This window comes from Lactuca serriola, chromosome 9 (genome assembly GCF_051521515.1).
Source record: "Lactuca serriola cultivar US96UC23 chromosome 9, Lser_US96UC23_V15, whole genome shotgun sequence".
Classification (NCBI taxonomy): Eukaryota; Viridiplantae; Streptophyta; class Magnoliopsida; order Asterales; family Asteraceae; genus Lactuca; species Lactuca serriola.
The window spans coordinates 36,995,460-37,067,548 of NC_136416.1; the positions used below are offsets into that span (position 1 = coordinate 36,995,460).

The window sequence follows — 72,089 nt, forward strand, 5'->3', positions numbered from 1 at the left end:
AAAAATAATTTTAAAATGCAAAAGAAATGGAAAAATCAAAAAATTCTTTTTTTAAATATTATTTTCGAAACTTGAATTAACTAAAAAAAGATAAAAAAAAATCTCGTTTTTATTTGTTAAAACATTTGATTTGAAATTGACTTATCTAATTATACGTTAATGTAATTAAAATTTTATACGTTAATAAGATTAAGGTTTTGCATAATAGGATTTAGGCTTAAGCATGGATAAACTACTTTAGTTTTTACTTTATTGTAATTTGGAGTTTTGTAATACCACAAAAGTATATTTTCATAGCTCATAAACTAAATTTTTTATAATCTACTTAAGATAGTTTATTGATAAACTAAAGTATAAATTAAAAGCTATTTTTTTTAGCTAGCATTAAACACATCTTTATATTTATTTATAGATAACTTACCGATAAATTAAGGTTAATATATATATATTCTATGGAAAATAAATAACTAGAGCATCAAGTTAGGAACCAACAACACATGTTCTTTCTTTATTCATACATAATCTACTTTAGAAGTAATTTAAATTACAAAAAAACGTTCTTATAATTTTCTTAAATTTACGTATTTATCCCATTAAATCCTTAAATAAACTACCCCATATCCTAAACCCTACACCCACCAAGATCCAATCTGTACCATTCTCCCTATTATCCTTTGTCACATCAACATCATCGTCCTCATAAACCTCCCTCTATGAACATCACTATTGTCGGAAGCCACATAATACCGCCTAAAACCACCACCAGACGACACCAAAAACCAGCACACGTTATAAATTTTCAATTTAAAGTCGTAAATTTGCAACATCTACCATCAATCTACAACACAGGTCGTCCTCAAACGCTTCCAAAAACCTCCAAAACCCATTGATCTAAGCTCCAGAGTCGCCGACATCCGCAGTGGTTCAGACAAATTCAAGATTTCAGATTTCAGATATAGTAAAAGTGGTTATTCTTTGGGGGTTAATTTAAGTTGAGTAAGGACCCGTTCACCGTCAGGATTTGGGAGCCCTACAAAGGTTGGCTTCGGTTGCATTTTGGAAGGTTGTTGTATGCCTGGGGTTGCTTACTCAGTTTGCATCGGGGTTATGATTTATTTGCTCAAGCTGTTTGGCGTACCTGGGATGGCAAGGAATGATTTTGAGGATGAAACCTAATTTAAGTGGGGGAGAGTTGTAACATCTGATTCAAAGTACTTTTTAGTTTAGACCCTGGGTGTGTTAATGTTTTGTTGATTTGGTCCCTAGGGGGCAGAATTGCCAACTTCAGGAAAGTTAGAGTACGTTGGGCATACTAGTGCATTTTGGATCGTGCATCTAGTCCACATATGTTAGGCATACGTAGAGTACGCATGGCATTCGTGTGGATTATGAAACCCTAATTTCTAGGGTATTGCACCCTATTTAAGCCTTATGATAGCCTCATTTGGTCATGTTTAGATAGCCTCCGCCTTCCCTTGTCTTGAAATTGAAACCTTAGTGAGTTCCTGAGAGTTTTGAGCCATAAGGAGTGTTTGTTGGTGCTTTGTGAAGGAGAAGAAAAAGTTGACCATTTGGAGTTATGCTTAGAGCTTGAGGATCCGAGATTAGCTCATCATTTGCTAGACTTTTGAGGTAAAAAGCACACAACTTGCTAATTTATGATGCTAGATCTAATTATTTTGCTATTTTGTGCTTTTTGAGTTCTTGGAGTGATTGATGAGCTTCTTGATTCACTCTAGAAGTGATTAATGATAGATCTAGGTTTCTTTTGGTCCCTTGGTCCATAAAAATGCAAGCTTTGAGGTGTTTATGGACTCATGCATGTGTTAAGACCCTTTGTTAAGTTCTTTTGAGCTATAGAACCCCCATTAAGCCATGCATGCAGGTAAAGTTATTAACTTTACATTATAAGCCACCTTAAGGAAGACAGATTTGAGAGTTGGGTTGAAGTCTTAACTAAATAAGAGCTTAATGATGAAAGTTGGTCAACTAGCGTGTACGTTGGGCGTACAAGCTGGTACGTTGCACGTACAATCCCCATAGCATGTACACTAAGCATACGAGCTGAGTTCGCCCTGCGTACTAAGCAGTGGGCTTAACAGTTTTGAGCTTTTTGGTTTTGGGCCCATGTTGGACCTTAGGAGTCTGGGGCTTTGTTCGGCCATCATAATTCTATTTTTGGGCTGATGCTATTTTACTAGACTTTTTTGGTTGAAGGCACATGAAGGGATTTAGGCCTAATTTGGAAGATTGGGCCATATTTGGACTTTGGGTAATTATTTTGAAATTTGGGCCTTTTGGATAGTTGGCTTGGAACAAGTTAGGTAAAGGGTAAATAGGTCTTTTACCCTAGTTTGGACTCTTAGTGTGAATCGGGATCCAGTTATTAATTAGATGTTATTTTTTGTTGATAGCACAGAGATTTTAGCAAACCAGCAACTAGAGATTTATCTACGTGATTTAACAATCTAAGGTGAGTCTTCCTAACCATGGTTAGCAGGTCGAAGGCACCAATGCCGACACATGGTTAATTATGATAGGGTGCTAGATATATGTGTGACACTTGCATGTGTATGTGTTTGTATGCTCAGTGGGCAGGGCCCGATGGTTATTCCATATGCTGCTACCTTTGTTATACTTATATGTTTGCATGCTGGGTGGGGCCCGTTATGTGAGTTAAGGCGAGGCCCGTTATACTCAGTGGGTGGGGCCTATTATAAGAGTTAGGGTGAGGCCCGTTATACTCAGTGTACGGGTCCCGTTACACTGTAACACCCGTTTATTTATTAAGTTAAATAAATAAATTAATGAATGAATAGTAGCCCTAAAATAAATAATTATATAGCAAGGTGTTGGTCTCGAGGAGCTAATTGTCACAATTTTAGAAGTCGAGGACTAAAAGTGTAGGTTTCGGACGGGTTCCGTAAAGAATTATGAGGGCAGGGATTACTTGGTAAATTATTGGGACTTCATTTGAAAAGAATTGTAGAGGAGGGGCTGTTTTAGTAAAATTCGGACCTACTTTGTAATGTATTTAGATGGCAGGGGTTAAAAAGGTCAAATGTGGATTACATTTGAATAAAAGTGGCATGGAGGGACTGTTGTTGCCATTATGGAAAACTCTTGAGTGGAGCCGAGTATAAAGGGTTAAGCAAACCCTAACCCTAACTCATTTCTCTCTATCCCCCATATGAAGACTCCAGCCGTCACCTGCCTTCCTCTTCGCCATCTCTACCGTTGTCGGACGTCGGGTTGCCGAGAAGAACCGCTGAGATCGACGCCGCCATTGGAAAGGATCGGTCGAAGGGTCGTGGTTGGATCTCAAGATGGACAGCGTTGTTACGCGGCCATTTCACCAAGTGTGGTTGCCGCCACTTCGCTTCTACGATCTCCCCAGACGCCGTTGCATCCCCGAGGTCCGATTGCCACCTTTTGGCCACCGCTACTTCGTTGTCGAGGTCACAGATTGTCGGAGGAGCACCGGAATATTCCGGCGTCGTGTGCTCTAAGCCACCAAGAGAACACCGACCATCCACCAGCCTCCTTCCCCTTCTCCTTCTTATGTCGCGTTGTTGTCGCCATCTCGAAGGTTCTACTGTCACCGCCATGCGCCACCTAGTGGATGTGGGTGTGTTTATGGGTGAAGGCCCGTGTGAAATTGTTGTTGCCGGTTTCGATCGGGTGTGTATGTGTTTTTTCGGTCTTGAGTGTGTTGTGTGTGATCTATTGTTGGCAGGATGGCCTAGGGCCGCCACTGCCAACACGAACCACCGTGGGTGGGTGTATTTAGTGTGTGTGTGTGTGTTGCTTTTAGTATTTTCTTTGTAATTGTAAATGGAATAATGAAAGGAAATTCCACCACCTTAGGGTGGTGGCTGCCGCCACCGGCCGCCATGTCGGGTGGTGATATGTCTTGCCTCGTCAAGTGTGATTCGTTTGGGGTGCTTGAAACCCTAATGGGCCTTGTTAGGCTAATGGGCCCAATGTAGCCAAATGGGCTTAGTGAAAACCCTAATGAGTCTAATGGACTCTAATTGACCCAATAAAACCCTAGTGGGCTTAATGACATTCTAGTGGGCCTAGTAGGCCCAATAAAGCCCTAATGGACCTAAAAGCCCAATAAATTGATAAATGGGCTAACATTTGGGACGGTAGAACAGCAATGCCAATAAAACCCAAATGTGGGGAATTAATCGGGACACATGGGAATTATTTAATAACTAGAGATATTAAATAATAATCGTTGTCAAGAAATTAATCTAAATAATATTGGACTTAATGGATTAACTCCTTAATGGGTTAAGTGAGAAGACTTAACCCTAATCATCATTTTATGTGAAAACCCTAATTTCACTTGGGTGTATTGTTGGACCTTTTATTGGGCCTTGATGATTGGGTTATTAATGGGCCATCCAAGATCAGACAAATGGGCTAGAATGATTAATAGGCTTTAGGGTAAGGTCCATATGAGGAGTTGGGCCCAATTTGGAAAATTAGGCCATAGTTGGGCCTTAAGGATTATATGATATTGGGCCATTAGAAGGTCAAATGTTGGACTGGACTTTTGGTTGGGCCTTATGGTAAGACCTTATAAAGGTTTGGACCCAATTTGGAAAATTGGGCCATATGTTGGGCTTTGACTCATAATTGACTTTTGGGCCTTTGGATTGGGCCTTGGGCTTGAATAAAGCCAACCTTGGGGTAATGTAGTAATTATCCATGTATGTATTTATGGTCATGCGTTGGGACCCAATTATTAATTGGGTGTTATTTTGGTGTCGATAGTTCGGGAATCTGTCATCTAGCTGCTGGGGGTGTGTCTGTAGGACTTCAGCAGTGTGGGATTGAGTCTGCGGGACGTCAACAGTGTGAGGTGAGTTACCTTCCAGTAGTGGTGGGTCTACGGCCACAATGTCGTCCCACCAGTAGCAGTTGTATGTTAGATCATTGTCTTTGTGATATCATCTAGGTTTGATACTACCTGATATGTTATATGCTGGCATGATATGTTATATGTAATAGTAGTAGAGTTCGGTTGTTAGGACCGAAGGGTAGGTCAGACACCCCAACTATGTCTGAAAGTATGTGATGATATGTTTATATGCTAGCATGATATGTTATATATGATAGTGGTAATAGGAGGGGAATAGTCCCCAAGTTCGGTTGTTAGGACCGAAGGGTAGTTCAGACACCCCAGATATGTCTGATAGTATGTTTATGTTATGATATATGTGATAGTAGCAGTAGGGGGTGGAATAGTCCCCGAGGGTCGGTTGTTAGGACCGACGGGTAGGTCAGCACCCCAGAATGGCTTGACATGGGTAGATCGGCACCCCATAATGGCTTGACACAGGTAGGTCGGCACCCCATAATGGGCATACCGGGTGGGTCGGCACCCCAGAATGGCCGTATCGAGTAGGTCGGGCACCCCAGAATTTCCCGACAGTATGTATGCTATGTGATTGTATGGTATGTGGTATGATGGGGGAACTCACTAAGCTTTGTGCTTACGGTTTTCAGTTTTGGTTTCAGGTACTCGTTTTCAAAGGAAAGGAGTCGGCTTGATCGCAACGCATCACACTATGGTTTTCTGCACATGAGATCTTTGGGATTACACTCTGATATTGTTTTATGATAACATGTTTGATTATTTCTACCTTGGTTTTGACATGACATGATATTGCATATGTTTTATTACACTGTTGATTTTATAATGACGTATTTAAAAATTAAATTTTTGGCCTGTATTTTTTGGATGTTACAAGTTGGTACCAGAGCCCTTGTTTGAGGGATTCGGACATACTCTCGGGTGTGTCTGAACTCACTAAGGGCTTGGTATGGAAATTTTCAAAAGTAAAACCATTTTATAAAAAGAGTTTGAAAAGAATCTGAAAAGAGAAAAGAACTTTGAGAAGAACAAAGTGTGTGATGCGTGCAATCAGCCGAGCTCGAGTAAGTTTTCCCCAAGATACGCATACATGTTATGTTATGGTATGATATGATATGATTATGAGAATTGAATGCTAGATTAGGGCTAAGGATCTAGGAGGATGCCATATATGCCTATTGTATGTGCTTGTTGACTTGCATGCTAATACCGATCAGTCAGTGATAGGATAACCTGTTTAGGTTATGCCTGATTGTATGAGCCTTTGAATAGCATGTACAAATTCCTAATTAGAGGATAGAATGATCTGATTGGAATATGATGGTTAGATTTTCCATTGTCTGAATGTTGCTTGCTTTATGCTTTGTGGAACTCTTAGTAATGTGAGCTAACTATTAAGTGAATATGCTAGGTCACATGGGACAGGCCGGATAATCTTAGAGTAAGAGACTTGACCCTATTGCGTAGCTCTTGTCTGAGTCTAACCGTTCTAGGGATGCTTCTTTTACTCGAAGGATTATTTGATCTCTGTTGCATGTGGCTATATTCATGAGGTAGCTAGTTGACATTACTGGGAATCTTTCAGCATCTGAGGACTGGGTGAGTTCGGGAACCTAGGGAAGCCTAGGATATATTTCAGTGAGTTGGTAGTGAGGCTCAGTTAGACTTGGGTGTACTAGTTGAGGAAGTGACTCGGAGGATCCGGGAGGATTGCTGATGAAAGTATGGATAGGTGTGGAAGGTAGTATTGGCCCCGTACTACTGAAAGCACAGGATTCATACTCGAATCGGTGAGAGTCTTGGAGAATCTGAGAAGCTTCATGGAAGAGTTTGTGACCCAGTTTGGGGACAGAGGATGTTCCATTTGCTGCAGCTTAGCCATTGGCAAGTGAGTTAGTGAGCGTGGCAGGGTGTCAGACCCTAAGGGGTATGATTTCCATGAAGTTGCAGATGCGAGATCGATTTGGAGCACTTTGAGAAGAGAGGTTTGTGCTAGGTGTGTATATTAAGGGTCTCGGGAAGAGACCCATGATTTCTTATCATCAGGTGAAAGTCCAGCAGGGCCGGAGTCAGTACAACACGTACAGGACAGTGCACAAGGGAGTTTGTCGCTCCGAGGGTTTAGGCTACTTCAAGGTAGCAGGGTTGATCATGTCAGCGGAAGGTAATTAGTATCCCTCCAGATGTTGCGGGTATGTCATATTCTATTGCTACTAGATGGATGTTGGGGATACGTATTGCGTTGGAAATGTGAGTGAGTTTGGATAAGTCAGACCTCGGGTCGGTTTTTCTGCTAATGTTTGGGTTACCAAGGATCATATATGCCAACCTGCATGCCGAAAGGTCCTTGATGAACCCAAAGAGGGACACATCTTGCGGAGTGGGTTCCGCATATACCGTTATCATTTCGGGTCTTTGTCGGGATCTATGCAGGAGTATTATTTAGAGGATACTCGATCAGGGTTGGAGTGATTGTTCTCCAATGAAGTCAACGTTCAGGGATTCTATCATTATTCAGGTATGGTCGGTAATTGTCTATGGATGAACCTTGGAGTTCAAGGCACTACCGTTGCTAGGACAGAGCATGTGACATGAAAAGGGTAGTGTCAGTCGTGGGTGTTAGATGCATAACTAGTTGGTCATCACATGATCAAGAGAATTGTATTCTCGCGTGGGCTATGTTCGGTTAGAGTTTAGTGGTGCTGCGAGATTGGAAGTGTGAATAAGGATTCGTCAGCTAGAGTGAAGATTAAGGTCTTCAATTGACAGCATGGGAGATGGATTGAGGCGTTAGATTGGACCAGATTTCAAGAGTACTCCTCAAGATTTCAGAGGATGGGTGATCTTAAGGTTTGATTGGTGATGGATCGTTAGCACTGGTAAGTACAGGTTGTCATCAAGGGGATACTAGGAAGCGAGAAGGATTGGAAATCCTTCAATTCTTGCGTGCAGTGAAGACTTAGTCGAATCTAAGTGAGGGAGAGACGTTTTATAAAGTTCTCCAAATGTGAGTTCTGGTTGCGCGGGGTGCAAAATCTTGGGCACCTTGTCAACCAGAAGGGTATTCTAGTTGATCCGACCAAGATAAAGGTCGTGATGCAGTGGGAGATTCCGAGGTCTCCATCTGAGATTCGGAGTTTCTTGGGTCTAGCAGGTTACTACCGGAGATTTACACGGGACTTCTCCGAGATTACAGTTCCTTTAACCTGACTGACCAAGAAACCGGTGGCCTTTCGCTAGGGGCCTGAGCAGCAGACAGCCTTAGAGACTCTCAGACAGCGGTTGTGAGAGGCACTTATTCTCACCATGCCATAGGGTGTAGATGATTCTGTGCGTTACTGTGACGCTTTGATCATGGGCATTGGTGCGGTACAGATACAGTGGGGTCATGTGATAGCAGGTTTCGGGAACAGGTTAGAGTTCCAGTTAGGATTCAAGCTCAATTGTGTGTTAGGTCGAGTACGTGTTCGACCGGTATGGAAAGTGTTGTAAGACTACGGGGGTAGCCGTAGCTTTCACTAGCGATCAGATAGTATGGAAATTGTTGTAAGACTATGGGGGTAGCCGTAGCTTTCACTAGCGATCAGATAGTATGGAAAGTGTTGTAAGACTACGGGGGTAGCCGTAGCATTCACTAGCAATCAGATAGTATGGAAAGTGTTGTAAGACTACGGGGGTAGCCGTAGCATTCACTAGCATTCAGATAGTATGGAAAGTGTTGTAAGACTACGGGGGTAGTCGTAGCATTCACTAGTTGCCAGTTAGCATGGGAAGTGTTATAAGACTGCGGGTGTAGCCATAGCATTCACTAGCGGTCAAATAGTGATAGAGTGTTGTGAGACTGCGGGTGTAGCCGCAACATTCACTAGGATAGTAGATAGTGTAAGCGCGTTGTTAGGACGTAGAAGGAACAGTAGTACCCACCAGTTTGGGTGTAGCGGTAAGGATAAGGAAATCCACGGATTGGATTTTGAAATTACCCAGATGGATTAGTTCTGGTTGAGCCAGTAGTAGGACTGCAGGAGCGCCACTACAGTTATGGGATCAGGAAAGCAATGGACTGTATAAGATTGCGTGTGAGATAAGGCTACCATTGGTCAGGTAGCAACTACTTCCAACCTTGTATTTGATGATGATGGGATTCGACATATGGATTCGATTGGTTAGATCAGAAAGTTGTTAGAGTCACAGTGGCATGATAACTAGTTGCAACTAGTTCCAGAGGAGGATTTCGTTCAGAAGTCGTGTGAGGCGACTAAGTGGGAGTCCTCTGGCTCCGCAGCCGGGCCGGAACCCAATATTTCAGATGATTGGCGAGCGAATTGAGACCCAGGAGGTCTCGGTAGCTTGTGGGAAGCAGCCATATGGCAACATACTGCTTCAGGCAGTTCAGTGTTCGGGCAGTTTCAGCATTTAGGCAGTGTTAGTATTGGTATTTGGGTTGCAAGTACTCACAGAATAGCTGGTTTATTGGGGAGTGACAAGTCACTCACAACAGGAGTATCTAGGCTTTGGCCAGGTACAAGTGATTTGCAAAGATAATTAGGTCTATGATCCTGTTTTATAATGGGAACCTCCAGTTATCGAAAATTGAGTGGCCAATTGAAGGATAAAGCGGACTGGGTCCAACGATATTGATTCAGTATGAGTGGTCTGCCAGGGATTCAGACCATCTCGAGACAATAGATTCAGATCGAGTAAATGTTACCTTGTTGCGAGAAATTCGTTCATCTACGGATTGTAGGGCTTTATGAGGATTGGTCATGGCTACCCTGGGAAGGATAGGGTGTGCCTAGGATGGTGACCATGTTACTAGAATGATTGGGTGTGTAAGGAATGGTAAGGAATGATTTCGAGGACGAAATCTAATTTAAGTGGGGGAGAGTTGTAACACCCGTTTATTTATTAAGTTAAATAAATAAAATAATGAACGAATAGTAGCCCTAAAATAAATAATAATATAGCAAGGTGTTGGTCTCGAGGAGCTAATTGTCACAATTTTAGAAGTCGAGGACTAAAAGTGTAGGTTTCGGGCGGGTTCCGTAAAGAATTATGAGGGCAGGGATTACTTGGTAAATTATTGGGACTTCATTTGAAAAGAATTGTAGAGGAGGGGCTGTTTTAGTAAAATTCGAACCTACTTTGTAATGTATTTAGATGGCAGGGGTTAAAAAGGTAAAATGTAGATTACATTTGAATAAAAGTGGCATGGAGGGACTGTTATTGCCATTATGGCAAACTCTTGAGTGGAGCCGGGTATAAAGGGTTAAGCAAACCCTAACCCTAACTTATTTCTCTCTAGCCGCCATATGAAGACGCCAGCCGTCGCCTGCCTTCCTCTTCGCCATCTCTACCGTTGTCGGACGTCGGGTTGCCGAGAAGAACCGCTGAGATCGACGCCGCCATTGGAAAGGACCGGTCGAAGGGTCGTGGTTGGAACTCAAGATGGACAGCGCCGTTATGCGGACATTTCACCAAGTGTGGCTGCCGCCACTTCGCTTCTACGATCTCCCCAGCCGCCGTTGCATCCCTGGGGTCCGATTGCCACCTTTTGGCCACCGCTACTTCGTTGTCGAGGTCACAGATTGTCGGAGGAGCACCGGAATATTCCGGCGTCGTGTGCTCTAATCCACCAAGCGAAGACCGAGCATCCACCAGCCTCCTTCCCCTTCTCATTCTTAGGCCGTGCTGTTGTCGCCATCTCGAAAGGTGTGTCGTCACCGCCATGTGCCACCTGGTGGCTGTGGGTGTGTTAATGGGTGAATGTTCGTGTGAAATTGTTGTTGCCGGTTTCGATCGGGTGTGTATGTGTGTTTCCGGTCTTGGGTGTGTTGTGTGTGATCTATTGTTGTCCGGAAAGCCTAGGGCCGCCACTGCCACCACCATGAGGTGGTGGTTGTGAAACAACCCAAAAATACGACCCAAAAATTTCAATTTTTATTATAACAAAAAAAACCATGAAACTGAGTATCGCATAATAAAACCATACGTTGCATGTTTCAAAAACCATAATAAAATACTGTGAGAAGAACTGTATCACAACTGTATCCAAACATATCAAGAAACTGAATCAACTCCCAGGACAAAAACTGAAGCTGTGGTGTGTGCGATGCCATCATCCCGAGCTCTTCCCTTTGCTTGCGGAAGTACCTGAAACCAAAACTGAAACTGTAAGCACGAAGCTTAGTGAGCTCCCCCAAACTACCACATACCATACAATACATATAAAGCACATACTGTTCCTTGCCCGCTGACTGGGACCCCGTCCCCTGCATCGGACCGAAGTCCGGACTAACTATCTGGGACCTCGTCCCCTGGATCGGACCGAAGTCCGAAAACTGACTGGGACCCCGTCCCCTACATCGGACCGAAGTCCGAGACTGACTGGGACCCCATCCCCTACATCGGACCGAAGTCCGAAACTGATTGGGACCCCGTCCCCTGCATCGGACCGAAGTCCGGACTAACTGAACCCAGCATAGCATAACATATCAACTAGCATAAACACATAAATCCTGTCTGAGCCACGGAGGCGTCAAACATACTAACTACTGCATTGGACCGAAGTCCAGAAACTACTGCTGACTGAACGGGCCGGCGTTGTGGCCTTAGACTCGTTCCTACTGGAAGGAAACTCACCTCGTGAACTGGCTGCTGTGTGTATGGCTCTGGAAGCTAACTGCTGCAGCTCCGGTATCTCCCCGGCTACAAATCCATAAACACACTCAATCAGATGCTAATCACTGCATTGGGTAAATGACTCTTTTACCCCTGGTCAAACTCAACTCTCCCGGTCAAAGTCAACCTACAGTTGACCTGACTCACTGAGTTGGGCCGCCAACTCGCCGAGTCCCTAGTCTCACTTCTCAACCCTACTGGTGGCTACTCGTCGAGCATGGCATCGACTCGACGAGTACCCTCTTGATTCAAAAGCTCAGACAATCTGCATCCGACTCGTCGAGTCATATGAACAACTCGACGAGTTGTTCTTCGATCTAAGAAGATTGTCTTGGACTCGCCGAGTTGTATGAACAACTCGTCGAGTCCCTCCATTACTGAGTCTAACCTCCGACTCACTGAGTCCATCCTACTGCTCACTGGCCTCCACTCGGAATCACTCAAAGGGTAAAGATCGGGGACTCGCGACCTGACTCGCCGAGTCCGAAGAACGACTCGCCGAGTCACATGCATGCAGATCCTAAAAACTCGATTCTGATAAAAACCACCGCATACAATTTATAGATCTGAGTTTATAAGGCTGATTTACCACGTAAAGTTTCCAACTTTACGTGTACATACGCATGAAAAGGGATATAAAGGCTAAAAAGGCACTTAGAAGAGTAGATCTAGGGCTATCATGCAAAATGGCTCTATAAAGGTGATAGATCTACGATTTTGGAACTGAAGCATGGCTAGATCCGAAGGCTAATCAATCTAATGTGATCTCTCTACTAAGAACAAGCTAAGAAATGGCTAAAAGAGGCTAAATATGCTTGTGAAAGAGAAATAAATCATAGAAACAGAAGGGAATCGGCTGATACCTCAATAAACTCTGAAATGGGTGCAAGACCTTAGATCTTCTTCTTCTCCTTTGGATCTAGCTTCCTTCTTCTCTTCAAAACTTCAAGATTCACACAAGAAAATGCTCAATTACTCAAGGGAATGATTAGGCTTTGCTAAATGATGCTCTGAGGGTGAAGGGAACGAGTTTGGGGCTCATAAGGTGGTTTAAATAGGGTGCAAACCCGGGGATTTAGGGTTTCTACCTGGCAGGCAGACTCGCCGAGTCCCGAATATGGACTCGCTGAGTCGCCGACTAACACGTGCTCGAAATCTCGTCCCTACTCGATGAGTCGGGCCATAGACTCGCTGAGTCCCTCTCGAAAACTTCTAAGTAAATGCCACGGAAGCAACATACCAGGAATGGGGCGTTACAATTCTCCCCCACTTGTCTCAGACTTCATCCTCGAAGTCTGCTACGGCTGAATCTGCAAATAACTCCGGGTAGTGCTCTCTTATTTCTTCCTCAGCCTCCCACGTCCACTCAGACCCCTTCCGGTGCTGCCACTGCACCTTCACTAACTGAATTGCCTTGTTCCTCAAGGTCTTTGTCTTCCGGTCCAGAATCACGACCGACCTCTCAATATAATTCAGGCTGCTATCAACCTGAATATCTTCTAAGGGAACCACTGCTGACTCATCCACCAAACACTTCCTCAACTGAGACACATGGAAAGTGTTGTGTATCTGGCTAAGCTCTACTGGAAGATCCAACCGATAAGCAACCCGACCCACTCGGGCCAAAACCCTGAAAGGACCAATGAATCTGGGGCCCAGCTTGCCCCTCTTCCAAAACCTGATGACACCCTTCCAGGGTGAGACCTTCAGAAGGACCATATCGCCCACCCGGAACTCCAAGTCTGAACGCCTCCTGTCGGCGTAGCTCTTCTGCCGACTCTGCGCAGTTTGCAGTCTACTATGAACCTGCTGAATCAACTCGGTCGTCTTGAGCACCACCTCTGTGCTCCTAACGACCCGCTGATTGACCTCGCCCTAACAAATCGGGGTCCTACACTTCCTCCCATAAAGCATCTCAAAGGGAGGTCGATCAATGCTCGCATGATAACTGTTGTTATACGAAAATTCTGCTAATGGAAGATACGTATCCCAACTGCCACCAAAGTCTAGAACACATGCCCTGAGCATGTCCTCGAGAGTCTGAATCGTCCTCTCGCTCTGCCCGTCCGTCTGAGGGTGGAAAGCGGTGCTGAAATGGAGATGAGTACCCATCTCGTCGTGAAACCGCTTCCAGAATCTGGATGTAAAACGGACGTCTCGGTCTGACACCACCGATACCGGCACTCCATGACGTGCCACTACCTCATGCACATAGATATCGGTTAACTTTTCTGCCGATATGCTCTCTTGGATCGGGATAAAATGAGCACTCTTCGTCAACCGATCCACTACTACCCATATCGAATCTACCCCTCGTGCGGTCCTGGGAAGCTTGGTGATAAAATCCATGGTATTGTCCTCCCATTTCCACACGGGAATGTCTAACGGCTGCATCTTGCCGTGAGGCCTCTGGTGCTCCGCCTTGACCTTCCTACAGGTCAGGTATCTCTCAACATACCAAGCGACATCCCGCTTCATGCAGGGCCACCAATAATCGGGTTGAAGATCTCTATACATCTTCGTCGCACCTGGGTGGATAGAAAATCGTGACTTATGAGCCTCGTCCATCAACACCTGCCGTACCCCACCCCAGTACGGTACCCACACTCTCCCATGAAGTGTCAGCAATCCCCGACTGTCATAATCAAACGAAGCTACTCGGCCCACTATCCTCTCACACTTTTGCCTCTCCTCCTTGAGGCCCTCAACCTGAGCCTCCCTAATCCGTTCCAACAACGGAGTAATCACTGTCATCCTCAAACACAAATCTCTGATAGGGGCTGCCGACACCTTGCGGCTTAGGGCGTCGGCCACCACGTTGGCCTTCCCTGGATGGTAAAGGATCTCACAATCATAATCTTTTAGCACATCTAACCACCTCCTCTGCCTCATGTTCAGACTCGGCTGATCCATAAGGTACCTCAAACTCTTGTGATCCGTGTAGATAGTACAACGGACCCCAAAAAGATAATGTCTCCAAATCTTGAGGGCAAACACAACCGCCCCCATCTCTAAATCATGGGTAGGATAGTTAGCCTCGTGAGGCTTCAACTGCCTCGAGGCGTAAGCTATCACATGGCCTCGCTGCATCAACACTGCTCCCATACCTGTGATTGAGGCATCACAGTAGACTACAAAGTCCTCTACCCCCTCTGGCAAGGTAAGGATCGGAGCCTCGCACAATCTCTGCCTGAGGGTCTCGAATGCTGCCTGCTGCTCAAGCCCCCAACGAAATACCACCGACTTCTTAGTCAGTCGGGTGAGCGGCACTGCTATCTTGGAGAAATCCTGAATGAACCTCCGGTAATACCCTGCCAACCCTAGGAAGCTCCGAATCTCGGATGGAGACTTCGGGACCTCCCACTGCATCACGGCCTCTATCTTGGCCGGATCCACCAAAATACCCTTCTGGTTGACGAGGTGACCAAGGAACTGCACCTCGCGCAACCAGAACTCGCACTTGGAGAACTTTGCGAAAAGTCTCTCCCTCCTCAAAACTTCCAGCACCTCCCTCAGGTGCTCCTCGTGCTGCTCCTGCGTCTTGGAATACACCAAGATATCGATCTTGGAGAACCAAGACGCTCCCTGAAGCTGGTCAAACAAATCATCTATCCCCGGAAGTGGGTAACGGTTCTTCACCGTTACCTTATTCAACTCCCGGTAATCTATACACATACGGTGCGACCCATCCTTCTTCCTCACAAACAGGATCGGCGCTCCCCAAGGCGAACTGCTCGGCCGAATGAAACCCTTGTCTAGCAGCTCCTGCAACTGTGTAGACAACTCCTGCATCTCAGGGGGAGCTAGACGGTACGGTGTCTTGGCTATCAGAGCCGCACCAGGAATCAGGTTGATCCTAAACTCAACCTGCCTCTCAGGAGGTATTCCCGGTAAATCCTCGGGAAATACATCCGGGAAGTCTCGCACAACCGGAACATCATCAACTGTCGTCTTGCCCTTCTCCCGGGCATCCAAGACATAAGCTACATAACCAGCGCAACCCTGCTGAAAATAGCGTCTCGCTCTCGCGGCAGAACAAAAGGATGGTCCGCGCTGTGGCCTCTCGCCCTGAATTACTAACTCTCCCCCACTTGGAGTGCGAACCCTCACTAGCTGCAGCTCACAATCAATCATCGCCCCATTGGGACTCAGCCAATCCATGCCTACTATAACCTTATTCCCTCGCAGGGGAATAGGAACCAGGTCCACCGAAAACTGCTCGTCAAACAACTTAAGAGAACACCCTCTATGCACTCTGGCGACCCTCACGGTCCTGTCATCAGCTATCTCAACCTCTAGTGGACAATCCAGCTCCCCTGGAGCTTTACTAAATCTCTTGCTAAGCGCTAGCGATACAAACGATCGGGTAGCCCCCGAATCAAATAATACCATAGCAGAAATGCCGTTCAGAGAGAACGACCCTATATAAAAACATATAATCATAAGCAATAATCAATCAATAATAATAAAGAGATGAAGGGAAAATACATACCCGTCACCACATCAGGAGTCGCTCGTGCCTCCTCTGCTGTCATCTGAAAAGCCCTACTCTTCGCCACTGGCGCCTCGGCTCGGCCCTGCCGGCCATCTGTAATCCTCAAAGTAGCAGGGGCAGGTGCAGCCACCTTCCCTACTGCGGCTAAACTCGGGAACTGGGACTTTTTATGTCCCCTCTGATTGCACTGAAAGCAAATCAGATCTGATGCTGCGATGGCAGTAGCAGGGGTCGTACAATCCCTGCTCAAATGCCCAGTCTGACCGCACTTGAAGCAGCCGGAACTCCCTGCCTTGCACACCCCATCGTGCATCCTCCCACACTTGCCACATCGACCGTGGCTCGGCTGAATCCTGGATCTGTGATCTGAAACCATGGGCTTTTTGCCCGAACCTCCTGAACCCGAAACCGCCTCCGGTTTCCTCTTCTTCTCCATCTCGAGATCAATCTCCCTCTCTCGATCCCTAGCAATCATGTCATCCAGCGTTTTACAGCTGTACCGGCTCACAAACTGGCGGATATCGCTCCGCAACATCTCATGATAACGGGCCTTCTTCATCTCCTCATCGGCTGCATACTGAGGAACAAGAAGAGCCCTCTCCCTGAACTTGGCGGTGATCTCCGCCACAGTCTTTGTAGTCTGGGTGAGGTCCTGAAACTCTCTGGCTAACTGCTGCACCTCAATAACCGGTGCAAACTCCGCCTTGAACCTGGTAGAGAAATCAGCCCAGGTCATGGCATCTACCACTGCATCATCTCCAATGGTATGTCCGACCTCTTCCCACCAATCCTGTGCCCTGTCCTTCAGAAGACAGGACGCCAATGTAACCTTGTCCCGCTCGGGACACCTGCTCGTGCGGAACGCGTTGGCCACATCCGCCAACCATCTAGTACTCGCTATGGGGTCCTGCGCCCCGTGATAATCTGGAGCTCCACATGCCCTGAACTCCCTAAGCGTAAGTGTGCGCGACCCCATCATGGCCGCCACCTCGGCACGAAAGGTGCCCAACCTCTCATCCATCAGCTCTAGGATACCCTCCTTGATCGAACCGAAGATCACAGGAGTCTGCTCCAGTATGATACGAGTAATCTCTAAAGAAAGAAACTCTCTGGTCTACTCATCCATGCGCTCGTCCCCCGAGCCTGATCCTGATCCCTCCCCGGCACCTCCACTGCCGGCTGCTGGCCTCGAACGCAAAACCACCATTCTGAAACACATCATAGCAACATCAGAAAACTGAAATATCTCAAGGGATCTTTGATACTACCACTAGCTTCCTGGTCTTGTCTCGGCCTTCCTTGATTCGAGTACGGATCCTTTGCTTTCAGTAGTACGGGCCCATACTGTCACACCCCGAAAACCATAGGCGGAAACATTTCTGGGGTTGACTCCACGTTGAGTATCAAATCCAATGTACATAGTAATCACAGTAAACAACCATTACATTACATATATTTGAAAGTTTACATTTGTTTCAAAAGTAAATTATACAAGTGTTATACATATATCATATGAACAAAAGTTGAGACGAGTCTTCTGAACACTCCGTCTTTACCAAAAGATATCGCCGGGTACCTGTCTAATGTGGACCTGAGAATACAAGCAGTTTGAAAATCAGCATAAAGCTGGTGAGTTCATAAGCGGTTTTGTTTTATGAAAATGCATCGGTTTCCTTTAGTTTTTCCGAAAAGGTTTGTTATCCAAGAAAATCCCATATTTTCTTATGTAAAGTTAGTTTGGTTATCTTTCGTTACAGTTCAATTACGTGATATATCTTAACCCCAGGAAAATCCCATATTTTCCTAAATGCAAGATTTATTAAATAACACAGAGTATAGTTTAATACATAAAACTATATATTAAGAAGCATGGGATTTCTATCCCGAATTAGATATGAAATACTTTGATATACATGAATTGTAGATAGAAAGTAGTTTGAAAACCTTGGGACTATCATCCCGAACTAATTACAAGATAGTTTGATATACTTGAAATTATAGATTGAAAACCATGGGACTACTATCCCGAACTAGATATAAGATTGTTTGATAAAACCATGGGATCACTATCCCGAACTAGATATAAGATAATTGGATAAAGTCATGGGATTACCATCCTGTATTAGATATAGTTTCAAAACCATGGGATTACCATCCCGTACTAGATATAGTTTGAAATCATGGGACTATCATCCCACACTAGATACAAGTTCGATAGACAGAAAACCATGGGACTACCATCCCGTATAAGATATAGATTCTAAAATTGAAGCTGTGAATAAATTTATATTAATACATATTGCGAGTCGGGTAACCATGCTGATACGACAACGAGACCTCCTTGATGTTTGTCAGACGTCGGACGATATCCATAATTTGTCACCCCAGGCGTGCCCGCCTAACTGTAGCTAGCAGTTAAGGTGTGGGATTGTCAGTCCCGAATAGATCTATTTACAAATTCCTCGCTCTCCCTCCAGGAGACTCTGGTTACACTTCCGGGGAGGATTTACTAATCATCCATAAAGGGTAGTGACAAACTCACAAGCTAGTACTAAACTATTCACAGGGTTCTCATACGATATCAAACATACAAAAGATTATGATACATAATACATTGAATATAGGTACATGCAATGAAACTTTCTGGCAATACGTTCAAATGATACGGAGATAAACTGAATCAGACATAGTTTATCTAATAACTTTATATAGATATCAATACATGATAAAATGAATGCTAAAGACCCCAAATTATTCCCATAATAATTTGATTAGTTTGGTTATTTTCTTAACTAAAATCCATTTAGTTGTAATTGATAAATCATCCCTTATGCTCAGCATAATACATAAGGAGTAAAAGTGTTTATAAATTTGCCAGATATTATTTGAAACACATCAACGTTAGGTTTTTGAAAACAGTTATAGCTTGCTTGTATTCCCCCCCCCCCCCCCTGAAAACATTGAAAAACACGGAAAAAGCGTAGGGGTATGAACTCACCGAACGAGAAACGTGACAATTTCGGAAGTTAAACGTTGGTCCAGGGCTTGCAAACGCACGAGGTTCCTAAGTAGAATGTAAAGATACACATTTGTATCTAATTAGGACTTAGATTGATTATTTGTTAGGGACAATTATTTCTAATCGCGAAAACACCCCGATACTAGTGTTTGGAGGGACCCGGGTGGCATTTGGGGACACATTTAGCTAGGATAATGACTTGGGACCTCAAGAGTAAACTCCTTAGGGAGTTTACGGCCCTAATGACCCCTCCCCCATGATTTTACGGCCGTAAACTCATGGTGGGGTAGTTTATGGTGCAATATGGCTTCAAACACTTAGGGATAAATGCTAGACTTTGGTTTTTGACTTTGGAATAGATTATAACACACATAGGGACCATTTATTGGAGTTTACGGCTGTAAACATGGAGTTTACGGTCGTAAACTCCCCCATACATAGAATCCTTAATGTTTTGGTCCTTTAATCAATCACATGTGATTCTAATGATTTTTCCTATCCTTGCATGGATTTTTGAGGGACTTTGGACATGCTTTTAGGAGTTTACGGCCATGGAACACATGCTATGGCCATAAACTCTCAAATGATGAGTTTGGTTGTGTTTAAAGTCCCTAAACTATTTTTGGTTGGTTCTATGATTTATTCCAAGGCTTTTGGTGGTGTTGGATGGCTTTCTAACACCTTGAAAATGAATTTATACCCAAGTTGGAGGAGTTTACGGTCCAAGCACATGCCTTGGCCGTAAAATCATATAAATCCCCCAAAATTTATGTTTAAAGTGTTCCAAGGCTAAAGCAATTATTCTAGAAGTCATATCCATGTCTTGAGGTTTAGGAAGGGTTTAAGGGCTTAAAAACCCTTTAATTATGAGTTTACGGCCTAAACACCATCCTTGGCCGTAAACTCCTATACAAGTCTCCAAATTATAGTTTAAGGCATTTTAGGTCCATTCCATAAAGCCATCTAGCCATATCTAAGGTCCAATTGTGTTTTGGAAGGGTTTTATTGCTCCAAAAACCCATTTCATATGAGTTTACAGCCTAGGACTATTCCAGGGCCGTAAACTCATGAATGTTGTCCTATTCCATCTTTTGAACTCGAATTTGAAGGCTAGGGAGGTTACATATCAAGTTAGGGAAGGTACCTCAAAGATTTGGAGCCTAAAATTGATGATTTGGACCCTTAAACTTGGATTTTAGGAGAGAGGTTAGAGAGAGAGTAGAGAGAGGAAGAAAAAGCTTCAAATGAATGTTTAAACATGTTTATATAGGTCCTAAAACTTGGACACGGTGGAATTCTACCCGATACCGGCCTTAAACGGGGTTTTAGGTCGCACCCGATTAAGTTTCCGCCACCCGGCGGGGACGTTTCTAACTTTTTGAAATAAACATTTTTGGGCTAGATTCATGAGTTCCTAAAGGATTTGGACACTCACTGGATTTATAATAACATATAAATTTAAATTATTCAACCCAAAATGAAAACGGAACGATTGACAAACGGCGAATCTTTACGGGTAGAACGGGTTATCGGTGATGAACAACTTCGGGTTGTTACACATACTACCTTCCACATCTATCCGTACTTCCTCAAGAACTGCCTTGACTCCACCAAGTTACTTCTACTACTATTGATCTCTGCTACTCTCATCCTAGGCTTGCCCTAGGGAAATCCCTGACTCCACTCAAATCAGTCCTCAACTGCTGAAGGCCTCCTTGTAATGCTAATTAGCCATCACCTGAATACCATCACATGTGATGAGGCTCGGATAATCCTTCGAGTAAAAGGCTCGTCCCTACAACGGTTGGACTCAAACAAGAGCTGCAAAATAGGGCCAAATCCAACACTCTGAGATTATTCAACCCTGATCACATGTGACGTGACGTATTCACCTAACGGCTAACTCTCATAACCAAGAGTTCTACAAAGCACGAAGCAAGCAGCATTCGGACACCGGAAACTACTCAAGCAAATCTACTCTCATAATGAGGAACTGTACTAGCATACAATGCTAAGCTCGCGCTACCAGGCATAACCTAAACAGGCTATCCTACTGTTGTCTACTCAATACTAGCATGCAATTCTCATAAAGCTGAAACACATATAGCAGGCACATAAGGCATCCTCCTAGATCCTTAGTCCAATACTAGCATGCTATTCTACTGAAACTGGAACAATTAATCATAATAAAACTTGTATGGGTAATTTGGGAGTACTTACTTGAGCTCGCCTGATCGCATGCACCACACCCTTATCTTGTTTAAAAATTCTTTTCTTTCTAAGTGCTTTTCAAAATCCTTTTCTTTTTTTAAAAACTTTTTACCACTTCCTTAGTTTGAGTTCAGACACACTCGGGAGTGCGCCCGAATCCCTCAAACCAAGGCTCTGATACCAACTTGAAACAACCCAAAAATACGACCCAAAAATTTCAATTTTTATTATAACAAAAAAAAACCATGAAACTGAGTATCGCATAATAAAACCATACGTTGTGTGTTTCGTAAACCATAATAAAATACTATGAGAAGAACTGTATCACAACTGTATCCAAACATATCAAGAAACTGAATCAACTCCCAGGACAAAAACTAAAGTTGTGGTGTGTGCGATGCCATCATCCCGAGCTCTTCCCTTTGCTTGCGGAAGTACCTGAAACCAAAACTGAAACTGTAAGCACGAAGCTTAGTGAGCTCCCCCAAACTACCACATACCATACAATACATATAAAGCACATACTGGGCCTTGCCCGCTGACTGGGACCCCGTCCCCTGCATCGGACCGAAGTCCGGACTAACTATCTGGGACCCCGTCCCCTGCATCGGACCGAAGTCCGAAAACTGACTGGGACCCCGTCCCCTACATCGGACCGAAGTCCGAAACTGACTGGGACCCCGTCCCCTACATCGGACCAAAGTCCGAAACTGACTGGGACCCCGTCCCCTGCATCGGACCGAAGTCCGGACTAACTGAACCCAGCATAGCATAACATATCAACTAGCATAAACACATAAATCCTGTCTGAGCCACAGAGGCGTCAAACACACTAACTACTGCATTGGATCGAAGTCCAGAAACTACTACTGACTGAACGGGCCGGCGTTGCGGCCTTAGACCCGTTCCTACTGGAAGGAAACTCACCTCGTGAACTGGCTGCTGTGTGTATGGCTCTGGAAGCTAACTGCTGCAGCTTTGGTATCTCCCCGGCTACAAATCCATAAACACACTCAATCAGATGCTAATCACTGCATTGGGTAAATGACTCTTTTACCCCTGGTCAAACTCAACTCTCCCGGTCAAAGTCAACCTACAGTTGACCTGACTCGCCGAGTTGGGCCGCCAACTCGCCGAGTCCCTAGTCTCACTTCTCAACCCTACTGGTGGCTACTCGTCGAGCATGGCATCGACTCGACGAGTACCCTCTTGATTCAAAAGCTCAGGCAATCTGCATCCGACTCGTCGAGTCATATGAACAACTCGACGAGTTGTTCTTCGATCTAAGAAGCTTGTCTTGGACTCGCTGAGTTGTATGAACAACTCATCGAGTCCCTCCATTACTGAGTCTAACCTCCGACTCACTGAGTCCATCCTACTGCTCACTGGCCTCCACTCGGAATCACTCAAAGGATAAAGATCGGGGACTCGCGACCTGACTCGCCGAGTCCGAAGAATGACTCGCCGAGTCACATGCATGCAGATCCTAAAAACTCGATTTTGATCAAAACCACCGCATACAATTTATAGATCCGAGTTTCTAAGGCTGATTTACCACGTAAAGTTTCCAACTTTACGTGTACATACGCATGAAAAGGGATATAAAGGCTAAAAAGGCACTTAGAAGAGTAGATCTAGGGCTATCATGCAAAATGGCTCTATAAAGGTGATAGATCTATGATTTTGGAACTGAAGCATGGCTAGATCCGAAGGCTAATCAATCTAATGTGATCTCTCTACTAAGAACAAGCTAAGAAATGGCTAAAAGAGGCTAAATATGCTTGTGAAAGAGAAATAAATCATAGAAATAGAAGGGAATCGTCTGATACCTCAATAAACTCTGAAATGGGTGCAAGACCTTAGATCTTCTTCTTCTCCTTTGGATCTAGCCTCCTTCTTCTCTTCAAAACTTCAAGATTCACACAAGAAATGCTCAATTACTCAAGGGAATGATTAGGGTTTGCTAAATGATGCTCTAAGGGTGAAGGGAACGAGTTTGGGGCTCATAAGGTGGTTTAAATAGGGTGCAAACCCGGGGATTTAGGGTTTCTACCTGGCAGGCAGACTCGCCGAGTCCCGAATATGGACTCGCTGAGTCGCCGACTAACACGTGCTCGAAATCTCGTCCCTACTCGACGAGTCGGGCCATAGACTCGCCGAGTCCCTCTCGAAAACTTCTAAATAAATGCCACGGAAGCAACATACCAAGAATGGGGCGTTACAGGTTGCCGCTATGAACCACCGTGGGTGGGTGTATTTAGTGTGTGTGTGTGTGTGTTGCTTTTAGTATTTTCTTTGTAATTGTAAATGGAATAATGAAAGGAAATTCCACCACCTTAGGATGGTGGCTGCCGCCTCCTGCCGCCACTGGCCGCCGTATCGGGTGGCGTTGTGTCTTGCCTCGTCAAGTGTGATTCGTTTGGGGTGCTTGAAACCCTAATGGGCCTTGTTAGGCTAATGGGCCCAATGTAGCCAAATGAGCTTAGTGAAAACCCTAATGAGTCTAATGGACTCTAATTGACCCAATAAAACCCTAGTGGGCTTAATGACATTCTAGTAGGCCTAGTACGCCCAATAAAGCCCTAATGGACCTAAAAGCCCAATAAATTGATAAATGGGCTAACATTTGGGACGGTAGAACCGCAATGCCAATAAAACCCAAATGTGGGGAATTAATCGGGACACATGGGAATTATTTAATAACTGGAGATATTAAATAATAATTGTTGTCAAGAAATTAATCTAAGTAATATTGGACTTAATAGATTAAGTCCCTAATGGATTAAGTCCTTAATGGATTAAGTGAGAAGACTTAAACCTAATCATCATTTTATGTGAAAACCCTAATTTCACTTGGGTGTATTGTTGGACCTTTTATTGGGCCTTGATGATTGGGTTATTAATGGGCCATCCAAGATCAGACAAATGGGCTAGAATGATTAATGGGCTTTGGGGTAAGGTCCATATGAGGAGTTGGGCCCAATTTGGAAAATTGGGCCATAGATGGGCCATAGTTGGGCCTTAAGGATTATATGATATTGGGCCATTAGAAGGTCAAATGTTGGACTGGACTTTTGGTTGGGCCGTATGGTAAGACCTTATAAAGGTTTGGACCCAATTTGGAAAATTGGGCCATGTGTTGGGCTTTGACTCATAGTTGACTTTTGGGCCTTTGGATTGGGCCTTGGGCTTGAATAAAGCCAACCTTGGGGTAATGTAGTAATTATCCATGTATGTATTTATGGTCATGCGTTGGGACCCAATTATTAATTGGGTGTTATTTTGGTGTCGACAGTTTGGGAATCTGTCATCCAGCAGCTGGGGGTGGGTCTGCGGGACTTCAGCAGTGTGGGATTGAGTCTGCGGGACGTCAACGGTGTGAGGTGAGTTACCTTCCAGTAGCGGTGGGTCTACGGCCACAATGCCGACCCACCAGTAGGAGTTGTATGTTAGATGATTGTCTTTGTGATATCATCTAGGTTTGCGACTACCTGATATGTTATATGCTGGCATGATATGTTATATGTGATAGTAGTAGAGTTCGGTTGTTAGGACCGAAGGGTAGGTCAGACACCCCAGATATGTCTGACAGTATGTGATGATATGTTTATATGCTGGCATAATATGTTATATGTGATAGTGGTAGTAGGAGGGGAATAGTCCCCAAGTTCGGTTGTTAGGACCAAAGGATAGTTCGGACACCCCAGATATGTCTGATAGTATGTTTATGTTATGATATATGTGATAGTAGCAGTAGGGGGTGGAATAGTCCCTGAGGGTCGGTTGTTAGGATCGACATGTAGGTCAACACCCCAGAATGGCTTGACATGGGTAGGTCGGCACCCCAGAATGGCTTGACACGGGTAGGTCGGCACCCCAGAATGGCCGTACCGGGTGGGTCGGCACCCCAGAATGGCCGTATCGGGTAGGTCGGGCACCCCAGAATTGCCCGACAGTATGTATGTTATGTGATTGTATGGTATGTGGTATGATGGGGGAACTCACTAAGCTTTGTGCTTACGGTTTTCAGTTTTGGTTTCAGGTACTCGTTTCCAAAGGAAATGAGCCGGCTTGATCGCAGTGCATCACACTATGGTTTTCCGCACATGAGATATTTGGGATTACACTCTGATATTGTTTTATGATAACATGCTTGATTATTTCTACCTTGTTTTTGACATGACATGATATTGCATATGTTTTATTACACTGTTGATTTTATAATGATGTATTTAAAAATGAAAATTTTGGCCTTTATTTTTGGGATGTTACATACACTCATTTGGAGGGGCCAATTACATGTTTGATATGTATGGTGTATGGTATTTTGGGGAACTCACTAAGATTTGTGCTTACGGTTTTCAGTTTATGTTTCAGGTACTTCTATTGCTAAAAGGAAGAGTTTGTGGTGATTGTAGTGTACACACACGATATTGGTCCGTATTTTCTTGATTACTTTGATGTTCTATGATGTATTGACACAATTGTTCCACTTAAGATTTACGATGATGTTTTGGGATACTACTTTTATTAATTTAAAAATACAATTTTTTGGTCTTATTTTTGGGACGTCACATGTCTAAAAATCACATGAATTTCAAAATTGTAGATTTAATCTAAACATAAAAAAAACCAAGATTTTCAACAAAAACTGGAGCAAAATAACAATGTAACGCCCCATTTTTGGTATTCAATTCAAATAAAGTATTTTCATTTCTGAAGGGGTACTCGACGAGTCTGTGGCCCAACTCATCGAGTAGAGACGGGACGATCACGTGTTTTGAGCTGGCTACTCGACGAGTGCATACGTTGGACTTGGCGAGTCCGCCTGTCTGGATGAAGCCCTAATTTTAAGGGTTTGCACCCTATTTAAACACACTTATACGCCCCCAACCTCGCCTCTATCACTCTCAGAACATTTCCCCTGTAAACCCTAGCCCCTTTGTTGAGTTTGAGTGTGCTTGTGATAGCTTGGAAGCTTTGAGAAGGAAAGAAGGTCCATAGAAGAGAAGGAAGATCCAGGAGTTAGCTTGCATCTGTTTTTCATTCAGGTAATGAAGTTATGACCTTGTGTAGTCCCCCATTACAACCTCCTTTATGCTTGTTATGCCTTCTTTGGAGCCTTGTTATGATTCAAAACTTGAGATATGGATTCTCCTTGGATGGAAACTTCAGATCTGGACTCTCATTGCATTCTGGAAGTGTAAAGTTTTAGTTATGGTCGTGATTGAGGTCCCTCTTGAGCTTGGAACCCCATTAAGAGCTTAGGGTTGGCATTTGAAGCCTTTAAAGCCATGCATGCACGTCAAGTTTGCAACTTTACGCGATGAGCATGCCCTAGAAGCTAGGATCTGTGATTTGGAGCCCCTGCATGGCTCAAATCAGGTATGTATGGAAAAGGGACTGAATGGACTCGTTGAGTCGCAAGCTTGACTCGGTGAGTCATATGAAGATAGTCGTGGACTTGACGATTTGGATGAGCAACTTGGCGAGTCCGATGAAGATTACCTTAGACTCGACGAGTTGTTCATACAACTCGACGAGTTGGATGAGTTTTCCTGAGAAAAGTAGTGTTTGAGTGAAATAGCTTCATTCCTTCTTAGTTACACGTTAAGTTAGCAACTTTACGTGTTCAGATGGTTCCAGGGGCTCAGATCTACAAGTTAGATGCTCTGGAATGGTTTAGAATTCAACTGTATGGAATCTGCACGACAGGACTCGACGAGTTGTTCTTCGGACTCGACGAGTCGAGTCGCAAGTCCCCATTTTTATTCGGCTTGTGAGTTCAGGGTGAGTCAGTGAGTGGGAAAGGGACTCGGTGAGTTAAAGTCAGTGTTAGTAAAGAAGGGACTCGGCGAGTCTGCGCCCTGACTCGGCGAGTCCGGTCAACCGGAAGTTGACTTTGACCAGGGAGTTGACTTTGACCAGGGGTAAAATAGTCATCTTACCCTAAGGGTAGTTGAAAGTAACTAATCTAGTGTTTCTGGGATTTGTAGCCGGATAGTTCCGGAGCAGCAGTCAGCCATTTTTAGAGTTAGCATCTCAGCAGCCAGCATTACGAGTTGAGTTTTCCTTCCAGTAGGAACGGGTCTACAACCACAATGTCGACCCGTCTAGTTAGCAGTAGTTTCCGGACGTCGATCCGATGCAGTAGTTCAGCGTGCTTGATGTCTTTGTGATTCAAGCATGTTTTTGTGTTATGTGTTCCCGACTTCGGTCCGATGCAGTATGCAGTATATGTGTTTATGCTAGTAGTTATGATTATGTTATGCCATGTTTAGCTAGTTAGTCCGGACTTCGGTCCGATGTAGGGGGAAAGGCCCCGGTTAGTCCGGACTTCGGTCTGCTGCAATTAGCTAGACTTCGGTCCGATGCAGGGGGCAAGGCCCCAGTTAGTCCGGGCTTCGGCCCGATGCAGCCGGACTTCGGTCCGATGCAGGGGGTAAGGCCCCGGTTGGTCCGGACTTTGGTCCGATGCAGTGGGCAAGGCCCAGTATGTGCTTTATATGTTATTGTATGGTATGTGGTAGTTTGGGCCTCTCAGCCACACCATTCAACTGTGGTGTCCTAGGAGGTGTCAATTGTGAGACAATCCCACATTCCTTAAGATAGTCATGAAACTCTAAACTAAGATACTTTCCTCCCCGATCGGACAGGAGCATCTTGATGTTTCTGCCCAGTTGATTCTCCACTTCCTGCTTAAACTTTTTGACTTTTCAAAGGTTTCTGACTTATGCTTGATTAAGTAGATATATCCATATCTGCTATAATCATCAGTAAAAGTCACATAATAGCGATTAGCATCCCTTGTGGCAACTTTGAAGGGTCCTCACACATTTGTGTGTATGATGTCCAACAAACCCTCACCCCTTTCATAAGTACCAGTGAAGGGTGACTTTGTCATTTTTCCAAGTAAACAAGAATCTCAACTATCATCTGACTTTAGGTCAAATGATTCCAAAACTCCAACCTTTTGGACTTGGCCTATGTGCTTCTTGTTAATATGTCCAAGACGACAATGCCTCAAGGAGGCTTTATCCAAACTATTTGAAGAATTAATACACAACACATTATTTCCTAGATTATCTATAACATTCACAGCTTCATATACACCATCACAAGGTATTGCTTTAAAGTAAAATACATCATTGTAATAAACATTAATAGCACCATTATTATTATCAAAATCAAAAGTAAATCCTTGTTTGTACAAGCCATGAAAGGAAATAATATTTCTCGCCATTTCAGACGAGTAACAATATTTATTCAAATCTAACATTAACCCATTATTAAGAAATAAAGAATAAACTCCTATCTTGGTGACAGGTGATGTTTTCCTGTTGCCCATGACTAAGTTTATCATCCCATGCTCCACTTGCTAACTTCTTCTTAGGCCCTGCAAATCAGTACAAATGTGAATACCACAACCTGTATCAAGCGCCCAAGAGTTAGTTTTTAATGAGTTATTAGACAATATAGTGTAAATACCTGCATGGGTGGGTTTAACTTTCCCATCCTTTACATCCTGCAAGTATTTGGGGCAACTTCGTTTCTAGTGCCCCTTTTCCTGACAGTAGAAGCACATTGCTTCCTTTGGGTTTGAAGAAGGAGGTATGGAACCTTTCTTGGTTCCACTTGAAGAGGAGCCATCAAGGGGCTTACCCTTGGTACCCTTCGAAGGGGTCTTCCTCTTCCTCCCCTTCCCTTGCCCAATTGCCAGAATAGAGGCTGCAGTAGGAGTAGAAGTAAGAGTTGACTTAAGACCACTCTTAGCGGTCCTTAGAAGTCCTTGGAGCTTACTTAGTGTGACTTCCTCCTTATTCATATTACGAAATTGATCATAACTTGGAGGTAAAGAATGATGTCAATCGCCATGTCCTCAAGAAAATCCACATTAAGCTTCAATAACCGGTCCGCGAACCTTTGCATTTTCTGCAAGTGACCGGTGATGGACTATCCCTCCTTCATCCGACCTGTTATCATGAAGGATATGATTTCATATCTCTCTTGTCGTGCACTCTGATGGTACCTATCCATCAGGTCTTGGTGCATTTCAAAAGGATATAAATTTTCATAGGATTTCTGGAGTTCTGCTGTCATAGTTGCCATCATGATACAAGACACCTTAGTGGCATCTTTCTCATGGGTAGTGTACTCAACAATCTCCTCGGGAGTAGCAGTCGACTCATCAATAACCTTAAGTTCCTTATCTAGGACATACTCTTTTCCCTCATAGCGAGTTATCATTCTAATGTTCCTAATCCATTCATTGAAATTAGAACCATCAAAAATAACTTTCCCACATAAGTTCATTAGGGAAAAGGAGCTTGTAGGGTTTGAGCCAGTAGCATTGTTGGAAGACATTTGAAAGAAAAAGAACAAGTTTTATTAGATAAAGAGTCCTTAATAAGTCACTCAAATGAAATATTAAGGCTAGGACCCAACAACCTACTTATAACTAGAAGAGGGATGCCGTAATCCAGTTATAAAATAGTTGAAGGTAGGTAAATGACGATTTACCAATTTCCACCACCAAAATGAAATAAATTATTATTAGGTTTTATTTGGATTTGAAATTCCTATATCTTTTGAGATACATTGAACTTTTCAATGGCATGTTTGAATGTCAAATGTGCCTTCTTCAAGTTTGTGACTGGGATGCCGAGGATCACAAACAAGGTGTGAATAACCATGCAAGTTGATTTGATACCCTTAACTAAATTATCTAATCGATGTTCCGGTTAACCACACACGCTCCACCAATCTATAATAAAGTCAAGTTACCCTTTGCCACTCTTACTAGTCCTTGTTAGTGTGCCAGTTAACCACACACGCTCCACTAACGACTTGGTAAGGGTACAAAGTGTAATTTCACGGGTTAGCACCAATTTCACATTTTCCTAAAGTAACTAAGATTGGGAATTTTTAAGGTATAGTTACTTTATAAATTCATTATACTTGTAATGAGGATTAAGGTCCTATCCTACCTTTTCGGCTTACGGCCCTCCACCAGTCAAGGAAGCGGTGGGTGAGAGTGGACACCCATTAAACTGCCATTTTATAGGCGGTAACCTTATACCCCCCTTATAGATCGGCTTTGTGAATGAGGCCTACTAATGGTAAGACTAACTTATTCTTATACATATATATAATAATTAAACTTTTAATATTATAAAAGTATAAGGGTTGAATTTTAAACTTTTAAAATTCTAAGGTTTAATTTGGAATTAAAGTGTTAAGGTGTAAGACTTTACAAATTCCAAAACTTGAGGGCAAGAACTGAAACTATTCAAGACTTTTCACTTTTGTAACTTATGAGTGTTAATGGTTCATAAAATGAAGACTCTTCATTTTTATGTAACCACTTTTCTTTAATAACATTTTAAAGAAGTGAATTTTGGTTATCCATAACTTGAGGACAAATTATGGACACCATCATTAGGCATTAAGATCATGAATTAACCAACCATGTAAGTTACAAATAATTTCCTATGATCTTCTAAAACTCATAAGAACAAGCATTCATATCAAACAATTTCAAGAACACATATTAAACTTGAAATTTGATAATAGCCATTGGAAATGGATTAACATAATCATTACAACATTAAAAAACAGATTTAACAAGTCCAAAACAGTTTGGGTAATGATTCCAGCCCATTTCCAGCAATAAAAGTCGATAAAACTGCCCAGCCCCCTCCTACTTGTCGAGTGCATGATCCTAATCAACGAGTAGGATGAACTTTGCCTTGGACTCGTCGAGTCCCCCCATGGACTCAACGAGTTCAGAAGAAAAGTGAGCGAATTTTCGATTTTTCAAGCAGTTTGCAACAAGTATATGGAAAACAAGCCTAAGCTCTGATACCACTGATGGGTTTTGAGCATTCTAACACTCCTATGGTGTACATGCAACCCTAGAAACCTTGGATCTATGTTTTTTCTAATATACATGCAAATTTGATTTTTCCAAGGTTTACTTCCTAACTAACATATCATGGGGTATATGTAATATAAAAAGTAGTAGGAATACATACCTTTATTGTTGCTTAGATTCCTTGAAGACTTTGTGAGCCTAGCACCCCAAATGTGATGCCTCAAATGCTTCACACAACACCACAACACTTAGAATAACCTTGAGAGAACACACTCTTGCTATTTTCAGCTAGCCTTCTTGCTAATGCTTCTAGTGGCCGAAAATTCTCAATGAGGGGCTCCTTTTATAGTGTGTCATAAGTAGGGTTACACCATGTAAACCCTAATTGACATGACTTTTCATTTCCCATGATCCATGGGTTTATTATGCCCATGGAGTATCCATGGAGCACCACATGGGTCATAGCCCAATTCCATAAACCATGGATCATTAGCCCATTATATAAAAATGGATAAACTACACAATCCACCCCATATATTTAATTAGTCTCATTTTGGTCACTAAATTAATTCCAAATTAATTCTAGACCAATAATAATTATATAATATTATTAATATATTAGAATTTATAATATATTAATAACCTTTAAGTGTCCTTTCTCTCATTATGGTCTACCTAAGTATTGCAATGCCATGCAACCCAAATGGACCATGCCGGGTCGGGTCAAGTACATACCAAATATAGATATGGACTTAGACACTATATCCAACAACATCACCGTTATAAGTAGATCAATCAATATTTTGACTTAGAATCACTGATAAGTCTTATTTATAGGTTCATAATAATGACTATGTGTAACACCCGATTTAAGGTACGTATTTAAATTCAAGCAAAACTTCACGTTTTACACTGGGAATCGTCGAGTTGGAGGCCCAAATCGTCGAGTAGGATCGGTTGCGGATCGGGGGTTAAGTGACCTACTCAACGAGTCGGGAGACCGACTCGGCGAGTAGGAGCTGTTTGAGTGAAACCCTAAATTTGAAGGTTTGCACCCTATTTAAACACTTTATGAGGCCTCCACCTCAACCTCCATCACCTCCAAACCCTGTTCACGAAACCCTAATCAACCTTTGAGTCTTGTTGAGCTATTTTGTGCCATTCTTTGTGATTTGAAGCTTGAAGAAGGAAGGAAAGACTTAGAGATTCAAGAGTAAGTCAGTAGATCCAGAGGTTTGATTGCATTTCCAGCTTTTTTAAGGTAAAAAGCTCCTACCTTGGCTTCTTATTTGTTAGATCTACTTTAGGGCTTGAATCTTGACATCTTTGGGGCATTTCTAAGCCATTTTCGGGTCTTAGAGTGTAATATAGAGAAAGGGCTTCATATCTTGAACCTTGGAGGGTTCTCATGGCATAAAGGTGCCAACTTTATGGCCATCAGAGCCCCATGCATCTTGTAGACCTCATTTTTGGTTCTTTGGAGCTTAAAGACACATGCGTGGACGTAAAGTTTGCGACTTTACGTGTTATATCGACCCTAGGAAGTCAGATCTACCCTCTGGATAAGATGAGTTCAGCAGAAATCGAGTCTATAGACATGGACCTTGGGGGACTCGGCGAGTCACCCAGGAGGCTCGGAGAGTCGTGTATTAGTTCCCTAACCTCTTGTGTTCCTGAGGGATCTGGTTGAGTCTAGTAAGGGACTCAACAAGATAGGCGTAATTATGGACCTGGAAATCATGGGACTCAGCGGGTGAATGAGCGAACTCGGTAAGTCCAAGGCAATCTCCCAAATCATGAAGACGGACTCGACGAGTTGTTCATATAACTCGGCGAGTCATAGACTAGACACAATCATATGAGGAAGATGAACCCGCCGAGTTCAAGGATGAACTCGACGAGTCGTTTGAAGGTGGTCCCAATATTATGGTTGAAGAAGAACTCGTCGAGTTCTTGCTAGACTCGACGCATTGAGTCGGGGGTTGTATCATTTTGAAAGAATAGGGACTCAACGAGTTGGTGGACCAACTCGATGAGTCAAGTCAACTGGGGGTTGAATTTAACCACAATTGCCTTTGGCTTTGACTTTGACCCGAACTTGAGTTGACCCTTGTTAAGGAGGGGTTGTGGGTACAATTTAGTAATCAAGGAGGGTTGTTGTGTAGGGATTGAGGAGTTGAGACGAGAGGATTTCCGTACCAAGGATTGTGCAGACACTACGCGACGGGTAAGTCAAGCACCCCAGAATGGCTTGACCTGGGTAAGTCAGGCACCCCAAAATTGTCTGACAGTATGTTGTTGTATGACGTGTGGTATGATGGGGGAACTCACTAAGCTTCGTTCTTAGTGTTTTTAATTTTGTTTCAGGTACCTCTTCAGCAAGGGGGAAAGAGTCGGCATGGTAGCTGCACATCACACGCACACCAAATTTCCTCATTTTGTGATTCATGGAATTGTACTCTGATTTTATTACTACTTGATGATAGGATTTTGTGATGTGACTATTATGGTTTTATGGTTTGATGTGCTATCAACGATGTTTTGGGTAAATGATAAAATAAGTACTTATTTTTTTGGCTTGAAATTTTGGGATGTTACACTATGAATATAAATATAAGTTACCCTTAGAATCATTGGAGAATCATAATGTTTTGTTTCAATCATTCCGGAATCCTTCAAAATGTCCAAAAAATATTTCCTTTGAGACAAATAGATCCCTTTTCGAGTATGAAAGACTTCAATTCCCAAAAAATATTTTAAAGGACCTAGGCCCTTTGTTTGTAATAAAGATGCAAGAAAATCTTTCAGCTTCTTAATCCTAATCGTAGCAGGAAGATCGTCAACATTTGGACCTACATGTGAAGATGGTATCAGATCGGGAGTTAATATAGGTCGTCGTTGCCTACTATACATATGAATTACTGGCGGCCTTGCAGACTCAGATGGATACTCAGAGTTGGATGACATGGGAGACTCTATAGTCGATTCAGGAACATGTATAGTCTATACCAACAAATCATCATTATCTCTATCATTACGGGTGTTGGTCATCGAAAAGAAGGGTACTTTCTCTAGAAAACTAACATCTCGTGAAATGATGTAACGATCGAGTGTATGAGAAAAACACTTATAACCTTTCTGAAGGCGATACTATCCAAGGAAAACACACTTGAGGGACTTCGGATCTAGTTTGTTGATCCGAGTTCGAGAATCCAAAACAAAACAACTACAACCAAATATCTTTGGTTCAACAAGGAATAGATGTTTATTAGGAAACAAAACATAAAATGGAATATCGCCACCAAGAACTGCAAATGGAGTACGGTTGATGAGAAAACAAGAAGTACAGACTGCATCAGCCTAAAATGTTTTTGGAACGGTCATCTGAATAATAATGCTCGAGCTACTTCAAGAAGGTGACGATTTTTTTTCGTTCGGCAATACCATTTTGGGCAGGTGTATCAACACAAGAAGATTCATGGATAATACCTTGTTAAAGCATGTATGATCGAAATATTCTAGAGGTGTACTCTTTTGCATTATCACTACGTAATTTTTTTTACAAAGGCATTAAATTGTGTTTTAATCTCAGCAAAAAATGAGCAAAAATGGGTGAATACCTCGGAGTGAATTTTCATCAAATACAAGCAACATGAGAATAATCATCCACCAAAGTCAAAAAATACTTAAGCCCGCTTTTAGAAGTAATAGGACAAGGACCCCATACATTAGAGTGAACAAATTCAAATGGGGATACAACCCATTAACTAGTTCTAGGGATCAAGTGAACACGCTGTTGTTTTGCCAATTGACTGGACTCACAGTTTATGGATGATAAATGACTAAATTGGGGATATAATATCTGCAAACTTTGAAGAGATGGGTGACCTAAATAAGAATGTAATTCAAATGGAGAAAATGACATCAATCCTACTCCGGATTTCGGTACCTCGGGTTCAAATATATAAAGTCCACCGGATTCTCGTCCTTTAACAATTATTCGTTTTGTTGAAAGATCTTTAAAGACACAATAATCAGGGAAAAACATGAAACTAAAATTCAATCCACTAGTAACTTTACTAACTGATAGAAAATTAAATGAGAAATTAGGGAGGCTCAACACAGAAGATAATGAAATAGATGGGCCAAGATTAATTGTGACAGATCCTAGAACTTATGGGGTAGAACCATCAGCAATGGTAACGTGGGATCTCAATGTCCGAGTACGGAAATCAAACAGAAGATGATGATTACCTGTCATGTGATCCGAATTACTTGAATCAATGACCCATTTAAAGGCAGAAGATAACAAACATTTAAATTTAAGCATGTCGCATATTCACAAATGAACATGTTCATCTCTAAACATATGTATGTTTCTTTATGAACATACCAATGTTCAAACATTAATATATGTGGTTAGATCGTGTGTGTGTATATGTATGTATGTATGTATGTATGTATGTATCTATGTATGTATGTGTGTGTGCGAAAATGTGGGCCTAGCCTGCTTGATAGAATTGTTTTGCCTCTTAGATTGAAGGCCTCACGCTTTAATCCGGATGTTGACGAATTGTATTAAATTGATAATACTAACTTCTAACCACTTACCAGTTCTTCAATATATATATATATATATATATATATATATATATATATATATATATATATATATATATATATAATTTGTAGGCTAGACCTTGGAATTATGAATTTAGTGGATTATAAATATGGTTTTCTTTGATTTTCTTTTTTATTTTGGATGGTCAAAAACTAAAATGTAAATGCATTTTCTGCTATGAAAATGGTTTTTGTAGATTTTTGCTATAAAAACTTTATTTTTGTATGTGTTTTCGCAAGTAAACCTATATTTTTGCAAATAAAACTAGCAAACTTTTTTAATTCTTGAGAAATCTCATTTTCTTTATAACAACATTATTTTTATGATTTTAGAGGTATTATGCCAATTTCACATGTGAGACTTGCAAAATTATAAGTTATTTTGAAAAACCCTTAATTTTTTTTCTTAAATACTTTGATATGTATATATAGACCTGGCAATATCTGACACGATACAACAATCCGAAACGAAATTAGCGAGTTAGGATCAGAGATTTTGACCCGTTTATGTACACGGGTTGACACGACACGACACAATAATTAAACGGGTAGGGTTAGAGTCAAGACTTTCAACTCGAAGATGACTCGTTTACTTATATATATATATATATATATATATATATATATATATATATATATATATATATATATAAGTTTCATATTTTTATAAATATTTTAAATATTGTACATTTGTAGTGGTCCAAACTCAAAAATTAAAACTAAAATTAAAACTTTCAAAGTGACTTACTTTTACTCCTCCTCATTACCTATCTCATTTGTTTCCCAACTCTAACTCTTTTCATTTTGCTTTCTAAAGTTATAACTACCTCCGTCCCATATTTATTGTCAAATTTTGACTTTCGAAGTCTTTATTTTTCAAATTTGACCTTAAATATTTTTGTTTTTGATATATAACACTTAATGCAAAATGTATGAATAGATTGTGTTTTAAATATCTTTTCATTGTTATGAGTTTTATCAATTAATTTATTACACAAATAAAAATGTTTAAGGTCAAAGTTGAAAAATAAAAACTTTAAAAGTCAAAAATGGACAATAAATATGGGACGGAGAGAGTATACTTTTTTTTTTTTTACTTTCCACCTCCCAACACCAACATTTCATTGTTTCATTTTTTTCTCCATGACTCTTACTTTTCAATCTTTAAAATGTTTCAACCTGACATGACACAACATATTTATAAGGTTTAAATGATAATCCGAAACCCGACACGAAATCGACACGAAAATAAACGGGTTGATACGATAATTAAAACGGGTCGGGTTAGGGTCAAACACTCTCAACCCGTTTAATGTCTTGACACGACACGAACCCGACACGACACGTTTGCCAGGTCTAGGTATATATAGGTGTTATCAAAATCTAGCTTATAAACTATAATAATTTATTTTATGGTTTTACCGAATAGCATATTACAATAAACTTATTTATAGGTTAACTTATTTTTACAAACATAAATATATTTTTCATTTAAAAGTATCTCCGACCATACTTCATTTTTATACTTTATTTTTAAAGTGTAAAATAATGTTTAAAGTGGTTCATCATCATTTTAAAAATAGAATGCTTTACATTTTAAAAATAAAATGGAAGACTATATATTTACATTCTAAATTTAAAGTAGTACTATTTATTTTTCTATTTATAAAGTATTTAAAATAAATTTTAATCGAAGCATTTATTTTATTATATATTCTATAAATAAAAAATAGCAGCAAATATAAAGGGGATCAAAAACACTCAAATAACTTTTTCCGCTAGTGTGTTAGCTTAACACTTTTTATAAAGGGAAATTGACGTATTATGGTAATTACCTTTTCGTTTTGTTTATATTTGGACAATTTTTTTTATACACATCTAGATAACGAACATGTTGAAAGTATTCACATATGACCGCTTATAGCAAGTTACATCCGATCATAATAGTCATATGTGATTCAATAAGTTCGTTATCTAGATATGTAAATTTTTTTTTACCCAAATGTGAATAAAAATAAAAGATAATTACCCTGATAAGTCAATTTCCCTTTTTATTAAGGTGATCGATTATAATATTTACAATATTAATAGCTTCATTTAAATTTCTTTAAAACAATATTTATGATCATTTAAATTGGGTACGACATGTTGAGAGTCGTTTTTTGTAGTATAATTATCAAATAACTCTATATATATGAGACATGAACAATATTATCGATGTGGATAAAAACTATTTTTATTTTCTGTATTTAAAATTCATATAATACATACAACAAACCTCATTGAAGATTATGTTCTTATTCATGATATTGGTCTCCATCAATGATACTTTTAGTCTCTATTACAGTTCTTTGGTTCCCGGCTTGTTTGTTTTTCTTTAACAAATTGAACATGCTTTAAAGTATGTAAATCCTAACGTCTCGTTCCCGAGTTTAACAAAAGAAGAGAAGAGAAGAGAAAAGAAAGTCATGAGAGAAAAGAAGAGAAAAGAACGGAAAACAAAGTTTTCTTTTGTGTTCCCGAGTTGGAGAGAAATGAAAGGAAAATGAATTATTTTGTTCTTTCTTTCCAAATCCTCCCAAATCGGAAGGAAAGTTAGGAGGGAAAGTGATCATCCTATTTCCCTCCACTTCCTTCCACTTCCCTCATTTAATGAAACTCGGGAACACAAATTTATTATTTTCTTCTCATTTCCACCCATTTCCTTTCCTTTCTCTCCATTTCTCTCGTTAGGAGTGAGCAAAAACCGAACTGCAAACCAAAAAAACCGAAAAAACCGCATAAACCGAAACCAAAATGAAAACCGATGGTGTGGTTTTTAGTTTTGCAAAAACCGAAACTACTCGGTGCGGTGCGGTTTCTAGTCTCGCAAAAAACCGAACCGCATTGCATATATATATATATATATATATATATATATATATATATATATATATATTAAGTGTTGATATTTATACGAACTAACAACTTATGACAATTAAAATTTCTATAAATATAAATATCTATCTTATCTATCAGATGATGATTGTATATTTTTAAGCATACAGTCAGTGGTATTTACAATAACAAATAATGTTTATGACATTTTTTAACATTTAAATGTGAAAAGTATTAGTGATGATAGGATCATTTTTATGAATACATTAATTAATATTATTGCATGGACATGTGAAACAAATATTATATTAAATTTGTATTATGTTCAAGCGTTAGAAACATTTGGATGAGTGGTTATGTAATTTGATTTCAAATCAAGAGGTGGTGGTATCGGTTCATCTCTAAAAAATTATTAGCACTCCTCATCTGAGTCAAAGTAACTCGCCGAGTTACTTGAGTTTTAGTAAAAAGGCAAAATGAAAAAAAAAAAAAAAAAACACTAACAAAAAACCGCAAAAAGAAAAACCGAACCGCAAAAAACCGCAAAAACCGAACCGCATAAAAACCGAACGATGCGGTTTCTAAATTTTAAAAAACCGAAGTTGCGGTTTTCGGTTCGATTTTGGCCAAAAACCGCACCGAACTGCACCATGTTCACCCCTATCTCTCGTTAAGTTGAACTCGGGAACGGTGTGTAAGTGTTTCGGTTGACACCTGTTGGAAGTATTTATATAATATCATTTTTATCGATAACTTGCTACAACTGATTATAATGGTAATATATGAATACTTCCAACAAATTCGTTACCTAAATATGATTTTTTTTTATCCAAATATGAATAAATCAAAATTATCCTTACAATGCAATTTTCTTTTTTATAAACCAAATTATAAAGTGAGAAGTAAGAACCCGTGTAATAATAAACTATTTGAAATAATGCAAAATATCGGAAAGTGTCAGTTACTTGAACAAACAAACATTAGCTTCTTCTTACCATACCACCATTCGAGGATCAATCGGGAGCTGTTCCCTCTATTTTCGGTTGATGGCTTTGCTGCATACGAACATTAAAATGGACGAATCAAACGAAGATCCTTCTGCAATTAACAGGTCAATTAACTTCTACATCTTTAATTCCACTGCATCTCTGATTTATCTTCGTTTTCCATCATAATCAAATTACATAAAAGACGATGCTTGAATGTGTCAACAGCTCTAAAAGTAGCTCATTTATAGATCTCATCTCATGGAGTTCCTCATCGTAACTTTTTGGTTTTTGGTATTTTCACTTCATGACAATCCAAATTTGAGTAATAATTTTTTTTTGGGGAAAACAGTAGCTCAACTGATACTTTGAATATTTTCATTTTCCATCAAGTTTCTCCATTGAATTACTTTGGGAATTTCCTTATTATCTTCTTATTTATCTTTTGAACTTCTCAAGAACTCAAATCGTAGAGTTTTCAACATCAATCTGTGGTCAGATCAAGAAAAATACCGATTTTCAGATCCGTTTACCGATGAACTGTTAATAACATTTGATGATGGTTTTCGTATGTTTGGAGGTTGACAAGTCAATTTGATGCGCTGGATTTAGTTGTATTCCAGTTGTTTCCTGCTCTTTGTTTTCCATTAACACCATTTTTCATGTTTCCTTCTACCGACAAACAAAACTGATAAAACCCTAATTTACGCCAGGAACAAGAGAAAATCACAAAACGAAGATTTCAATCTTCCTGTATCAAAACACACATGTTTAGAGAAGAGCGTTTCTCCATCCAACTTCCAGTCTGACATTAGTCACTCAAGATTCAATCAAACAGAATCAGCAAAAGATAGCAACAATTTCTTTGAAGATGCAGACTCAGTCATGTCTGTATACAATGATTCTGAAAACGAGCTTCCATATCTCAAGATTTCTCCCTACGATCATCATTCTTCCTCTTCTGTTAATTGGAGTGGTAGAGTCTTTGATACTAGTGTCAATTCTGTAGACAGATCAGAGACAAAAAGCTTTGATGAAGCTTCTATGAATCCGGCTTCTTATGATTTTTACATGTCTCAAAATTTTGAGGAAGAAGAATTGGATTGTGGAGAAAATGAAACCAAGCAAATGGAAGATTTCTTTTGCTCCAATGATGTGATTCCAGATAATTTTGTACTTTCCTCAGGAAGATGGAATGTCAACCAAGGTATTGTTATTGTTCTTAATGTTGACATTGATCTGTTGTAACTATTCAAAGGAAGTACGTATTATGCATCTGTGTGTGTTGTTGTATTTTGTTATATTTTGTGCTATTTACTGATTTAATTTAATGCCAATGAATGCAGATATTCAACAAGGCACCGAGAAACTTACCATTGACAAAGAGTTTGAGCAGTATTTTTCAATGCTTATGCTATAGCATAGTTCATAAAATAAGAACATGCAAAATGTACATTATTGTTGTATTTTTAAGTCATCTGTAAAATATTAAATATTGCGTTCGAAGGTCGGATTTTTGCTTGTGTCATCCTTCTATCTAATTACTATTCCGAAACCAAAATATGTGAAAGGTTTTCGGTCCATTTATTTATTTATCCAATAATGTTATGTGAGGGCATCACAGATCACACTACGAAAGTTGGGATATAGAGTTCAGCCCAAGAAAGCCCAAATTTAGGCTCAAAACACTAATAACGGCCTAGTACAGTTCGACCCTTTGTTAAGCCCATTCTATGCAAAATGGACCCTGATCAAGATCAATATTTCGGACCCAGGTTTTGATCCCGTTTGTACCACCAACCCATAGGGATAAGATAATCACAAAAATGAACATCTTGTAAAAAGATTATATATAATTAAAGAACCATATAAAAAGTTTTTATAACGAGACTTCATTCAAAATACCCATGCGTTTCATTAATTAGCGAGGAAATGGTCCAATTACAATCATGTAATAGTACAAAATACATGAAAAATGCGAAAAAGAAAAATCCTGAAATAGCATTCAACTTTCTGAAATAGCATCCAAAAATATGATCAAACTTTGCACACGTTATAAAGTTATTACCTTTATTTACATTTATTTTTTCTCTTGAAAACCAGTTGGTTTGAGACATTTTTGCACAAGTCTATTTTTTCTTAAAATTGTGATCCTTTGGGGATAATCTTTACAAATCAAAACCTTACAACTTTTTATAAAAAATGACTTTTGACCCTTGTTGATTTGAGATCTTTTGGTGAGATTTATAGTTAGGGTTTCTTGCCATATGTTGGGTTCAGAGAACAAGTATTTTAGTCTCTCTACCAACATCGACAACGTAGTTTATTTCTTATACACTTTAAGATTGCCCATCATCCAATCAGTAACAATTGCATATAAAGCACAATACATAAAGAACTTGAAAACAAAATATGTGTACCGAAAATACGTTAACACTTGAAATCAACACCATTGTACAGTGACTTCCGGTATAAATGTATTAGAAGCGCAGAACCAAAATTAAGCCTGTGATTTTGAGTCATACCTACATACCTAAATGAATGGCATATATGGAATGAGAATTGTGAAATTAATACAGAGGCTTCAAGAATTCGATATTCAAGACGCATATGCGTTGATTTTGTTGAGATAAGGAAAGGTATGTAAGGAAAAGGTCATACTTAGTTGGTGCTTATTAGTGATTGCAGGAAGGAAGTGGCGAGAGGCAAAAAAAGGAAGACGATGAGACACCGACTATCGTGAGGAAGGTGTCCATAAACCTCGTCTAAAAGGATTCTAGTGACTTAGAAAAGGTAAGGGTATTAAGGTCCATCTAGAAGGTAAGGGTATTATTGTCTACTTATTTATTTATTCATTTTTTCAATTTTATATTAAATAATAGAAACTATTTGAAAAATAGATTTGATCAAATTCGATATTTTAAAATATTAATGGACAAATATAATATTTAGAGTTTAGGTTAGACATAGATAATATTCATATAAAATTCTTTGGTAATACTTTAAGAGAAATATGATCCATTTGTTTTGCAAACCAAACTCGAAGTATAGACAAACTTGTTAGTTGTGATATGTAAGCATACAAAAATTTCTTTGTTAAAGTTTGAAATCTGAAATATATATGGTCTTATCATTGACAATGACTTAGATATTATGTAAACAAAAAATTAAAACAAGACATAAATAACAAGTTGGTGATTGTTCATGTTGAAAACAAAAATCGGTAAAAATTGTTATAAAATTCAGTCTGATCGAAACCCATTCCAAACATAATGAACCGGAACTAGTGGTGCACATTTTAAACCATTTTTTTAAACTGAACCAAGAAAACCAAACCGTTTTTTTATAATAGAACCGTTGGTAGGGACCGATTTAAACTAATAATAATAATAATAATAATAATAATAAGAAAAATTAAATATCTTTCTATTTTTCTTTCTACATATCTTCCTACCCATTTAAAACGATGACAAATGTATTAAATTAATGATAATATTATCCACATATGACACATGTCAATATTTAAATGGGTAGGAAGATAAATAGAAAGAAAATGTAGGAGGATATTTAATTTCTCTAATAATAATAATAATAATAATAATAATAATAATAATAATAATAATAATAATAATAATAATAACAATTGAAAAAATGTTATTTTGCCGGTTTTTCTAAAAAAACTGAAAAAATCTGATTTTTTAATAACGTCTCACTTCCAAAAACCTGAAAAAACCTAACCATAATCAAAACCAGTTTTCCTATAAATGGTTTTTTAAAATTGTTTTTTAACATGAACCGGGTTAAACCGGTGTTTGTGCACGATTCCCAATGGAACTGTTTTCATACGATTCCTATTGGAGGTTGCTAGGATTTTTCTAATCGCTGATCGCAACATTAATCAACAACCAAATCGTAGTCAGTAGTCACAGAGATGACTCATCTGCCGGAAGAAGTAGTAGAAATCATCATCAATAGGCTTACCTCCAATCGCGATCGCAATTCCGCCTCCTTGATCAACAAATTATGGTACACAGTCGATAGATACAGTCGACGCGTCGTGTATGTCGCCAATTGTTACGCTTTATCTCCTGAAAGAGTCGTCGCGAGGTTTCCAATGCTCCGATCGCTAACTCTGAGAGGCAAACCCAATATTTCCGACTCTAGATTGTTCCCTAGGGATTGGGGCGGCTCCGTCGATCCATGGATTGAAGCCATGTCGAAGAATTGCCGGTCCTTGGAGGAACTCCGGTTGAAAAGGATGGTAGTATCTGATCGGAGCCTCGAACTGACCTCAGTTTCTTTTCCCTACTTCAAGTCTCTGATTTTGAGCTCCTGTTGTGGCTTCACCATCACTGGTCTTTCGTCCGTCGCTTCCAATTGCTCGTAAGCCGCCTTATTACCTTATTCTGGAATCTTCTTGCTTTTTAATTTTAGGTTTTACACCTTTCATGATCCAAAAAAAAACAAATGAACTCTGTAGATTAGAATTGTGATGAATATGATTATATACATATATATTATATGTGTTGCAGGATGCTTGAGCAATTGGAAGTGGAAAAGAGTGATGTTACAGATAACAGCGGGGGAGAGTGGCTGAGCAACTTCCCTGAGAGTTTATCTTCCCTCGTGTCCTTGAATATCTCATGCATTAAAGGACTAGTGAATCCCACAGATCTCGTACGACTTGTAGCCAGATCTCCAAATCTCACAAATCTTGCATTAAACAAAACAGTGACTGCTGAGACCATCCGAAGAATCCTGTTAAAAGCTCCTCAACTGATGCACTTGGGTGTTGGTTCCAACATCCCACACTTGGAGATACAATCTTACATTCAACTATCATCATCATTTCACAAGTGTAAATCAATCCAAAGCCTCACATTCTTCTACCTTGTTCCTCCTATGCTTCTACGAGCTATTTCTCCAATCTGCCCCAATCTTGTTCATGTCAATATGAGATATGCTACTGGAATCCAGAGCTCCGAGCTCATCAATTTCATAAAGAAGTGCCCAAAGCTTCGTCGCTTATGGATTCTAGATTCTATTGGAGATGAAGGCCTTGAGGTTGTATCTTACACCTGTAAAAACCTTGAAGACTTGAGGGTATTCCATGGCCGAGCAGAGATTGGTGTAACAGAAGTGGGTTTGACTGCCATATCCACCGGTTGTCAGCAGCTCAAGTCTCTGACATACTTTTGCAAAAGAATGACAAACGCAACCCTTGTTTCTTTTTCCAAAAACTGCCCAAAAACCACTTGCTTCAGACTAATCATCTCAACCCCAAAACAGCCAGACCACACAACTCAGCAACCACTTGATGATGGTCTTGGGGCTATCGTACATTCATGCAAGAATCTGAGAAAGTTGAGCCTTTCAGGGCTTCTTCTAACAGACCAGGTATTCCTCTACATTGGAATGTATGCAGAAAAATTGGAGGCACTTTCTGTATCAGATGCAGGGGAGAGTGATGCGGGAATGCATTATATGTTCAATGGATGCAAGAATCTAAGGAAGGTGGAGATGATTAATTGCCCTTTCGGTTTTGATTTTGATGATGGTGATGGTGTTTGCAGTGGTTTATTTGAGGAGTATGGATCATGTATGAGATCCGTATGGATGTCTTCATGTAGAACCACCCTGGGTGGATGTAAGATGATTGCACAGAGAAGCGAGTCTTTGAATGTTGAGGTTATTAACAAAGAAGGTGACATCGAAGAAGAAGAATATCCAGATGATGATATGAAGGTTGATAATTTGTATATGTATCAGGCATTGGATGGACCACGTGCTGATTCTCCATCCCACATATGGACTCTCTGAGGCTAATGTCATAAATAAGGTAACAAACTATATATATATTTTTTACAAAACATCATTAATTATTATAAAAAAAAGTTATGAAGGGTACTGTTTTGTGAACAAAGTGTTCTAGGTTATATCAAGAAGGGTGTGCAAAAGCCAAAAACTAGTTAAATTTGTGTTTTTTTTTTTTATGTATAAATTAACAATAAAACTAGTTTTACCATCTTTTGGTAAGTTATTTAGAAAAATATTATAGATCTGTAAAAAAAAATGGTCTATTGTTGGAGAACCGAAGGCTGTATAAACTTTGCATCCATCCAAAGAGCTACACGATCAGGGCGTATCCAGATAGTTTTCATATTGGGGTAGTAGATCAACTATATGATTAGGTCATATCAATTTGGTTAAAATAATTGGGTCGGGTCAAAAAAATGGTCTATTGTTCCATTCCAATAAAAATGTCAAAATCCACATATACCTTATGAAAAACAAAAAAAACATACATCAAATACTTCAAATGTATTATTCGAGTTTGAGGTCATAAAGTTTTTATATATTTTTCATGTTTTATCTTTTCTTTGCTTAAAACATACATCAAATACTTCAAATGTATCTTATTTGTATAATAAATAGAAACGTTGATACAAAATATTACTCGACTAATACCATCCAACTCTATTAAGTAAAACTTCCATAATCTCGTCTTTTTGGAGTTTATGATCACATCATACAAATACCATCATGGAAGCAATCATTGATTATAGATAAAAAAAAAATTTAAGTATATATCGACGGAGTTGTACGTCCTCTTTGACAACTTTCCTCAAGGTATATTTTGCATGCAGATAAGCGTTCTCTCAAACTTCATTATAGAAAATGAAAAAAAAAAATTAGAAACCCAAAAATTAACATGATTAAGTGCAATCTGACTTTCTTTCATTCATATTCCAAAAGCAATCTAATGGCTAAATCCCTTGAAGGAGAGAAACAATTTGGTGGCATACCTTTGAATTTGAATATTTAGTCATTTTGAATATGTTTATTTGTGGGGAGTTTGGGAGCCACACATTACAAGTGATCTTGATATTTCCTGCAAATACGATTTCTATCAAGCTTAAATCATGCAAATAAAGTTTAAAATGTACATACATACATGATCAATTTCAATCGGACTCTACTTTATTAATGGTTCCTATAAAGACCCAACAAAACTTTGATATTTTTTCGGTCATGGTCAATTTGGAAATTATCAAACACCAATGAAAACAATCACAATTTCACCACTTATGGTAACATGTAATGGTTAAGGGGTGATTGATATTATATGTTTCTTGTTTGGTAGTTTCTTTTAAGAAAGCTAAGGAATGGGTAAAAGAGGCTAAATATGCCTATGAAAGAGAAATCAATCATAGAAACAGAAGGAATTCGATTAATACCTCAATAAACTCAGAAATGGGTGCAAGACCTTGGATCTTCTTCTTCTCCTTTGGATCTAGCCTCCTTCTTCTCTTTAAAACTTCAAGACTCACACAAGAAATGCTCAATACTCAAGGAAATGGTTAGGGTTTGCTAAATGATGCTATGAGGGTGAAGGGGACGAGTTTGGGGCTCATAAGGTGGTTTAAATAGGGTGCAAACCCGGGGATTTAGGGTTTCTACCTGGCAGGCAGACTCGCCGAGTCCCGAATATGGAGTCGCCGACTAACACGTGCTCGAAATCTCGTCCCTACTCGACGAGTCGGGCCATAGACTCGCCGAGTCCCCCTCGAAAACTTCTAAATAAATGTCACGGAAGCAACATACCAGAAATGAGGCGTTACAAAAGGAAATCAAGATAACACTACTTAGAAAGAACTATAACCCTATAAATTCTAACACTCCATCTCAAGCCGGAGTATAGATATTGACATGCCCAGCTTGTTACAAAAATAACTAATTCTACTCTAGGGTAACTTTTTTTTTTTAAACCGGCAAATACAAATATATAATCTACTCCTAAACTAACACCTAATTTCACCTATGTCCACGACGGGACTTGAACCTTCAACCTCAAAGAGAAAGGGCACCGTCTGATACCGTTGGGCTAGAAGCCCTTTGGTCTAGGGTAACTCTTTGGTGAACACATCAACTAGTTAACCTCTTTCATTGACATGGGAAATTGTGATCGTTCCATCTTCTATCTTTTCTCGAGTGAAATGACAATCCACTTTTATGTGCATGGCTCTCTTATGAAATACTTGATTGTTGGTAATTTGGCGTCATTGGTTTCAATTGAGGATACCGAGTCTCACCAAAGGGACTTCATTTTTATGGCTAAGGACTCTTCTTAAGGTCTGAAAGGACAACTCAAAATGACAAGAACGAACCATGCACAAGATAGGACCTTTGGGACAAGAAAAGCAACATAAAACACATGTATGCATGACGTACTCCTCCTGCCATAATTACGAAATTTCCACTACGACACAAAGCATAACTTCTTGGACTTAGGGACCAAAATGACATGAAATAGAATTATAGGGATGAATTTAGAAGTACATGAACATCAAGATGTTACAGTTCTCCCCCACTTGAACTAGACTTCGTCCTCGAAGTCTGTCGTGGTGAAAAACTTAGGATAATGCTCCTGCATATCAACCTCCAGCTCTCAGGTCCACTCAGATCCCATCCAGTGCTGCCACCATACCTTTACCAAAGGTATTTCCTTGTTACGTAAAACCTTCATCTTCCTTTCCAGGATGGCCACCGTTCTCTCAAAATAGTTCAGATTCTCATTGACCTAAATATCATTCAAAGAAACCACTGCATCCTCATTGAAAACATATCACACCTTTCCAAGGTGACCTTCAGTAATACCATGTCGCAAACCTAAAACTCCAGCTCAGATCGGTGCCGGTCGACATAGCTCTTCTGCCGACTCTTAGTGGTCTGCAGTCTCTGCCTGATCTGTTGAATCGGCTCTGTGGTCAGAAGGACCACTTCGGTCCACCCCATAACCATGTGACCAACCTCGCCCCAATAAACCAGGGTACAACATATATGTCCATACAAGAGCTCGAAAGGCGGATCACTAATGCCAAAGTGATAACTGTTGTTGTAGGAAAACTCCACAAGAGGCAGGTAGGAGTCCCATCTCCCACCGAAATTAATAACACCAGCCCGCAACATATCCTCAAGGGTCTATATCGTCCGCTCACTCTAGTCGTCGGTCCACGCATGATAAGCAGTGCTGAAGTCCAACCTCATGCCCAGTTCCTCATGGAACCTCTGCCAAAAACGAGAGGTAAACCGAACATCACAGTCTGAAATAATGGACACCGTAACCCCATGGCGACCAACGATCTCGCGAACATACACATCGGCTTACTTCTCGACTGAAGAACTCTCCTGAATTTCCAGAAAGTGGGGAATCTTTGTCAATCGATCCACGATGACCCATATAACATCAAAAACCTTTTCCGTCTTCGGCAACTTGTGGATAAAATCCATCGAAATCTGTTCCCATTTCCACATGGGAACCTACAGAGATTGCAGCTTGCCATGCGGCCTCTGATGCTCAACCTTGACCATCCTACAGGTCATGCATCTCTCAACATACCAAGCTATCTCTCTCTTCATACATGGCCACCAATAGCTCAATCTCAAATCTCAATACATCTTGGTGGCCCCCGGATGAATAAAAAAATGAGACTTATGAGCCTCCTCTAACACAATATGTCTGACCTTACCGGACATCGAAACCCAGACCCGACCACATCGGGTCAACAACCCACGACCATCTGTGACAAATCTGTCAATCTCACCCCTGGTCTTATCTTTCTTCTAATTCTCTTTCCAAACACCCTAAGACCGAGCCTCCCTGATCCAACCCAAAAGAGGGGGATCCACCAATATCCTCATACGCATGTCCCTATCTGAAGATCCAGCCGACTTGCGGCTCAAAGCATCCGCCACCATATTCGCTTTACCCGGATGGTAAAAGATTTCACAGTCTTAATCCTTGACTACGTCCAGCCACCTATGTTGCCTCATGTTTAGGTTCGGTTGATCAATAATATGCCTCATACTCTTGTGATCAGTGTAGATAGCACAACGGACCCCATAAAGATAGTGTCTCCAAATCTTGAGGAAAAAAATCACTCCCCCAAATGCAGTTCATGGGTGGGATATCGCGTCTCGTGCAGCTTCATTTGTCGCGAAGCATAAGCTATCATCCGTCCTCTCTGCATGAGGACTGCCCCTAGGCTAGTGATGGAAGCATCACAGAATACCACGAAATCCTCAATTCCCTCCGGGAGAGTCAAAACCGGGGACTCACACAACTTCTGCCGAAAGATCTCAAATGCCGACTGTTGCTCAGGGCCCCATCAGAAATCCACTCCTTCCTCGCTAGACGAGAAAGGGGTACCACAATCTTGGAGAAATCTTGAATGAATCTCCGATAGTTACCTGCCAAACCCAAGAAGCTCCAACTATCTGAGGGAGACTTCGGAACCTCCCACTGCATTACGGCCTCGATCTTGGTTGAATCGACCAAAATCCCATCCTGTTTAACAATGTGCCCAAGGAACTGGACCTCTTGTAATCAGAAATCACACTTTGAGAACTTGGCATAGAGCCTTTCTCGCCTCAAAACCCCCAGAAGCTCGTGAAGATGCTCATCATGCTACTATCTAGTCTTGGAATATACCAAGATATCATCAATAAACACAATAACAGAACAATTGAGCATTGGCCTGCATACCCGATTCATCAAATCCATGAACACCGCAGGCACATTAGTGAGCCCAAATATAATCACCACGAACTCGTAATGCCCATAACGAGTCTGGAACGCGGTCTTCCCCACTTCCTCCTCTCTCACTCTAACCTGATCATACCCATACCTAAGATCTACCTTGGAGAACCAAGATGCACCATGCAATTGATCGAAGAGGTCATTAATCCTCTCTAAGGGATAATGGTTCTTCACCGTTAACTTGTTAAACTCCCGGTAATCAATATAAATCCAGTGTGAACCATCCTTCTTCCTGACGAACAGTATTGGTGCTCCCCATGGAGAGCTGCTTGGTCTAATGAACTGCTTGCCTAGCAACTCCTGCAGCTGAGATGACAACTCTTGCATATCAGGCGGTGCCAAACAGTACATCGCCTTGGCAATCAGGGTCGCACCTTGCACAAGGTTGATCCTAAACTCGAACTGCCTCTCGAGAGGCACACCGAGAAACTCCTCCAGGAATACATATGCAAACTCCCTGACAACCGGGACCTCTAAAACTGAAATATGATCCCCAACACACGTATCCACCACATAAGCCAAGTAGCCCGCACACCCATGCTGAATATACTGACGAGCCTTGGGCACTGATAAAACCCTGAACCCATCCTGGTTCCCTCTCCATAGATAACCAGTTCTCCCCCACTTGGGGTTCGAACTACCACTTGCTAGCCCTCACAATATATCATAGCACCAAACCGGCTCAACCAATCCATGCCCACAATCACGCAAACATCCCCTATGGGAATAGGGATCAGATCGAGGGAATGAAAGCACAAATCTAGGAATGGATTCAAGGGTTCCTCTAAGCAATCTCCCAACAAGTCAACAAGACACATGAGACTATTAGGGCTTACAATATCAGTTTGTCCCCGACAGCCATTGTAGCTCTTGCATCACAAGGACAGTATATAGGAAAGCACCTGAAGTACCATTTATGTCACTTCCACCACTCTGGAAACTGCATGCACATTAACAGGTGTAATCGCAGGGGGCATACCGAGAAATATTTCCGCCAGCACGCTACTGCTCCTACGACTACAACCAACCAAGGCATGGCTGTTTTTCCAGATAATCGATCCTACTTTGAATGTGGAATTATTGGTCACATCAGAAGGAACTGACGAAATCTGAGGAATGAGGGAGGAAACGTTATAGGAAGAGCATTCGTGATTGGCATAAAGGACGCCATTTAGGACCCCACCTTCGTAACAGGTACATTTCCTGTTAACGGCTTATACGCGTCTATACTCTTTGATTCCTGTTTTGAAAGAAGTTTCATTATACCTAAGTTTAGAAAACTTTTAATCCATAAATCTAGGACATTATATGAACCTTATATAGTAGAAATGGACAACGAAGAATCCGCTAGTACTCAGGAATTACTGGAAAAGTGCCTTTTAACTCTCAATAACCACTCCTTTCACGTCAACCTCATGTCTATGACTAATAGTAGCTTTCACGTCAACCTCATGTCTATGACTAATAGTAAATTTGTTCGACTACGTCACCCAACAAGGAATCTCTAATAATCTACGGAGATAAGACCAACAAGGGTCTTAGAATAATCTCCTATATGAAGGCGCAAAAGTAAATTCACAAGAAGTATCATGCCTTATTGGCATATATCATAGATAAGAGGGGCGAGAATAAGTAAATCAAGGACATACCCCAAGTATGTGACTTTCCCAATGTATTTCTAGAGGACTTGCCCTAACTACTGCCAATTCGTGAAGTTGAATCTTGAATTGACCTAGTCCCAAGGGTAGCTCCAGTAGAAAAATCACCCAACAGATTAGCCCCTTGAAAAATCAAGAGTTATCCGGTAAACTCCATGAGCTTTTAGATAAAGGATTTATAAGACTGAGTGACTCACCGTGGGGATCCCCGGTGTTATTCGTCAAAAAGAAGGACGAAACCTTCAGAATGTGCATCGACTACCTAGATCTGAATAAGTTGAAGATAAAGAATATATATCCACTCCCAAGGATTGGCGATTTGTTCGATCAACTTCAAGGGTATATCTTTATTTCGAAGATTGATTTGAGGCCTGGTTACCATCAACTTCGAGTGCAAGAAGAAGACATTCTGAAGATGGCATTCCGAACTCCTTATGGCCACTACGAGTTCCTAGTTATGCCTTTTGGCTTAACTAACTCCCAAGCAGTCTTCATGGATCTAATGAACCGTTTTTGTCAAGCTTGTCATGATAAATTCGTGATAGTATTCATCGATGATATATTGATATACTCGCGAACAGAGGAAGAGCATGGTCAACACCTTCGAATCATTTTGGAGTTGTTAAGGAATGACAAATTATACTCAAAATTCTCGAAGTGTGAGTTTTGGATCAGATAAGTACATTTTCTAGGACACGTGGTCAGTGATAAAGGCATTCACGTAGACCCTTCCAAGATTAATGCCATTAAGAATTGGGAAGCAGCCATGACGCCAACAAAGGTGCGTCAATTTCTAAGATAGGTAGGATATTATAGGAGATTTATATAAAATTTCTCGAAAATAGAAAAACCTCTCACTATGCTTACACAGAAGGATATAGCGTTTGAATGGAAAGAACACCAAGAATTTGCATTTCAAAAGTTGAAACACATGTTGTGTAGTGCGCCAATTCTTTCATTTTCAGATGGAAGCAAAGATTTTGTCTCCTATTGCGACGCATCACATGAGGGCATGGGATGTGTACTCATGAAAAGATACAAAGTGATCGCTTACGCCTCGTGCCAACTTAAGACTCACGAGAATAATTACACCACCCATGACCTGGAATTGGGAGTTATAGTTATTGCCTTAAAGATTTGGTGACACTACTTGTATGGCACAAAGTATGTCATATACTTGGACCATAAGAGTCTTCAGCACATCTTCAACCAAAAAGAACTTAAAATGAGACAACAAAGATGGATTGATCTGCTGAATGACTACAAGTTTGAAATTCGATCCCACCCAGGAAAAGCTAACGTAGTGGATGATGCCCTAACTAGAAACGAATGAGTCAAGCCTTGCAGAGTGAAAGTGTTCATCCTAACAATTCAGTCAAACCATCATGTCCAAATACAAAAATCCCAAGTAGAGGCACTCAAAGAGGAGAACAAGGCAGAAGAAGGAATACGAGGCATGGAGAAGTAATTCGAGTCCATAGAAAATGGAACCTTGTGTTTCATGGAACAAATATGGGTACCAAAATTTGGTGACATCAGGATTCTGGTACTAGATGAAGCTCACAAGCCAAGATACTCAGTTCACCCAGGATCTAATAAGATGTATCTGTTGGATTAGTGTCTAAGTCCATAACTATTTTGGTATGTACTTGACCTGATGGTGCATGGTCCTTTTGGGTTGCCTTCACCAAAGCAACTTGATAGGATGAATTATGGAGAGAAAGGATTAAATATGATTTATTAATATATTATGGGAATAATATATTAAAGGAGAAATCATATTGTTTAATTAATATTAGTCAAGAATTAATAAGAATTAAGTTTGTGACTAAAAGAGATTAATTAAACTTAAGGGACTGGAATTGTAATTATAACATAATTGCAATTGGGCTATGGATTTCCTTATATTATAAGGTTGGACGAATTCTATAGGGAAACCCATTGGAAATCGTCCAAGGCCTTTAAGGAAAGGAGTCCATGGGTTGCTTAGGGCTTAAGCATCCAAATTAGGGGTTCCTTATTAGATAACCCTAATAGCCTCACTATATATAGAACCCTTATGCTCCAAAAACGTAGTGAACTAGTTGTCTAGGGTTTCCACACGTTTTTGAGAGCCTCTTTCTCTTCTCTTCTTCATCCTCTTGCTCTTGGTGTTTGTGAACCATTAGAGGAGTGACATTTGTGACTCTAAGCTTTCTAAAGTATAACAAGGAGGATTTGAGATTGTTATTACTACATAATAATCAAGGTATGATCTAAACCCTAGTTATATGTTATATTGATTATCATATGCTAGATCTAGGGTTTATAGTCTTGGATAAATTGCATGTACAATAGAGAAACCTAGATCCAAGCATTAGGGTCTGTATGAGCACATAGGATGTTCTTATGACCAAAACCCATCAGTGGTATCAAAGCCTAGATTCGTTTCTATTGTATTGATGCATTATGTAGCTGAAAAATGTTTTCTGGCCTTTTGTTCGACCTGACTCGGCGGGTCAGCCCTACTCGGCGAGTTCCAAAGTGTGACTCGGCGAGTTGGAGCGTCAGACAGAGGAAACTTCGGATTTTGTTGCTGTTTTGCTTAAGGATAATTACCATATTCGTTTTAAACCTATAAAATACGAATTTTATTGTTTCTTAAAGGATATCCTTGCCAAAACACAAGATAATTACCAATTGGTTAGATAATAACTTCATTATATGATAAAGATTGAATTATTTGTATTAATTGGGTAACTTATTTTGCAAGAAATTGAAATTTGGTCAAATATAGATAATGATGAAATTAATTGTTTAATTTAAATTATTTGTTATTTGACCCTTGTGTTATGAAAAGTTTCAATTTTCCCCTTTAGGTTTTATAGTTTAAATTTGAACTCAAAAGTTTAGTTTTGAAATTTAAATAGTTGAAACCTTAATGTTTTGAAAAAGGTTTCAAAACTTACCCTCAAGTTTTGGAATTTAAATTTTGATTAAATGTTTAATTTTGATGTATATTTAAATTCTAAACCTAAATGTTTTTGAAATGTTTCAAAACTTGCCCTCAAGTTTTGGAATTTAAGAGTTGATTAAAAAGTTTAATTTAGGAATGTTAAATTCTAAAACCCTAGTATTGTTTTGAAAAGTTCAAATCACACCCTTATGGTTTTATTAATTAATTAAGGTGTATAATTAAAAGAGGTTTAATAAATCCATAAAAGTTTTGGTTTAGAATTTAATTGAATTAAAAGTATAATTGTTAAATTTGACAACCTAGTATTTTAAAAGTGTAAAATACACCCTATACTATATATAACATTAAAAGTCTAACATTATATATATATATATATATATATATATATATATATATATATATATATATGTATGAGTAAAAGTCAGTCTTACCGTTAGTAGGCCTCATTCACGAAGCTGATCTATAAGGGGTGTTTAAGGAAATTGCCTATAAAATGGCGATTGAATGGGTATCCACTCTTACCCACCGCACTCTTGACTAGTGGAGGGTCGTTAGCCGAACGGGTAGGATAGGACAAAACCTTCCGTTATAAGTATAATGAAGTACAAAAGTAACTAAATGTTTTACAAATTCCCAATCTTAGTTACTTAGGCAAAAGTGAATTGATGCAATTCCATGAAATTACACTTTGTGCCCTTACGAAGACGTTAGTGGAACGTGTGTGGTTTACCAGCACACTAAATGGTTCTAAGCAAAGGTAGCAAAGGGTGACTCAATGTTTGTCATAGTTCGGTGGAGCGTGTGTGGTTTACCGGCACATTGAATAGGTGACTGTAACATGTGAGGGCACCATGTAAGTTTGCATGGTTATTCACACCCGCTTTGTGATCCTTGGCATCCCAGTCACAAACAAGAGGGGCATATCGAGATTTAAACATGCCATTGAAATGTTCAATGAATCTCAAAGGATCTGGGAGTTTTCATAAATTTAAAACTTAAATTTCTTTTTCGTTTTTCGTGGTGGAAATTAGTGAATCGTCATTCACTTACCTTCAAATATTCTGCAACTAGATTACGACATCCCTTTTCTAGGTTGTAGTGTATTGTGTTGGGTCCTAGCCTTAGTATCTCATTTGGGTGATTTACTAAGGACTCAATCAATCAACTAACTTGAATTTGTTTTCTCCCGTTTTGTAGATGTCAAAGTTTGACAACTATGGTCTTCCCAAATCCCGTGGAACAAGCTTTCTGCATAAAGATGATATTCCACGATTCGATCGAGGAACAAGAGATCATGCTTCAATTTCTCCACCTCCTCCAATTATTCTCCTTAACCCACAAGTTCGAAGGCTTGAAAAAGTTCAAGCTCACTCAAACCCTTTTGGCAAGTAAACATGAAGAGGGAAAGTCGGTGTGTGCACACGTCCTAGGGATGAAGTCACACTTTGATAGGTTAAGAATGTTGGGATCCATTGTCTGTGAGGAGATGGCTGTTGATTGGGTTCTTAAGTCACTTCCTAACTCGTATAGTGAGTTCGTAAGAGAGTACTATATGATGAATTGCGACGTGACCCTTATAGATCTCACCTATATGCTTATTGCTGCTGAATCAGCAATGGTTTGGCGCAATAGAAAAGCAAAGTTGATTGATGAATCTGCCTTCAAGACCTCTATGAATATAGACAATGGCAACGAAATACATGTTATGATCGAAAAGTTTGATCATAAGAGAAAGGCAATGTCTGAAGTAGTTCCATGTCCTATTCCAAAAGAGTCAATTTGCTTTTATTGCCAAGAGAAGGGGCATTGGAGACGAAGCTGCCTTATTTACCTATGAGATCTAAGAGATGGGAGAGTCAAAACGTATGACTCTGCTTTAGGTAAAATCCGTTGACTAACTCTTTTAAGCTTTTATTCTAGATTCTTAATACATAATGTGATAAGATTACAATTGATGTTTTGTAGGATCGAAGAAAAGAATGGAAGCTTAAGGGAAGAAGTGTGCAGAATCTAACCGTGAAGAAATGGATTTCAATCGCATTACTTGAAGATTAGATTCTTGAGCTACTTTCTAGAGTTAGAATTAGATTGCTAAGAAATATGTATTAGCATAGTTTTTCAATGAATTGCATTGTAAGGACAAATTTTTTTCCGCAATAAAATAAATTTTGATTTTATATTATTTATTTATCCTTGCAATGGCATGTATGAAAACTTGATGTTTGAATGTTTCAATTATTAGCAATAATGGATTTGATTCTTAATTATGGAAATGTCAAAAATTTACCAAATAAGGAGAGTTTATCATCGCCCAAGTTTCAATTGGACAGAAACTTGGAATCATGCAACTTGGTTGCATGATGAATGAGAAATTTCATATTTGGAAATTAGACTAATTCGTTGACAAAGTGTCAAGTGAAGGACTAGGAGATCGAGTACACAAAGTTGTGTGTTGATCAAAGTCCACCATAAGAATAACAAAGATATTCGTCATGATTTACTAAAGGTTTAGTAAATATGATTATACTTATAAGATCAAGTGTAATTTTGAATTGATTGAAAAGGTTTAAATCAATAGCAGAACGAATAAGAAGAATCAAGTAGGCAGAAAGATAAAAGTTTCTCCATTCTACGAAGAAGGGAGAGTACCTTTTATGCTTTATGATAATGATTAAGAACCATATCTCAATTGATCCTCTAAGTGAGTCTTAGTACAATTGTATGTCTAAGAAGAGGAATCAAGAATTGAATAAATGGTTAAATAAAGAAGTCAATCATACTTCGTTCCAAAACAAGTCTTAGAGTTAAGATTGTGACATTGAGTGATAAGTATTAAGAAGGTTTATAACATTCATCAAATGTGGAAAGTTGTGATGTCTTGGATAAGACAAAGATCAACTAGGACCAATTTATGAAGTGTTTTGATAAAAACTACACTAACTCTTGAATATTTGTTTGTCAAGAAATGTTTATTGGCAAAAGAATCTAATATGTCAAGGAGTCAGTGGGAGTCTTAATGGTCTTGAAAGGTTTCAAGAATAAATCAAAATAAACCTTACCGATCATCACTAGCACACGAGTTGAGGTTTACAACCTATCGTGTTGACACTATATTGTTTCTGTGTCGTTCCAATTGAGTTAATTATGCATGTGAGCCCTATGAGTTCTCATTTGAATGCATAAAAGGCAAGGACCTTGATCAATGAAAAGTACATTGATAGGAAAAGGTAAGCTGCTTAACTACTTGGAAGACATGGTGGGCAACTGTGCTACCATAAGGCAAGAAATCAAGATTAAGAAAGTTCGGTTCATATGAGTTTGAATTTGTCTTAAACCTTGGTTTTGACAAATTCACATGGATAGGAACACATACACCATTAAAATCTAAGTGTCATAAGGCAAGAAATCAAGATTAAGAAAGTTCGGATCATATAAGTTTGAATTTGTCGTAAACCTTGGTTTTGACAAATTCACATGGATAGGAACACATACACCATTAAAATCTAAGTGTCATTATATTCCCTCCTTCATGAAAGTGACTGTGAGGAAATGCTTTCACTAAGAAAGATTTTAAGAAGATAGTGATTGTGAAATTGAATTCTCGAATTCGATTATGGTTACGGTATCCCTTTCCATGATTCGAATTGTGAGATTTGGCAATTAGTCTGAATTGTTTAGACACACATATGAGCTATCTAAAGGAAAGGTGTATAAGCATAGATAAAGGATTATTAAAGCATTAGGTATTAGAAACATGAACTTAAGAAATTCAACAAGTATTGTTTTTCTGGAAGTTAAGCTGGTTTCTGAATACATGTCAAAGCTAGTGGAAGCATAAGTGTTATGTTTTATAATAATAATCATGATACTGGGAGCGTAAATGTTATGATTGTATGATTATTATGGAAAGTATTGCAAGTTAGTAATATTAATTATAGAAAACAATAGTTATACTTTGCAAAGTTGCAAGAGTTGAAAAGTTGTTTTGCTATAATTAAGGGAGAAAATATTATGCTTCATTTCAAATCTAAAGGCTTAGGTTATGGAATGTTAATAATTTAGTCAAGGAAACATAGTGTGTTCAAAATTTTCGATTATGATTACGGCATTCCTCTTCATAGTTTGAATTTTGAGAACGTAGCACATAAAATATTATGGCAGAAGATCGATAAAGTATCAAATCTTTATGTAAGACATTATGCATCGTGTCCCATACGCTTCGGGTTTAGGATCGATTGCAAATGCTATAATATTTGACCATTATAAAATTTTCCAAATGTCTAGCGCATTTAGAGGAAAGAAAGACAATAATCGGTTTTGACTAAGATAATTAAACAACTATCAAAGGACAATCCAAAGCTCGACGAGGATTGGTCACTTGTGAGTAGTTGGAAGTACAGTATTGAATGGACCATATCGACATTATTATGAATAGATATGATTCTATTAAGAATGAGTTGTCATATGAAAAATATGGAAACGTGTCCATATTGGGAATTGAATATTGAAAATCTATGTCTAGATTAGAAACTTTTATGCAAAAAGATGTTCAAAGGAATGTACTTTGAGTGAGAGACATAACATCTAAAGAATTGTCTTGTAACAATCTCCGATAGAGGACTTTGTAATATCATTGGCAATAGTCATTGTGACTTTTGTGCTATGACATTACGAAAGGATCATTGCATAAAATGTTAGAATCTAACATATTCTATAAGTGGCAAGAATTTGATATTCTTTCACTTATGAAAAAGGATTTGGAGTTGTGAAATGAGTATGATTGGAAATGTGTTCATTTGATCTATTTCACAAAGTAAGAACCATAGATAAACATTGTGTGCATGCTAAGAGCATGGGACAAGTGTTGTAATAATTCAAGTAAGAAGTTGATTACCCGAAACAATAAATAATGAGTAATCGATATGGTGATAAATAGAAGGTGTTTTATTTATACTCAAAGGTTTGAGGCCATATGAGATTAGTATTATTCTTGTGTTTCACTTTGCATGTTTTGACTTCCTGAATAATTTAATTGGCTTAGAACAGTCAAATTATTCGAACGGGCCACAGTCGTTCATATGTTGGAAGTAGGTATGAATAAAGACTGTCATGAATTGGTGTGTGGATTGTCTAAAGAGTATTAGACATAAGCAAATGTTTGCTGCAACGTTCATGAGTGCTTATGAATATGATTTGAGCATTGGATTAAACCCACGCTCACTTGGATCACTCTATGAATTGTATCACAAGTGATTGGTGAGACGATAATATCTTATATTCTTGAAACCGAGATGTGTGAGTTGTATCTTACAAATCGGTTGCACATTGATAATATGTAAACACACCAGTAACTTGGTGTCATAAAACATATTGTTGTGTGTGATTCGGTGAGTGAGTGCAAGCGAGCATTGAATCAAAGTTTATCTGTTCCTTTTATCCAAAGTAGGATAAAAGCGATATCTTTGGGCCCCTCGATGATTTAGTGATGACAAACGTAAATGCTCGGTCGGCCTAGGGCTAATTTGATTTGTTCAATTAGTCAGTCGTCATAAATCAGAAGTCGAGAAATAGTACAGAAAGAATGATTATAAATAATGTCTTACGATATCTAGAATGGAGGAATATATGATACCTTATCTAAAGGACATGCGTATCTGATAGGATTAGAGTTAACAGCGGCTTTGGAAAGCTACGATTGCAGATCAGGATCTGAAGTCATACGCAGAATAGTTATTAGACTTATCCAAGTGGGAGACTGTTGGATTAGTGTCTAAGTCCATAACTATTTTGGTATATACTTGACCCGATGGTGCATGGTCCTTTTGGGTTGCCTTCACCAAAGCAACTTGATAGGATGAATTATGGAGAGAAAGGATTAAATATGATTTATTAATATATTATGGGAATAATATATTAAAGGAGAAATCATATTGTTTAATTAATATTAGTCAAGAATTAATAAGAATTAAGTTTGTGACTAAAAGAGGTTAATGAAACTTAAGGGACTGGAATTGTAATTATAAGATAATTGCAATTGGGCTATGGATTGCCTTATATTGTAAGGTTGGACGAATTCTATGGGGAAACCCATTGGAAATCGTCCAAGGCCTTTAAGGAAAGGAGTCCATGGGTTGCTTAGGGCTTAAGCATCCAAATTAGGGTTTCCTTGTTAGATAACCCTAATAGCCTCACTATATATAGAACCCTTATGCTCCAAAAACGTGGTGAACCAGTTGTCTAGGGTTTCCACACGTTTTTGAGAGCCTCCTTCTCTTCTCTTCTTCATCCTCTTGCTCTTGGTGTTTGTGAACCATTAGAGGAGTGACATTTGTGACTCTAAGCTTTCTAAAGTCATAAGAAGGAGGATTAGAGATTGTTATTACTACATAACAATCATGGTATGATCTAAACCCTAATTATATGTTATATAGATTATCATATGCTAGATCTAGGGTTTATAGTCTTGGATAAATTGCATGTACAATAGAGAAACCTAGATCCAAGCATTAGGGTTTGTATGAGCACATAGGATGTTCTTATGACCAAAACCCATCATTATCTTGACCTAAAAAAAATAGGTATTGGTGGCCGAACTAAAATGCAAATATCGCCACCTATGTGAGGAAGTGCTTTACCTGCACTAAGGTCAAAACCGAGTACCAGAAACCATCGGCTCTACTACAACAACTCGAAATTCCCAAATGGAAAGGGGAACAAGTTGCCATGGACTTCATCACGAACCTACCCAAGACGCCTAGCAGTTTTGACACGATTTGGGTAGTAATTGATCGTCTGAAAAAGTCTATCCATTTCCTACCCATTAAGGAAACGGATAAAATGGAGAAGTTAGCCAAGATTTATGTCAAGGAAATAGTGTGGCTACATGGCGTACCTACATTGATAATTTAGGACAGATAGAGTCGATTTACGTCCCGGTTATGGCAATCAATGCAACGAGCATTAGGAACTTGGCTCGATATAAGTACCACCTATCACAATAAACAGATGGTCAAAGCGAGAGGACCATACAAACCCTAAAGGATATGCTCAGAGCATGTGCGATAGACTTTGGAGATGCATGGGATGTTCACCTATAATTGGATGAATTTTCCTATAACAATAGTTATCACACGACCATCAAGGTTGCACCGTTCGAAGCACTTTATAGGAGAAAGTGTCATTCGCCGTTGTGCTGGGCGGAATTTGGTGGCACCCAACTACTAAAGAAGCATGTTGTAAACACGTTGCTAAATGGACCTGAGATTATTCACAAGTTTACTGACAAGATCGTGAAGATAAAGGAGAGGTTGAGAACGTCTCGTGATCTTCAGAAGAAATATGCCGGCTTTCGACCAAAATCACTTGAATTTCAAGTTGGGGATAAAGTCATGCTAAGAGTATCTCCTTGGAAAGGAGTTATAAGATTTGGCAAGAGAGGCAAACTCGATCCACGATACATAGGAACTTTTGAGATCCTTTCCAGAATAGGCTGAGTAGCCTACCGACTCGCTCTACCCCAAGAGCTCAACAAGGTACACATTGTCTTCCACGTTTCGAACCTTAATAAATGTCTCTCATAATGCACACTATTTGTAACTCTCAGTGAGATCCAGATCGACATGAAACTCAATTTCGTAGAGGTGCCAATCGAGATCATGGATCATGTAGTCAAGAGGCTTAAGCAAAGCCGCATTCACATAGTCAATGTACGATGGAACTCTAGACGAGGACCGGAGTACACATGGGAACGTGAAGATCAAATGAGGAGCAAGTATCCCAATTTATTTAAGAACTCCCCAACTACATGCTAAATTTCAGGACGATAATTTTTAACGGGGGAGGATGTGACAACCTAGAGAATATGTCACCAAATGCCGCTAAAACTTAACGATAGGACATAAGAATGTAATAAGGACAACCTTGTAACCACCCGATATATTTTAATATATTTGAAATTTTCATCCTTAATTACATCAACCATTAGGCTCAAAAATAAATGTGCAAAAAGTCGCGACACTTTGAGAGCATGTTAGCATATTTAGACTCCTTAAGCTACCGCGGTTCCAGAGACATAAATTTATATTTACCGTAATTAAAAAATTACAACGACAAAAACTACAAGGAGATTGGTTGACTTTTGGAGAAAGTCACCAACTAGACAATCGTAGTACCACTTAAAATAGGAATTATGACGCAAGGAACGCCTGAAACGGACATCACGTGTGAGAGTTTTGATTTTTATAAGATTATAACATTAATAAAAACACGCCGAAAAATGAAAGTCAAAACTAGACAAAAACGACCAGCAGGAAAGTTGTAGAGAATGACGATACCTACATGAATATATAAGAGTCGTTGAGAACGGATTTTGTATACGAGAGTTACAAAATTTTAAAGTTTAAGTTTTACCGTTATGCATAGTGCGTCGTGCGCACTGACACCTAATTGTGTCGAGATACGGGATGACATGGCATACTGGGATGAGGACACATGGCACAATGCAATTCACGTGTATTTACGCCTCTCGAAGTGCTAACTTGTTGTGTCTACCCTAAACCAACGTTTTCAAACTCATAGGTGAGTTCACGGCCCATTTTCAACTCTTATCGGGGGGAGGGGGGATACATGTCTAAATTACAACTTTACATAGTAATCACTAATTATAGTTATATAATTATGCCCATAGCATTACGATAATATTAGGCCAGTAGTTACTTGCCCAAACTCTTTAGCTAATATTATGCCTAGTTGTTATGTTGAACCACTATGATAGATAAGATCATACCTACTTATCACGCTGGCCAGTTTCTAGGAAACGCCGAAACTCGTTGTTATAGCCACCTTTGGATAAGCTTAGTACCTAGTGTTACTCTGCCCAAATTCTCGGCTATACTAAACACAAACTATATATATATATATATATATATATATATATATATATATATATATATATATAAAATAAGTATATCGTATAAAACACAACATGAATAACAACACGACCGACCTGGGGAGGCCCCCACGACAAGAGTTAGAAGGGACACGGTTCATCAACACGTTGATTGATATTCAGCTAGCGCCCGACCTATAATCATTAATTCTTAAATGGGCGAGAGAGATATGTATATATCTATATAGGATTGACACTCCTACTTGTGGTTGCTAGCTACTAACCGACAACAAATCGAAGCAGGCCTAACTTTCTAACCATAGTGACGTCCGATGAAGCTTCACATTATTTCTTTCGGGATCAACAGTCATAAATCGATAATAGGAACTCATCGTAACTTTGTAAAACTAAAAATAGTTATCATAGACTACTATTAGGTTTAATCCAACTAGGTAGTGATAGTACTCACAAACTCTAGGAAGCGAGTTTAGATCAACCAACACTCAACTATCTTAGACTCCCACTAGGTACCTACATAGTACTTAGAAACTCAAAGAAATGAGTTTAGGATAAACAAAACAATTTAAATATCCACACATGTTTTATAACAATAAAACCTGTGGACTCACCAACATTATGTTGACCTCTCAAACCACATGTATTCTCAGGAGAATAAACCCGCCCGAAGAAAGAGATAACTCCGGTGATGTAGTCTGGAACCTATGTGATTTGCTTTTGTACTTGGCTTTCGTAAACTACATGTACCTCGAAAAATTATGTAATATATTTTATTCAATGAATAAATGGTTATGTTGTTTAGTACATCATGTGTATTATTTAATGTGTATCTTGGCTTGAGATCCCAACATTCTAACGTCGCACAGCTTGGCGCTTCCGCTATCGGCCAGGGGTGTGACACATCTTACCTATGTATTAATTATTAAGTCATTTGTACATCTTAAAAACTAAAGGAAATCTTATGTAGATATCTAACATCTTCATTACTCAATACGATCTTAGTAACTTCCATGTTCATTACCAAACATTCCATTCCCCTAATAAGCTTTATGACACTTTTAATAATCTATTAATAAACACTTATATCTCTTATTATACCTTGGAATTCCCGATTCCATTAGTTTCATGTGTTGGAATATGACTCTTGAGTTTACGAACTCTAAATCCCATTTAACTTCTAAAATCATATTTTGATAAATCAATCATTAATAATCCAACAAACATATGATCTAGTGTTTCACTTAATGATAGATTACATTCCTTTAACAAACCAAAATGAAGTTATGCATTCTAAATCTCATTAATAGCTATTGGAAACCTAGATCATGCTTGAACACATATGTAACATCCATTTCCTGGTATTTATTTGTGTTTACCTTAATCTAATTAGTTTATTGAAAACTGTAACTTGTGATTTCAACCTAAAAGCGTGAGGCACTTTTCTGAAGTTTGCGCGGGGCGCTTTCCAGCCCAGCCCAATTATGGGATTTTAGGGTTTAATGAGTACTTAATCACACTTATGGCCTAGGGTTTTATCATTATCAACCTCTTTCACTCATAAATAAACCCAGGCGAAACCTTGGCTCACACACACACACATACTCTCTCTCTCTCTCTTTCTCTCTCATTTGGAGCTCAAAATCTCTTTGGGAAGCTTACTTTTCATATTTTGGTGTGAAGCTTGAATATCAATGTGGGTGAGTGAAGAGTTCAAGTGTAGATCTAGCAAGGTTACCCTATTTTTGGACCATTTTGAGTATAAAGCTCCAATCTTGATCTTTAGTTTGTTAAATCTTGGATTATGCCCTTTTATGGCTTATTTTCCTTTTTGTGTGGGATCTTGGTATTGGGTGGACTCCAACACCTTTCGTGAATTATATGATGCTTCTAGGACCTTATGAGTTGATAAAGTTTGGACTTTTACCCTTCTCTTCAAGCCATGCAAGCCTTGGTGATGCTTTAGGCTATTTTGTGTGCAAAAATCTTAGATATTGGAAGTTATAGGCTTATAAAGGATAAAGTTGGAAACTTTATCCATTTAGACATCATATTTATTCAGATCTGAAATTTGAAGACTTAGACTCGCTAGTTTGAGACTTGAATAATGCATTTTTGGACTTTATGAGACTTTAAGTTAAGATTTTGTTTGTTATGGAAAGGCTTAATGGATAAAGTTGAAACTTTATCCATTTAGACCTTATGGGAGTTCATATTTGGATTTTGGGGTACTGACTTACTGGATTAAGTCACTTTACCCTTTGAATTAGGGCAAAGTGTGGTGTGCTTTTCTAGAGCACGGCATGTGTTTGTCTCAATGTTGACTTTATGGACCTTTTGGATTGTTTGACATGGGTTCGACCTTTAAGGTTGAGTCCTTGACTGAGAGTAAACTTTGTGTTACGAACCAGGTGGTTTGTAGTACCGACCTTCTCGTTATAGTAGATGATGTGATTGTCTAATCTACTATGAGGTGAGCATTCTCACAATACTATGTAGGATGCTAGTTGTCTTTGTGACTCTTGCATAGAAGACCATGGTTTGGCCCCTAGCATTTGTATAGAAGACCGAGGTTTGGCCCCTGACATTGCAAGAAAGACCAGGTTTGGCCCTTGATAGTTGTGTGGAGGACCAAGATTTGGCTCCTAACATATGTACAAGTAAAGACCATGGTTTTGCCTATGGCAGAAAGTGATGGTAAGACTATGATTTGGCTCATAACATTTAGTTGGGGTTGAAATAGACTTATATTGTTATGTATGGTATATGGTATTTTGGAGAACTCATTGAGTTTTGTGCTTACGGTTTCATGTTTAAAATGTTTCTGATACTTCTGGTTTGAAAATGAAGGGTCCGACTTGATCGCACGACATCCTCCAAAGATTTATTCCATACTACCTATTTGATATACTCTAATGTTTTGAGAATTTTACATACATTGATTGGTTTTGAACATATAGTTATATGGTTTTGATGGTTTAAATTTTAAATTTTTTACTTAATATTTTTAGGACGTTACAACATATAGTTAGTCCAATTGAAGAATCTCTTGGTGCTTGATGACTTATAACATGAGATTTATTCCACCCCCCAACCCCCCACCCTCATTTATCATATTTCTAGCAATCGGGTAAAATATGTTTCATTTCTAGCTCTTAAGTTTGGACTTTGACCATTTTTACTTCGTTTTACATGTGCTTTCACAATTCATTATTACAACTTCATTTTTACGTGTTTTGTTTCACAATCCATTTTACAATTTCTTTTTTTGTTTTGTTTTTCTATATTTTTCATAATTCATTTTTACAAATTCATTTTTTCTTCTTTTTTAGTGCTTGTTCAAAAGCCATTTGAAAAAAGAATTGCAAGAAATTACGTAAAAACAATATATACAAAATGAAATTTTAAAAATGAGTTGTGGAGAAAAATGTAAATATGAAATTGTAAAAATGAATCGTGAAAAACATGTAAAAATAAAGTTACGAAAAGAGTTTGTGGAAAAACATCTAAACACAAAATTTAGAAAATGAAAATTTAAAAAACAAATTGTAAAAACATACAAAAACACAGTAAATCAATGAAACTATAAAAAAATGACCTAGATAGCAAAAGAATGAAATATAATGGGTCTGGATAGCAATATATATATATATATATATATATATATATATATATATATATATATATATATATATATATATATATATATATATATATATATATATATATATATATATTAGTTTATAACCCGTGGAAACCACGGTTACAACATAAATTAAATTTTCATAGTAAAATTCAAAAATTATTTATGAGTTACTTTAAATAAATCATTAATTATGAAAGATACCAAAATTTTAAAGTTATTATAACTTCAAATTTAAAATATAATTAAAAAAAATTAAATTTGATTTTTAAAGTGTTGCCTAATATATCTCTTTGACATGTGACATAATATTAAGTGAATAAAAATACAATAATGTAGTGTCTAATTTTGACATTAACCTTAAAATAAAATACATAAAATTCCAGTATTTTCATAGAATACAAGAAAATAATACAAACTATAACATTATTCAAGTTTGTTGAGTCAAAATTTAACGTGTCGGTACAAGTTTGATTGACTACGCTTTTATTAATAAAGTTTCCTTTAATGAATACAATTATTTAAAACCCGAAATTCAATCCAACAATAAGAAATTGGAATATTAAACCATAAAAAGAAAATATAAATGCGAGAAGAAATGCCCAAAAGCATAATGCATGTCATGTTGTTTGTATTAAAGATTCATCCTGAAGATGATGTGTAGAAATGTTGTTTACTCAATCAACCCTTAACGTCGTGAACTTCACTAATGTTTATCACATTTTGAGCTTTTATTAGTTTAATGAACTTTTCATTAATAATTCCCACCTTGAGTTTATGGGTGACCTTCATTTGTAGAACTTTTAAGTGTAATACAAGGTATTATATGTTATTGTGATATTACATTACGTGTAATATTAGGTATTATATATTATTGTAATATCACGTATTGTGTAAAATATAATTATATATTTAATATTAGGTTTGAAACTCGTGTATTATATAAATTTATTAAAAATAAAAATTTAATATCAAAGTGTAAACATTGAATTTTTTTTGAAAAAAATTATAGTAAATAAGGATTTGTGTACGTGATTTGTATGATTGAACCATGAATAGAAATTGCAAGATTGATACCACGATAAATTAACTTGATTTCTTTTGAAAATGATTATGTTGCTATTGAAATGCCAAATCGAAAAGGTAATATAAGTAACTGTGTCTTAAGTCTAGGAGATTATAAAGAGTACGAAAAAAATGAATCCAAAAAGGTTTATTTACATATTAAATAGAATTAATATTTTAAATATATAACAAAGCTATTAATTAGGGGAATTGGTTAATTAATAAAAAATAGAATTTAAGTAATTCTAAAATACCACATAATGACATGTAACAAAGCTTTGAGGAAGTATGTGTTAAAAATGATTTCGATTTATTAATATAGATAGTCGTAATTATAGGTTGTTAAATGAATTGTATCTTTGTTATTTAATTTAAAATTAGGGTTTGAACCGTCTGTGCGATGCTGCAACAACATAGTATGTTGAAAAACTCGTTTGAAATTAATAAAAACAAACACTATAAAAAGAAATCATGTAAGCGCCAAAATGTAGTTTGATGCCCCATGTAACTCTTTGTAATTCGTATATATAATGTGATTTCCAAATGTCAAGAGTCCACATAAAACACGATGATGATTAAACCATATCAAGTGGACCACAAAAGTTTCAAAATAAAGTTTAAATCTAAACAGTTAGGTATGGAGGATGCAGAAAAAAAAAGCTTGAAATTATATCTTAAGAAAAATAATAAAAAAAAATTTATAAAAAAAAATTATATAAGAAACGAAAACATAATTTTAATTTGTGAGGTAACTCCGCTGTGATTCGTATATACAATGTGAGGTAAAAATATTGACAATCCATATATAGTACGGTAATGATTATATCATATCAGGTGGACCACACAAATATATTAAAATAAAGTTTTTAAATTTATATATATATATATATATATATATATATATATATATATATATATATATATATATATATAGAGGATGTATAAGAAAATAACATTTGGAAATGTATCTTAAGAAAATTAATAAAAACAAAAACTATAAAAAAAAAAAAGTAATTTTATAGGAGATCAAAAATGTAACTTTAAAATATAATAAGATACTGAAATCGTAACTTAGAAAATATTAATAATTTAATTTTAAAATAATAAAGGATAACAATTGTTAAATTAAAATTTACTTGAGGGTAGAATATATATATATATATATATATATATATATATATATATATATATATATATATATATATATATATATATATATAAGTAAATCTTACTATTTCTAAAAATAGATTCAATATAATAATAATATTTTTTTAAGACGTTCAAATCATTAACCGAATAGTACAACTAACTATTAATAAAGTAATAATATTTTTAAGCTGTACAAATATATAAGCTTAAAGTACAATTATCTCTTATTAAAATAATAATTAAAAATTAAACTAACTATATTTTGAAATCTTATCAAGGGAGATTTTAAACGCACCCAATAAAAAGTCAAAACCACCCATTCAAATATACTTTTCAAAACTATTTTCCTATTTATTTTAGAGTAAATTATAGAAATGACCCTTGAGCTTTGGTATGATTAAAGTTTTGGTGCCTAAGTTAAAAAGTTAATAAGTTTTGGTCCCTAAGTTAAAAAATTAATAGGTTGTATCCTTGTGGTTTATATATATAGCAGTTTTGGTCCTTTGGGATAAAAAGACTAACTTAATCTTTCTTTTTTTTCATTTTCTTTTAACAATTTATCATTATTATTATTATTACTATTATTATTGTTTAAGATTAAAAGCAAGAATATATTGGTTGTTTTATACTTTATTTTTATTTAGTTTCTTATTTAAAAGCGTCTTGTATAAAAATTATATTAACCAAAAAATAATATAAGTGATAATAATAATTATTTTTATTATTTGGTACACTAACTGACTTGTTTAAAAATTATTTTTATTTAGTTTCTTATTTGGTACAGTGATCGACTTGTAATTATTTTCTGCAAAAACCTCCGAATACCGACACAACAAAGAAGTATTATATATATATATATATATATATATATATATATATATATATATATATATATATATATATATATATATTAAAGCGAAGTAATAAGGGTTGAAAGTAATTTTTAAAAATAGAAAATGATATAAATTGAAAATATGTTTTAAGTGAAAGGGGTAAAGATGTAAAAGTTATTTAATATTTTGATAAAATATTGTTTCCATCGGTAAATAAAAATAAAAATGTAACAATTTATGCTAATATGTAATTATTACCTCAAATCATATCAATTAGAGTTATTTAACCCATGTAAAGATGGTATTGACTTTTTAAAGTGGTTTTTATCTTTAAAATCGGATACGTTTAACAACACCCGCTTATCCACCTTTGACGCAACTCATCTCACATTATCATCCTATTGACCTGGCTTATTAATTCTACACGTATCTTGGCAAATCCCCCTTTTTTTAGTTAACGTGAGCAATTCCTAATTCATTTGAAGTGGGAGACTCCTTTAGAAACCAAAAGTCTCGAACTAACAATTTTTCTTTCTCTACAAGAAAAATGAAGGCGACTTGCACCCTTTACTCATTAACGCCACCATGCCAAACTGCCACTGCTCTTCCTCTCAGCCACCATTCTCAAATTAACCCTTGACCCACCATCATCTCTGTTCCATGTACAATATTAACAATTCTTCTTTGCTCCATGATCGATGGTGGTGACTTCTCACCACCATCGAAGGTCACCACCACCAGCGCACACCTTCGACGGTGGTCACCACCAACGCACCACCCACCAAACCGGCCAAAGTTTCGGAACAACTTAAGATGTTATAGTTATTTGGAGTTTGTCTTATGAGTGATTAATTGAAACTTGCAAGGAAGTAACATATAAATGGATTTATCACTGTTTGAAGATTGTAAGAACTAAAGAATTATCAATATGTTGTAATTTGGTTAACACGTAATGGTTTGATCTTATAGCTGCTATGAAACTATTCAACGAAATGAATTAATCATTGCTAGAAAACTATTTGTCACTGCTGCTTTGTGCGGGTAAACGACTATAGGTGATCTTTGATAATTTCTAAATCAATCCAAAGCAAACCAAACACATACAACAAATGCAAAACCGATTAATATATAAAAACACACATACAACAAATGCAAAATCGATAAATATATTAATCGAAAAGCAAAGTGACCACTAATTTTTTTTTGTTCGCCACATGTTTTTTCTAGAAAGACAAAAGAGATTATTGTTAGAACAATTGTAGAAAGAATCTACTCAAAAGCTACAAAAATCAACAAAGAGATAGAATAGCATGTTAAAACCAACATACCCAATTAATATTTAACATATTTTATTAAAAATATTCACCACATGTTTTTTGGAATGTGAAATGTCTTCGAAAAAAAAAACTATTCACCGATGACATTTTTCCTAGTATCATACCAGATGAAAATGTAGTTGTATATTATCTGTTTTTGGTATAACGAATCCAATGTAAGAAAATACATACTGAACAAACACAAATACAATCAATAGACTTAGAACACATGTCCAATAAAACGCGAAAGTTCAAAAATTTCCATATTCGATTGACCAATGTGGTAACTGTTTTTTTGGAATATGTTCTCTAATAACAA

General features: G+C 38.5%; 2 protein-coding genes across 2 annotated transcripts; both read left to right on the top strand.

Annotated features, from left to right (window-relative positions):
• Positions 1-39,606: 39,606 nt before the first annotated feature.
• Positions 39,607-41,239, top strand: LOC145077035 (uncharacterized). The gene is made up of 3 exons (XM_079022816.1): positions 39,607-39,773; positions 40,362-40,855; positions 40,995-41,239. Exons 1-3 carry the CDS (start codon positions 39,709-39,711, stop codon positions 41,066-41,068), a joined length of 633 nt encoding a protein of 210 aa, XP_078878942.1. The 5' UTR covers positions 39,607-39,708; the 3' UTR covers positions 41,069-41,239.
• Positions 41,240-43,427: 2,188 nt separating this feature from the next.
• LOC145073288 (protein AUXIN SIGNALING F-BOX 2-like) lies at positions 43,428-45,772 on the top strand. The gene is made up of 2 exons (XM_079019839.1): positions 43,428-44,031; positions 44,181-45,772. The coding sequence occupies exons 1-2, from the start codon at positions 43,580-43,582 to the stop codon at positions 45,466-45,468; spliced, it is 1,740 nt and encodes a 579-aa protein (XP_078875965.1). The 5' UTR covers positions 43,428-43,579; the 3' UTR covers positions 45,469-45,772.
• Positions 45,773-72,089: the final 26,317 nt, after the last annotated feature.

Bases quoted from the DNA above. Each gene is read 5' to 3' on its own strand.
- LOC145073288 (XM_079019839.1), top strand. From the start codon at position 43,580: ATGACTCATCTGCCGGAAGAAGTAGTAGAAATCATCATCAATAGGCTT. The intron at 44,032-44,180 runs GTAAGCCGCCTT...TATGTGTTGCAG, and splicing joins TCCGTCGCTTCCAATTGCTC to GATGCTTGAGCAATTGGAAG.
- LOC145077035 (XM_079022816.1), top strand. From the start codon at position 39,709: ATGGCTTTGCTGCATACGAACATTAAAATGGACGAATCAAACGAAGAT. The intron at 39,774-40,361 runs GTCAATTAACTT...AATTTACGCCAG, and splicing joins GATCCTTCTGCAATTAACAG to GAACAAGAGAAAATCACAAA. The intron at 40,856-40,994 runs GTATTGTTATTG...CAATGAATGCAG, and splicing joins AAGATGGAATGTCAACCAAG to ATATTCAACAAGGCACCGAG.